The sequence below is a fragment of the Platalea leucorodia genome, assembly GCF_965183815.1.
Source record: "Platalea leucorodia genome assembly, contig: HAP1_HAP1_SCAFFOLD_164, whole genome shotgun sequence".
NCBI lineage: Eukaryota > Metazoa > Chordata > Aves > Pelecaniformes > Threskiornithidae > Platalea > Platalea leucorodia.
Window position 1 is genome coordinate 122506 of NW_028121383.1, and position 70253 is coordinate 192758.

Consider the following 70253-nt stretch of genomic DNA (forward strand, 5'->3'; position numbering starts at 1 on the left):
TGGCCAACTGAAATGACAGCTGATGCCCAAATGAGGGCACCTGAACGTGCCCCCACTCATTATGTTCAGGAGCCTTGAGAGTTAATCTTCTGAACCACTGGAGCCATGTGCCACAGGGAGAGCTCAGGCTCTCCCTCTTCTCCATCAGCTGTATTCACTAGGTCTCCACTCACCCTACTGTCAGTTGCCTCATGTTCATCCCCACATTGCCTTACAGAGATCCGGGTGTCTACTCAATTTAATGTTTAAACCCAGGCCCACAGAGCTCCATGAGATGCCAAGGCTTGCAGAGACAGCACAGGACCAGTGACGAGTGGCGTTTCTCAGGGTCAGTCTTCGGACTGGCGCTGCTTAACATCTTTGTCAGTGACTTGGACAGTGGGATTGAGTGCACCTTCAGCAAGTTTGCCAACAACACCAAACTGTGGGGTGCAGTCGACACGCTGGTGGGAAGGGATGCCATCCAGAGGGACCCTGATAGGCTGGAGATGTGGGCCTGTGTGAACCTCATGAAGTTCAACAAGGCCAAGTGCAAGGTCCTGTACATGGGTCGGGGCAATCCCAAGCACAAATACAGGCTGTGCCGAGAATGGATTGAGAGCAGCCCTGAGGAGAAGGACTTGGGGGTGTTGGTTAATCAGAAACTCAACATGACCCAGCAATGTGCTCTTGCATCCCAGAAAGCCAGCCGTATCCTGGGCTGCATGAAAAGAAGCATGACCAGCAGGTCGAGGGAGGTGATTCTGCCCCCCCTACTTCACTCTCATGAGGCCCGACCTGGAGTTCTGTGTTCGGGTCTGGGGCTCCCAATAGAAGACAGACATGGACCTGTTGGAGTGAGTCCAGAAGAGGGCCATGAAGATGATCAGAGGGCTGGAGCAGCTCTCCTATGAAGACAGGTAGAGAGAGGTTGTTCAGCCTGGAGAAGGGAAGGCCACACAGAGACTTTCCAGTACCTGAAGGGGGCCTACAAGAAAGCTGGAGAGGGACTTTTTATAAGGGCATATAGTGCTAGGACAAGGAGTAATGGCTTTAAACTGAAAGAGGGTAGGTTTAGATTAGATACAAGGAAGAAATTCTTCTCTATGAGGGTGCTGAGGCACTGGAAGAGGTTGCCCAGGGAAGTTGTGGATGCCCCCTCCCTGGAAGTGTTCAAGGCCAGCTTGGATGGGGCTTTGAGCAACCTGGTCTAGTGGAAGGTGTCCCTGCCCATGGCAGGCGGGTTGGAACCAGGTGATCTTTAAGGTCCCTTCCAACCCAAACCATTCTGTGAATCTATCATAATTTTATGACCAACAGGAAAGCAATTCCGATTCAGGGTGGGTGTGTGACAGACACCCCAGAAGGCATTGCAAGCAGTGTGATTTGGTGCCTGTGTGCCGCTGACTGATACCATCAGTCAGAGGCATCAGGCATCAGATGCCATCAGAGAGGCAAGGTCTGTCCTTTCTCTTCCCAAGAGCTGCAGGCATTGCCTGAACACAAAACACATCACACTGGGGTCTTTACTCACACCCACAATGACACAGCCAAGGAACAGTTGAACCATTTTCACCGTGTGCCTGGATACATCTTGTCTTTAAAGAAAGTATCCCCCAAGCACAGCAATGGGTCCTACCAAAACTCAACTGAAACTGAAAAGGGCATGCGAGGGCACCGAGATGAGCTGTTTCTACTTCAGGAACAGAAGCTACAGAAGAATCAGAAATACTGTGGGACCACTGCTAAATGTAGTAAGAGTAGGTGTAGGTAGACTGAGATACTCTACGCACTCTTTGCCTCAGCTGCCACCAGCAAGGTCTCCCAGACCTTTGTGCTTTGAGGCAGAACTCTGGAGGAGAGCCACCAGCAGTAGATGAGGATCAAGGGAGAGGTTACTTGAGCAAACTACACCCTTACCAGTCCATGGGACCAGCATGGCTGCACCCAAGGGTGCTGAGAGAGTGTTTTTCAGCAGGAGGTACTGGTCCATTCTAATTCCAGTAAGAAAGGCACTCGGACGCTGTGAAGGATCTTGAAAATGCTGTTCATTAGCACTAACCCTGTAAGAAGAGAATCATGCAGATAATCTTAGGTGCCTTTAGATGGTGGGACCCGCAAGTGGTGTAGCACTGAACAGGCCTCTGACCCCCACACAGCATGCCATGCAGACCCCGCCCATAGAAGACAGTCTCCTGGTTTGGTCATTCAAGCTGCTCTTAGCTTTGCTTACAAGAAAACAACTCTTTTCCTCATCTCTACAGTCAAAGAGCAAGGATGTTCTCATGAGAACTCCTTGCTGCACTGTTAGGTACAGGCAAGGCCACAGAGGAGGCATAAGGGCTGGTCCTGAGTGGGAGCTGCCTGCAGGCCCCTTGGGACAACGAGCTGCTGAGGTTGTCCTGCGGCCAAGGGATCTGTGCAGCACAGCACAGGCGTGAAGGCCAGGCTGTACGTGTAGCGCAGCACCGCTGGCTGTACCGTGGTCTTCTGGTCAGGATCACTGCTCAGGTTTCCCTGTGAGAAGTCTGCACTCCACCCTGGTGCCACAGCTGAGCTGCTGCGGCCAAACCGTGCACAGCCAGGAGGAGGTGGATCGCAGGCAGGAGGAGCTGGATCTCCGGGGCTTGGCACACAGCTGTGTTGGTTTGGGATGAAATGAGATGTGGTGGGACAGCTTGCTCACATGGGGTTCTGCAATGGAGGAAAACAGGCTCTGCTGGAGAGATGGGCAGAGAGGATGAGTCTGGCGGAGGCCCCCTGTGTTGAGCAGATGCCCCCTGTGTTCTCCTCCTGTGCAGGAGGAGAGCCAGCAGTGGATGGGGATTGACTCAAGGGTTCCTTGAGCAAACTCAAGCACCATTACAGACATGGAGATGGGTCATGTGACCAGATCCCTGAACACAAGTATTGGCATGCCCTGACCCCTGAGATTCTACTTTTTGGTCCAGAGGAGTATGATGGCCCTTGAGAAGTCCTGGAATATCTCCTGACCCATGTGGTGGTTTAGGCTGCGAGGGGAATCCAAACAGCACCTCTGACTGGAGTAATTTCACCTTCAATTCTGATGTACAGGGCAGATGGAGGGACTTCAGACCTTCCACGCACTCTGTGAAAGGGTTAGGTCTTCAGAGATGCAAAATGAAGATAACGGTGTTGTGTCAGTGTCCACCACAGAAAAATTTGCCTTGCTTTTTCCGTTTCAACAGTTCGGGATCTGCCCCTTGACATTTTTTAGTAAAACAATGAACTCCTCACACCCACACACACTTGAAAGAAGGATGAAAGACAGACAGCAGAAGTGAATTTGAGGCAACATTGTCTGAAAGGTATTACCATGAAATGGTAAGGAAGGGTTAGCAATGAGAGAAAAAGCACTGTTCTAAACACTTCATGCCAGAATCTAAATACTCTTAAGTTATAGCTATCTTGTAAATTCAGAGTGAATGACAAAAATAAAATTAACAAAATTAATTTTATCATCATGAAGAAGAAGAGGAAATTTTAGAGCATGGTACTGTTACTGCTCTTAATGAAAACAGAAATAAGTCCATAATGTGGCCACTAAGCCCCCATCCAGACACTCACTCACTCTCCTCTCCTGAGGGATGGGGAGAGAACCAGAATGGCAAAATCAGGAATATGGTTACTGCTTCCCTTGGGCAGGCAGGTGTTTAGTGCTTCCAGGAAAGCAGGGCTCCATCATGAGTAACAATTACTTGGGAAGAGAAATGCCAGAATTCCAAATGTCTTCCTTCTTCTACCCAGCTTTTATTGCTGAGCATGATGTCATACGGTATGGGATATCCCTTTGGTCAGTTGGGGTCAGCTGTCCTGGCTGTTTCCTCTCCCAGCTTCTTGCCCACCCCCAGCCTACTCGATGGTGGCGCAGTGGGAGAAACAGCAAAAGCCTTGGCACGGTGCAGCTACTGTTCAGCAATAGCTAAAACATCAGTGTTTTATCAACACAGGTTTGGTCACAACCCCAAAACATAGCACCGTAGGGGCCACTATGGAGAAAATTAACTCCACTCCAGCCCCACCCAGGACACCAAGTCTCCCCTCCCATGGCATTCCTGACAGCAGTTCTGTCTCGTACCTGGTCCGGTGCAGACCAACCATCCGCAATACAAATGTGGGCACCAGATAATCTCCCCCGAGGCCTTGCACGAGCATGACCCTGGAGAATGCATGAACCTCCTGGAGTGAGGTCCCATTACTGCAGGGGAGGTGGGAAGGCTTTGTGAGACCAATGGGACTGGAGGGAGAGAGTGGTGTGTGCATAGAAGGAAGTGTGTGACAGGCCAGAAGAAGTCCTGAAAGAGCAAGGAGAAGTCATACCCATGTAGAATCATTCAGTGTTTGATTTGAGAGCAGCAGAATAAGGAGGGTGTGCAGTGCAGTGCTGCGATATGGATCCAAATTGAGGAGGCAAGCAAGTCTGGGACAGGGACAGCTTAGGTGATTGAGCGACATTGTGTGGCGGTGCATCCCCCCCTCCTCTGGACCACCTTACGATCACAGGGATTCCTGTCAATGCTTGGCCTTTGAGCAAGGAGCCTGGCAGTTAAGCGCCCCTTGGTTGTACCAGGCATTCTTGCATAGCTGAGCTGAGGAACAGGAATGCCTTGAGCTCACCTGGCAAAATCAGTCACCCCCTGACAGCACGGGAATGTATCGCTGTGGATCATATCTCAGGCGGATCGGTACGGGACGACCGTACCTGCCTTGCTGAGATTATTGAGAACTCAGCAATTACCGACCGGAGCTGTGGACAGAATGGAAATTTACCGATGCCTAAAGTCAATCATCTCACAACCCTAACAGCGGTGCCACGGGAGACCCTTTGTGCTCTCCTGGACCGCAGTGGGCTGTGCCAGAATCTCCCTGCGAGTGGGACAATTCTCAGAGCTGCGAACTCTTAAGTTTCCATACAGAGGCCTGGCAAGAGCAGCTGGGCTGATCTCCGGTGCCCTTCACTCCTTGAGGTTCAACCCTTCGCCCGTTGAGACAACCATTGAAGTGAGTATTTCACTGAACTCGAGGGTAATTTTGATGGGTATCTTTACCTGCGCATATCAAACTCACAAGGGATTTTAAGAGGTATTCTTTTATTAGGCCTGTTGTGTGATTGTGTGTGTGTGTATTATACAAATACTGTAGTAAGCTTCATTTCATCACTTTGTAGATGCTAGAGTAACCAATGATTAGTGACTACTAACTTCTTGTGATTCTCTCCTCATTGTGAATAAACCTAAGTTGCTGCTAAATACTTATAATCCTTAGACATAAACCGCTGACCAAGTCTGAGACTAGGACTGGATCCAGCTGCACCTAGGCTCCTCTCTGAGAGTTTAGAAAGCATGGCGGTCTACTCTGAACCTCGTGGCTCAACGGGAGGGCCTCCTTTACCCACCCCCTCCTTGTATTCCATTCTCTCTCTCTCTCTCTCTCTCCATATATTCCATTCATTTACTAAGTAATAGAGTGAACCTTGCCATCGAACTCTATTAAATCACCCTTTCATAAATTTCTATTAAAATCACTATTTACAAATATCTGTGGCGGTGATTAGTTAAGCGACCTAACCGCTCATTCGTGACAAGCCCTGTGCAGTTTAACACCTGTATCCACGACCCGGAGGAAGCAACTGTCACCACGTTTGTTGATGGCACTAAATTGGGAGGACCATTCCTGTGCCCTAGGGATGCCATTCAGGGGAAACCTGACAGGTGGGAGGACTGTCCTGTCAGGAACTTCAGGAATAGATGAAGGACAAAGGCCAGATGTACTGGTTTTGGCTGGGCTAGAGTTAAACTTCTTCATAGTAGCTTGTGTGGGGCAATGTTTTGGATTTGTGATGAAAAATTCCTCCCCTCAAGTGAATCAACTGTCCCACTCAGCTTGGTGTCATCTACAAACTTGCTGAGGGTGCACTCAATCCCACTGACTATGTCACTGATGAAGATATTAAAGAGTACTGGTCCCAGTACGGACCCTTGGGGACACCACTCGGTACTGGTTTCCACTCAGACATGGAGCCATTGCCTATAATTCTTCAGATGCACCCACCCAGCCAGTTCCTTATCCATCTAAGAATTCATTTGTCACATCTGTATGTCTCCAACTTAGCAGCAGCAAGAATGTTGTGGGGGACCATATCAGAGGACTTACAGAAGGCTAGACAGGTGATGTCTGTAGCTCTTCCCTTGTCCATTAATGCAGTAACTCCATGGCAGAAGGCCACTAGAGTAGTCAGGCACAAGTTGCCCTTTGTGAAGCCATGTTGGCTTTCTCTAATCACCTCCCTCTCTTCATCACACTTTGATATATCTTCCAAGAATATCTCCTCTGTGAACTCACCTCTGTACAACACAAGCATGGACTTCTGACCTAGTCATTTGGTGTGCCACTGTGGGGGGATAACCAACCTGTACGAGGTGGGGTGACAGTCCAGTGCTGGAAACAGTGATTGTTATTGGCTGCTCTGTGACGGTTGCCTTGGGGCAGCTTCCCTGGGGTGTCCAGCGACCATGGGCTCAGCCCAGAGCCTGCTCTGCTGGTCCTTCCTCTCTCCCCCAGGAGGTCTGGCTGTGCAAGGACACTGCCACGTGCTCCCACACTGAATACTCAAACAGTTTAGCTGTGTTTTCCTCTTGAGGGCACTTTCTTGGGTTTGTTCTTGAGAGAAAAAGTAGAAGACCTATGATTTCAGGCACTGCCATCAGGAGATCCCCTTGTATGATGGAAACTCTGTTCTGGAGGTCAGCTCTGTCACAGAAGTGCCCATTGCCTGTCCCTGCCTGCAGTCACAGGACTGCCACACAAAAGGACTCTGACCAAGCTGCCAGAGCAATCCTTCCTTACACCAAGAGAGGTGCTCAGAAAGAGAGTGTGGAATTTAAAAGAGAGCAGCTTGGGAAAGACCAAGCGCTGGTGCTGCCTGGCCGTGCTGCTGTGCTGAGACTCTTTTCCCCTCCACCTCTGCACACAGGCAGTGCCGTGCAGCTCCAGAGAAAGTCTCAGAAAAAGGAAAGTCTCAGACAAAAAAGTCGCTGCAGGGTACTTTATTTTTTAAATGCACAGAGAACATGGTTCTTATTTCAAGGCTCTGGGAAACACTAGAAAGGTAGATATAGTGAATTAGACACTATTAGTATGAAAACTGACATTTCTTTGTGCACAACATTATCACAAGTAAAACTGAATAAAAAAAAAAAATACCACAACCACCAAACTTCCAGAAGAAAGGCTGAGCTATAATGAGATACGTTATAAGTGGTATGCATCAGAAAATGGACAGTTTATTGCTTCAGAAAAACATCCAGTCATCATTTTCCACACTGCATCTTTGAGCTCCTGGTTCCTCATGCTGTAGATGAGGGGGTTCACTGCTGGAGGCACCAATGAATAAAGAACTGCCACCACAAAGTCCAGTGATGGGGAGGAGATGGAGGGGGGCTTCAGGTAGGCAAACATGGCAGTGCTGATAAACAGGGAGATCACAGCCAGGTGAGGGAGGCACGTGGAAAAGGCTTTGTGTCGTCCCTGCTGTGAGGGCATCCTCAGCACAGCCCTGAAGATCTGCACATAGGACAGCACAATGAAAACAAAACACCCAAAGTCCACAAAGACCCTAACCACAAGAAGCCCAACCTCCCTGAGGTAGGAGTGTGAGCAGGAGAGCTTGAGGATGTGGGGGATTTCACAGAAGAACTGGTCCACAGCATTGCCTTGGCAGAGGGGGAGGGAAAATGTACTGGCAGTGTGCAGGAGAGCATAGAGGAACCCAGTGCCCCAGGCAGCTGCTGCCATGTGGACACAAGCTCTGCTGCCCAGGAGGGCCCTGTAGTGCAGGGGTTTGCAGATGGCCACGTAGCGGTCATAGGCCATGATGGTGAGGAGACAATACTCTGCTGACATCAAAAAGACAAACAGAAAGACTTGGGCAGCACATCCCATGTAGGAGATGTCCCTGGTGTCCCAGAGGGAATTGGCCATGGCTTCGGGGAGAGTGGTGGAGATGGAGCCCAGGTCAAGAACAGAAATGTTGAGGAGGAAGAAGTACATGGGGGTGTGGAGGCGGTGATCGCAGGCTATGACTGTGATGATGAGGCCATTGCCCAGGAGGGCAGCCAGGTAGATGGCCAGGAAGAGCCAGAAGTGCAAGAGCTGCAGCTCCCGTGTGTCTGTGAATGCCAGGAGGAGGAACTGGGTGATGGAGCTGGTGTTGGACATTTGTTACCTCTGGGCATGGGGCACTGTCCAAGGAGGAAAAGGCAGCAACAAGTTAGGATGAACTTCTCTGAGCAAAATCAAAGCCATTTCCCCTGGACCCTCTCCCTGGCACATGCACCCACCCTTTTCCTTTTCAAGGAGAGCTTCCTTCAGCTCTGTGGCTGGAGCTCAGGTTGGCGCTGGCTGAGTGTGCCATGAGGAGCAGGGGCTTTTCCCGCTGGCTGCCGAGGAGTCAGCCCAACTCTGCAGCAGAGTTCATGAGAACGGTGGGTGCAGGGTCCAGTGCTGGTTTTTGACTTTGTCAAATGAAACTGCTCCCACCCCAGAAGGGCCTGTCAGCATCTGCACTCCCAGTGCTAAGGAACAGGGATGGCAGAAGGCAGTTGGAGAGGTTAGTTTTACAGCTTCCCTCCATCTCCAATGGGGAGTGTGTTTGGATGTCAGAAAGCCTCAGCATTTCTATTGCTCTCAGGGCAGAGGGAGCCCTGCGAGGCAAGAGGAGTGCCTGTGGCTTAGTGCAGAGGGAGGGGAGCCGGTCTGTTTCTCCATCTATTTCCCAGCTGCCCTGGGCTTGCATCTTTCTGAGCTGCAGGGCGATCACACTCCCACTTTACCCTGAAAAGCCACCAGACCAGTGAGAGCAGAGGGATCCACTGCAGACCACTAAATGTCTCACCATTTCTCAATTTCTCAGCACCCCACTTTTAGCCTAGGACACACATGGCCCTTTTCACAAACCCATCAGCATTTTCTCTGTTGTAGCATCTCTGCACTTCTCCATGGGGCCTTCAGATAGCATAAAGGTGCTATAGGGCAGGTTTGCATCCTGGAAGGCAGCTCACTACTTGGAAGGAGACCCCAAGGAGGTAGCCAGCTGTGCTAATGATGGCATCTGGTTAAGGAAGGGTCAGCTCATTCTCGAGCCTCACAGACTGCATTGCCCAGAGCGTCACAAGTTGGAGGAAAGCTGGGACACCTCATTGCCATAAAGACACCTGAATGGGAGGACCCCCAAGATCAGTGCCTGACTCTGCAGCTGAAACTCCCATTCCCAGAGAGCCTGACAGCAAGACCAAGAGCAGCTGAGGGAGGCAAGGAGAGAGACAGGGGGCACTCAGGAAAGCCTTTCGCTTACCCAGCACTGCACACCACCTCCCGGACAGTGACAGTGCAGGGCAGTCACCCTCAGGGCACAGCACACCCTGCAGCTGCTCTGTGTGTGCAGGTGTTAAAGAACAGGTCACGCAAACCCTGATGAACCTGGAAAGGTGATGATGGTGTTGTCTGTGGGGTGGTGAGGGTGAAGGCACTTGCTGAAGTTCCCAGTAAACCTCAGTGTGATGGCTTAGGAGCCTCAGCCCTTTCTCTAACGCACACAACTGTGTTTCCATTCCCACTAAGCCGAGCCAGAGAAAAGTGGAAGCACAAGTTGAGGAAAGCAGAGACTGAAGCAGGAAAGCCCTGCCCTGAATGGACTCATGAAAAGTCCCCTCGGAAATGACTTGGGCACGAGCTCAATCTGTGAGCTGCAATGTCCCATGTAGCACCCTCCCAGCATCATAAGGATCGTACACTGCCCTGCCAGTGGTCCCTCCTTCCACCCACAGCTTCTTCTCATAGAGCTGTGGGGGTCTCCCTGGGAGGGCTGACTGCTGACCCTGGCAGGTGGCAGAGTCCCTGCCCCAGCACACAGCCCTTTGCGGTGCAGGGACCCTGCTCTGAAGGACAGCCCTGGCCACCCTTGGATGCACACCCTTGTAGCAATCCTTTGGAGAAGGCAGCCATGATGTCCTGTCCTCTGACAGTGGGCAGGAGAGAGCATGTCCTTCTCCACAGTAAAGAAATCCTCAGATGCATCCTGCCAATTCCTATCTGCAGCATGATGTGCCATGTCTAGGAGACCCCTCCAAGACACTCATGTGCATTGCCCCGCTGCCAGAGACTTACTGCTTCAAGGACTGTAAATAATTCTCCTCCAGTGAGCTCTGAGCATCCTCCCACTCCACACTGCCTTTAAGCTCTCTGAGCCTTGCAGATCTCCCCTCGCTGCCTGCAGGCAGTGCCCTCAGCCCTGCTGCGCTTTGCAGAGGAGCTGCTCCTGGGCAGAGCTGTCTCTCTGCAGGGCTGCCCACTTGCCATCAGCTGCCTCCATCCCAGGAGCCCAGCCCAGCTCAGCAGCAGAGGCCCAGCCCAAGGCACCACTTTCTCTGCCCCTCTGGGCTCCCTCCAGGTGTCCCTGGGGCTGCAGGGGAACCTGCTGTGAAAGAGGCTGAAGGCATCTCTGATGTTCCCTCCCTCAGCTGCGGAGAGACACTTACTTCCCGCAGTGTCATTTCTCCTATCAGGAAAAGATTTTGGCATGAGAATCCCCTTTTTTTGTCCCATCATTAGACAGGACACACAAAAAGGTGACAAGGAAAGATCTAATTTCTTCAAGCCAGGGGGATATCTTCAGTTGAGTGAAATAGGCATTTCATTCTGGGTCTTTAGACCTGGTGCTAGAAAGACATGCAGCTCTCTTTTTTCCATGCCTTGTCTCTGCACTGACAAAAAGCCTTTTCAAAGTGTCTTGGACACTTGGCACTGGGATTCCTTATGACAAATCAGAGCTGGCCTGGTTGCACAGCTCTGTTGCTTCAGCCCAAATGTGCAGCAGTGCCCTCAGCCAGGGGCACAGGCAGGCAGAGCTGGAGCTGTTCCTGAGCAGACAGAGCTGTGACATGGTGGCAGAGCTCAGGACAGCTGCTCTTCAAGGACAGCATCCTCCAAGCTCCGCAAGGGTCCAGATCAAAACTCAGTCTAAACTTGAAAGGCAATTGAAGGGCACCATAAGGAGTGTTTACTGCTTCAGGAAGAGTTAAAGAAGAAACAAAGATCCTGTGTGGCCACTGCTGAATTTAGGAAGAGCAGGTGTAGATAGATCTGAGATTCTGTGTGTCCTCTTTGCCTCAGTCTTCCCCAGCAAGGTCTCCCAGGCCTCTGTGACTCAGGGCAGGACTCTGGAGGTGAACAGTCAGCGGTGGATGGGGATCAAGTAAGGGATCACTTGAGCAAACTCCAACCTTCCCAGTGTATGGGACAGGAGCGGCAGCATGGCAGGGAGCTGAGTGAGCAGGCCAATGTCACAGCGAGGCCACTCTCCAGCATCTTTCAGAGGTCAGGGAGTCTGTGGGAACTCCCTGACAATGGGGAAAATGCAAGCATTGCAGGCACCTTTCAAAATGCCCAAAGGATGTGCAGAGGAGTGAAAGGCTGTGCCCCAGAATGTGTCCACTCGGATCCCATTTCTGGGTTTCTGGATGAGAAGGGGATTAGATTTACCCAGGGGAGCTTGTCTCTCACCATCCACTTTGCTTTCTGTGATGAAAGGACAGGATTGCTGGATGCAGGGAGAGCAGTGGTTGTCTTTTGACCTGGAAGTCAGTGAACTTTTCAACATCACCCACTTGCTCCAATATTCTTGTGCCCACGTTAGTATATTATGGTCTGCCTGTTTGGAAAAATTGGTGGGTAAATAACCAGATGGATGGTCGGGCTCAGAGGAACGTGGTCAATGCATGGCACTCTGCCTGGAGGCATCTAGCTAGCAGGGTCCTGCAGGGGTCTGTGCTGCCACCTGTCCTGTTTAATATGTTTTTAATGACCCAGAGGAGATGAGAGAGTGCTTTTGCATAACATTGAGGAGAGCAGACGCTACATTGGAGGGCAGGGTGGCCATCCCAAAGAACAAAGACAAGCTGGAGTAATGGGCCAACAGGAACCCCAGGATAGCCAATAATTTGTGGCCTTGAGGTCGATTAAGCCCATGACACAACATAGGCCAGGGACTGCCCAGGTGGGCAGCAGCTCTGTGGGAAAGGCTTTGGTGGTCCTTGGGTTCCATTAGGCAAAAGAGGAGCAATCAGGAAAGAAGGCCAACAGCATCCTGGGCTGTAGGAGCCGGAGCACAGCCAGTCTGCTCAGCTCTTTTCACACCATAGCCAGAATATTTTCCTAGGTTTTGACATCCCACAATGTCAGAGAGACCTGGACAAACTGGGGCCAGGTCAGTGTAGGGCCACCAAGGTGAGTAGGGTGGGAGAAATTGTACTGTGAGAAGAGGCTTAGAGAGCTGGACTTGTTCAGACAGGAGTAGAGAGGATCTTGTGGGAAACATGCAGCAGCATTGCAGGGTTCCCAGGAAGATGGAGTCAGGCTCATGTTCATGACAGAAGGACAAGAGGCAATGGGCTGAAAGAAGAGAGGGTCAGGCTAGATAGAGGGAGAAATTATTCCAGCATAAGGATAGTCAAGCGGTGGAAGCTGTTTCCCATGGAGCATGCACTGGCTCTATCCTAGAATGTGATCAAGATGTGCTTGGATAAAGGCCTGAGTACTCTGTCTGAGCCTGCTTTGAGCAGGAGGTTGGTCCAGACACCTCCCGAGGTCCCTTCCAGACAGAATGATGCTGTCTTTCCTTCCCCTTCATGTTTTCCAATTCGGGAGAGCTCTCAGGTTCTCCCTGACCCCAGAAGTCATGCACCTCAGGTTCAGGGCTGCTTGACAGGTGTCCCCAAACTGCCCTGACCACATACAGATTTTTTTTTACCTTAGGTACATGGTTCAGCCTGACAGACAGGGAACGCCCACTGCTTGGGGTGTCTGTGCTCAGTCATGCCCCATGACCTGACCTGGCTCTCCTCCCCTCCTCCACTCCTCACACTTGGGTGGGTGTCAGGAAACCCCCCTGAGCCTGGAGGATGCACAGCCCTCCTGGGGTGAGGTCCCACCACTGCAGGGGAAGAGGAAGGGTTGGTGAGACACATGGGCATGCAGGGGGAGAGCAGTGCAGGTGCAGCAGTGAGTGTGTTAAAGGCAGGAAGAAGACTTGACATGTCGGGGGCTGTCATGCTGAAGTGAAATAGGTTGAGTCTTCATTTGGAGGCAGCAGAAGCAGGAGGATGTGCAGCTGAGTGCTGGGATGTGGAGCTAAACAGAGGATTCTAGCATGTCTGGGGCTTGGAACTCTTGGGTGAGAAAGCAGCACTAGCAAGGGTTTGGAAGAAATGGGATGGGTTGTGGGGAGCTCAGAGGCATTGGCAAATGCCCAGAGACACAGAGCTTGGTGCTGGAAGCAAGGAAGCAGGCACAGGCACAGGACAGTGTAGCTGTGGTGGGGATGGCCAAGGGCCTTGGTGGGGCTTTGACGCCCCAACAGAACTGGGGCCCTTGTCCACTCAGGTATGGCTTCTGTCTCTTCCACTGAGACCCACGAGAGGACATGAGGTCCTTACAGCTCCAGCGCCTTGTTGCCTCCTCCTCACCCACCCTCCATAGAGCCTGGCAGGTGTCCTACCACTGACCTGTGCCTGCCATCACACACTCCCACATCACAATGCCCCCAGGAAGAGCTCAGAGCATCACAAGAGGGAAAGAATCCCCCTCTGCAGGGGATGGGGGTCAGGGCTTGGCCAGCCTGCTTGGTGAAACACATCAAGGGCTTTCACAGTGGGAAAACATCTCACATTGAAATGTCCTCCTGTGCCAAGGGCCTCCGACTCCCTGCTCCACCAGCCCCCAGGGACAGGAACCTTGTCTGCTCATTCCCTGCATGGTCTCTTCAGTGATGGCCTTCAGCAGGGCCTGCTAACACCCTCCCAAACCTTCAGCTGTGCTGCTTTTACTGCTCTGGAGGCTTGCTCAGTCTTTCAGGAGCTGCAGTTCAGGAACTCGGCACCAGAGGGCTCATTGCCACACAAAGCACCACAAGGAGCCAAGCCTCGGCGTAACTTTCCTTTAGTCGTCAATTCTTATGCGGCTTCCTAGAGAGATTTCAGGAGTGCCGTCAAAGTGAAAAGATGTCAAAGCAAAGGGGCAAAGTGAATAAAATGCTTGATTTTGAATAGCTGGTTCTGCATTAATCCTAACATGTTTGGATTACAGGAATGTAATCAAGTAGAGCCTGCGCCATTGAGACCCACCTGGATGGACTGGCACAGCCACCCCCGTCAGGGGGAATCCCCATCTGCTAGGCTGAGGCATGCATTCAAGATGCAAACCTCTGCAGTGCCCACTTGTTCCAGGCCTCCAGGTAGAGTGTGACTCATTCTGTATGGCCCTCTAAGCCTCTGTCAGCTCATTTTGCTTTTGCTACCCATCCCTGCAACTCTCAAGCCTATGGGAGCTTTGGCTTTGGCATCCCCCTTACATACAAGGGTAAGGCTTCTAAATAGCAAATCTATGAAGCCAGATGGTTTTTGTGAACTCACATGCATTGGGACATCTCCAGAAAACCACAGCTTTGTCATTCAAGAAACAGAATCTGCCACCAACCTACCTCCTTCCCCTGCCACAGCCCCCACTCTAGTCCAGAGAATCAGCCACCAGGGAAGCCATCTGAACTCCATACATTACCCCCAGAGCATGAGGTGTCTTTCAGCCATACCCAATGTTTATTTTGGCTCTTTCCAGCAAGCTCTTGATTCAGAACATTGGCTTTCCTTATTGCTCTCGAATACTGTTTAATTTTCTTCATTGACAGCACCAGCCAGCCCTCCAGATGCCTCCTTTAGGTGGTCTTACTCATCCTGTGTCATGTGGATCTATGACATCCTTAACAGCATGTCGGTGCCTCAGTCTCCTTATGTTAATTTGAGGGTTTGCACTGCTTGGTTAATAATCTTCATGAATAAAATTCACCTCTTCTCCACACATGTCTGTAGGACAGCTGTTTATGTTGGATGATGCCTTTCTAGACTCCCTATTCCTTAAAAAGAGAAGCACACAGTATCAGAACACTTTCAAAAAATCCTGCTTAGTAGCAACATTAACCTGAACTAAACCTTTGATAGTAGGACAAAATTCAGCTATGTGTGGACTGCAAAAGCAGTGAGGAACCCTCTCCTTTCTTCCTTTCTCCCCATCACTTGCTCAGGTCTTGGGAGGAGAAGAAATTAAAAAAGGTGACATTCCTGGGTGCCAATGACTGAATTCTGCTCCCATGAGTCCCTGATGTCGAGACCCTCAGCTTCTGCTGAATCTCTTCTCTTTGGGAACACTGCAAGGCAGTGGCTCCAATGTCATGGTATGCGTGCAGGTGCCCGACACTCTGACAAGATAGCAACGTGAGCAATTGCAGGACAGTAAAGGTAATGTAAGGGGTGACCTGTTTCATGGATTTGCTGCCCAAGGTAGAAAGTACCTCAGCAACCATCTCAGAGACACCACAGGAGGATGTAAAAGAAGACAAGCATGGCCAATGTGAAAAGGATTAACTAGCATGGTGGATTGACCCCAGCCAGTAACTAATGAGCCACCCAGTCACTTGCTCACTCCCCCAACAGCAGCATGGGGAAGAGAATTGGAAAGGTAAAAGTGAGAAAAACTCATGGGTTGGAATTAAGGAAGTTTCATAAGTGAAGCAAAGCTGCCTTCACAAGCAAAGCAAAAAACGAATTCATGCCATTGTTAGGGAAATGTTCAGCCATTTCCAGGAAACCTTCCAGGCCTTCATCTCATGTAAAAGTGACTTGGGAAGGCAAATGTCATAACCACAAATGTCCCCCCTTCCTATTCCTTTCCCTGATCTTATATAGCTGAGCGTGATATCCTATGAGAAGGAATAACCCTTTGGTCATTTGAGGTCAGCTGTCCTGGCTGCATCCCCTCCCAACTCCTTGCCCAACCCCAGCCCACTCATTGGAAGGGCAGCGTGAGAAACAGCATGAGAAAGCCTTCCTGTTGTTTAAGCACTGTTCAGCAATAGCTAAAAGAGTTTTGGTCACAAATCCGAAACATGGAACCCTCCGGGCTGCTATGAAGACAATGAACTCCCTCCCAGCCAGCCAGGGTAGGCTGGCCTTTTTGGATGGTGTGAGAATGAGAACAGTGAAGAATTTGAGAGGGGGGGAAAAGGGAAGCAGTAAATTAAAGATGAGGCCAGGGATGGCATTGGGACTGTTTGGGGTGCCTGTGCTGCTGCCTTCTACCTGATGTGAATTATTTCTACAGTCAGAGGGACCCTGAGGGCTTTCCCTCATGTTGAGGACACGGAGAGGTGAGGAATGAGAGTGTCATTCAGGCTGGTAGGGACCTTGCTAGATATCTGTAGAAAACATCCTTCTCAAAGCAGGGTCACACCAGGTTGCTCATGGTTTTATCCAGATGGGTCTGAGAAACTTCCAGGGATGGAGGCAGCGCACACTCTCTGGGAAATGGCTTCCCATGTCTGGCTGTCCTCACCTAGCAAACGCTTCTCCCTATATTGAGCCTGACCCTCTCGTGTTTCAGCTCATTGCCTCCTGTGCTCCTGCCTCGCAGCACAGTGTCTTCTTGGGAACCTCACTATAGGCAATGCATGTCTCTTCCATCCTCCCCACAAAGCCCTCCATTCTCCAGGGTGAACAAGCCCAGCTCCCTCAGCCTTGGACAAGTGCTCCAGCCTTGACCATCTCTGTGGCCTTCCACAGAACTTCTGCGGATCCTCCAGCTTGCCAATGTCTCTCTGGCATTGCGGGCAACCAAAACCTGGGCAAGTATTCTGGATGTGGTGTTAGAAGTGCTGAGCAGAGGGAGAGAATCACTTGCCCTGGCTGTGCTCCTGCTCACAAAGCCCAGGATGGTGTTGGCCGTCTTTGCTGATGGCTCATCTTTTGCCTAATGGAACCCAAAGACCAGCAGACCCTTTCCTGCGGAGCTGCTACCCGCCTAGACACTCCTTGTCCTAGGACATTTCAGAGCCAGTCCACTTTAGGAGCAGGACTTTGTTTGAATCTTTACTGGATATTGTGAGGATCCTATTGGCCCATCCCTCTAAACTGTCTGTGTCGTTTGGGATGGCAGCCCTGCCCTCCAGCCCTGCCCTGCTCTCCTCAATGGGATGTCTTCTACGAATGGTATCAAAAATTACTCTCTCCTATCCTCCAGGTCACTCAAAAGATGTGAAACAGGGCAGGTTGCAAGCTAGACCCCTGCAGGACCCTACTAGCTAGATGCTTCCAGACAGAGCACCACGCATATACCACAATCCTCCAAGCCCAGCTACTCTCCAGCGGGTATTTTACTCAGCTACTTATCCACCCATGCAGCCCATACAATCCTAACTTGGACACAAGAACTTTCTGGAGGGATGATGCTGAAAGCCTTGATGACTTCCAGGTAAAAGACCATCTCTGCTCTCCCTGCATCCAGCAATCCTGTCCTTTCATCACAGAAAGCAAAGGGGATGGTGAGAGACAGGGTCCCCTGGGTAAACCCAGTCGCCTTCTCTTTCAGACACCCAGAAATGGGATTCGAGTGCACATGTGCTGAAGCACAACCTTTCATTCCCCTGCTCATCATTTGGGCATTCTGGAAAGGTGTATGCATTGTAGAGGTGCTGCCAGTGATCAGGGAGTTCCCAGAGTCTTCGTGACCTTTCAAAGTTAATGATGGAGAGTGGCCTTCCTGTGACATTGGCCTGCTCACTCAGCTCCCTGCCATGCTGTCCCTCCTGTCCCATAGATGGGGAAGGTTGGAGTTTGCTCAAGTGATTCCTTACTTGATCCCCATCCACCGCTGACTGTTCACCTCCAGAGTCCTGCCCTGAGTCACAGAGGCCTGGGAGACCTTGCTGGGGAAGTCTGAGGCAAAGAGGACACCGAGAATCTCATCTCTATCTACACCTGCTCTTCCTAAATTCAGCAGTGGCCACACAGGATCTTTATTTTTCCTTTAACTCTTCCTGAAGCAGTAAACACTCCTTATGGTGCCCTTCAATTGCCTTTCAAGTTTAGACTGAGTTTTGATCTGGACCCTTGCGGAGCTTGGAGGATGCTGTCCTTGAAGAGCAGCTGTCCTGAGCTCTGCCACCATGTCACAGCTCTGTCTGCTCAGGAACAGCTCCAGCTCTGCCTGCCTGTGCCCCTGGCTGAGGGCACTGCTGCACATTTGGGCTGAAGCAACAAAGCTGTGGAACCACACAAAATCTGACTTGCCATAAGGAATACTGGTACAAGGAGTCCAAGACCCCCTGTGTACAAAGGCTTTTCATCAGAGCAGAGAGATGGCATGGACAAGAAAGAGCTGCATGTCTTTCTAAACCCAGGTCTAAGGACCCAGGGTTTTCTGCTCTTGGTTGGCTGGATGGGCAGTGGGAGATGGGAATTTATTTCTCTGCTCTGGAGTAGGCAATGACACCCCAGTTCTCTCTAGGACTTGTCTGAGCTGCTCCTTAGCCCCTGCACACACAGAGATGCCCCTGGGCAGTGCCCTGCTTCCAGGAGGTGCCTGCAGGGCAGAGCTGAGCACACAGCAGGTGGGATGGGGTCTGTGAGCGTGGAGAGGGAGGAGCTGTGGGGACACAGAAAGGGATCGTGGCCAAGAAGAGCTCCAGGCAGCAGAGACATGGGCAGGCAGGAAGAGAGACCTGCTCCCAGGAATGCTGTGGGAGTGGGGATTCAGGCATCTCCCTGCCATCCCCTGCAGTGCAGATGCTTTCCCTGGAGCAACCCCCTGGTCTCCTCACTCACACAGCAGAGCCCCTGTCCTGAATGTCATGGGGACACAGCTGTAAGTTGCCTTCCCATCAGCCTGACAACCAAATAGGAGAAAAATTCAAGTGTCTGACTGTGTCTGAGGAGGTTGGAGATCTGCAGTTGGAAACTGGATTCCTCTGCTCCCAGCACTGGCCTCTTTGGGGCAAGTGCCATGTGCAATCGTCCTCAAGCTGAAAGAGCTGCCAGCACCGGGCAGCTGAGAGCAGGGCTGATGGACAGAGCGGCTGTCCTCACTCTGCACTAAGGGACAGTCCCTGTGCCCAGTCTCAGCACCCACAAGGTTTCCCTTGCAGTGCAGCAGAAATGCCAGGCATTGCTGCATTCAAACCACTCCTCCGCTGTGCTGGGGCAACTAGAGCAGAAGGCACAACCCAAACTCCCCACAGCTCTGCTCTGCAGTCAGGTGAATTGGGAGTGACAATGCTGAAAAGCTCTTTGATATCACGAGTGGATTTAATCTGAGATCACCCTGAGTTCCTTTTTACCTATTGCTGTAGGGCAGGACTGAGTCCTGCAGAGCCCCCAGCAGAGCCTCCTGCTCCCTGGGGCACCCTCAGCCAGCACCAACCAGAGCTCACCAAAGCTCTTCCTGAAAAGTGAAAGGCAGTTTGGGGGGGTTCTATGATAACTTGGGTAGAATTTTCTCGAAGCAGTCAGCCCTAACTTCTCCCTTCCTTTACCTCCTTGAACAGATCCTGATGCCCAGAGGGACAAAATGTCCAATGACAGCTCCATCACCCAGTTCCTCCTCCTGGCATTCGCAGACACACGGGAGCTGCAGCTCTTGCACTTCTGGCTCTTCCTGGGCATCTACCTGGCTGCCCTCCTGGGCAACGGCCTCATCATCACCGCCGTAGCCTGCGACCACCGCCTCCACACCCCCATGTACTTCTTCCTCCTCAACCTCTCCCTCCTTGACCTAGGCTGCATCTCCACCACTCTCCCCGAAGCCATGGCCAATTCCCTCTGGGACTCCAGGACCATTCCGTACTATGGTTGCACTGCACAAGTCTTTCTGTTTCTCTTTTTTATTGCAGCTGAGTTGTATCTTCTCACTGTCATGGCCTATGACCGCTACATTGCCATCTGCAAACCCCTGCACTACGGGGCCCTCCTGGGCAGCAGAGCTTGTGTCCACATGGCAGCAGCTGCCTGGGGCACTGGGTTTCTCAATTCTCTCCTGCACACGGCCAATACATTTTCACTACCCATCTGCAAGGGCAATGCTGTGGACCAGTTCTTCTATGAAATCCCCCAGATTCTCAAGCTCTCCTGCTCACACTCCTACCTCAAGGAGATTGGGCTTCTTGTGGTTAGGGTCTTTGTGGACTTTGGGTGTTTTGTTTTCATTGTGCTGTCCTATGTGCAGATCTTCAGGGCTGTGCTGAGGATGCCCTCACAGCAGAGAAGGCTCAAAGCCTTTTCCACGTGCCTCCCTCACCTGGCCGTGGTCTCCCTGTTTATGGGCACCGCCATGTTTGCCTACCTGAAGCCCCGCTCCATCTCCTCCCCATCACTGGATCTGGTGGTGGCAGTGCTGTACTCAGTGGTGCCTCCAGCAGTGAATCCCCTCATCTACAGCATGAGGAACAAGGAGCTCAAGGATGCCTTATGGAAACTGATCCAATGGGTGCCGTTTCACTGACAATAACCTGCCTCCCCTCCTCCGCATGTCTCCCCGAGTTTATCTTAGGCCACAAGCTTCCTTTTTTTCTCCTGTGATAATTCTACTTAGGGATAGTTTTCTGGTTTTATACTCCTGTGGAAGTTTGATCCTGTTGTGTCTGACCCTTGCACAACACTGTGTCAGATGTGGCCCATCAAATTGTAGCTCTTCAATAAAAGGGCACCTCCTGGGTGCAGTGCCTGAAGGCTGGGCTCTTCTTCCAAAGTTCCTTCCAAGAAAATGTCCAAGGAATTGGTCTTTTAAAGTTTCTGTTCTCCTTTTGTTCTCAGTGGTTTTGGGGTTAAGCGCATGGTAACACTGGGTTCCACTGGACCAAGCGTTCTGATTTAAAGGAGCTCTTCTTGGTGTCCATTGGCAGGGGAGATGCTCCATCAGCTCCCCATTCTTTCCTCAGTTTGCTTCATGTATGACAGGACTGATGGCATGTACCAGGCTCTCTGGAAATGAATTTGGAGGGGTCAGGAGAGGATGGGGACTCACCACATAACTGATGTGGGATTGCAATGACTGGAAACGCAGAAGATGGAACACCCTCAAAGGTGAAGTCCCCCAAAAGTAAAGCACTAAATGGAGGTATCCACGAAGAAGGACTCTGCAGTGCCATGGAAGTAAGCGGGGACTCAGCAGGCACAGGGAAGGAAGAGTGGAGAGCTGCAGGAGCTGCCTGAGAACCCCCAGGGCCAGGACACTGGTGCTGTCCTGTTGAGTGGGGCTGGTGGGAGCAGAAGAGGGGGCAAATTCAGTCAGGCTTGGGAATCAGATACAAGATGAATTGAGGAGAGCCAGAGAGTGCCTAGCCTCTGTTTCCCCATGCCCTTGTGGCCAGCAGCAGCCCTGGGTTTGATGGGGAGCCTGAACCCCGCTGTCTGCCCCCCAGCAGCTGCTGTGGCCTTCAGAGGGGCTGGGGCTGTGGGGTGAGTGCCCAGAGCTCTGCAGCAGCCTGCGCTGGGCAGTGCCATGGAGCCAGCCCAGGCTGGGCTGCTCTGCTGGGCTGGGCTGGGCTGGGGAGAGGGCAGGGGAGGTGGGGAGAGGTGGGGAGGGTCTGGGCTGGGCTGGAAAGAGCCTGAGAGAGAAAAACACCAGTGTAGAGCTAAGGTGTGTGAGTGTGCAGGGTAGGGGCAGCCAGCACTCCCAGTGCAGAGCCAGGTGTCATGGTGAAGAAAGCAAGGCATCAAAGGTGCAGAAGAGAGGGGCTTGGTCTCTGCCATATTTCCAGCACACCCTGGGGAAGCTGCCCCAGGAAATTGTCCCAGACCAGTCCCACCCACCGGCCATTTCCATCTCTGGCCATACACCCCAGCCCTGAGGAGGATCCTTTGCTGCATGGTCACCCCCATCATCCTGTGGGTCTTAGTGATACCCAACTCCACTGCCATTAGTAATCAAAAGGAAACGAGTTACCTCCTGACTCTCATTACACAACAAGTCCCACAGCTCTTGCCGCAGCTGGACTCTCAGCCAAGCCTCTTCTCAGACAGCTCCAGCCCAATCAGGTGCTTGTCTCAACCAATTTTGAAAATCTCCATTGACTGAGATCTCCCCAGCTGGCCTGGGTCCATGCTCTGGTGTTTGGCTCTGAGGGATTTCTGATAAACCCAGCTCTCTCAGCCTCTCCTTCTCCATTATGTGCTCCAGGCCCCAGCCATCCTCCCGGCCTCTGCAGGACTTGCTTCAGTCTGTCAGGATCTTCCTTGTGCTGCTGAGCCCCAGGCTGGACACAGCAGTCCTGCTGTGCTGGTTCTGTAGTGGGTTAGCCTTGGCCAGCAGCCAGACACCCACCCAGCTGCTCACTCACACCCCCAGCTCAAAAGGACAAAGGCAGAAGATAAGGTGGACTAGCTCATGCGTCAAGATAAAGACAGGGAGATCACTTACTCATTACTGTCATGGGCAAAGAAGAGCTGACTTGGGGAACATCAATTGAATTTATTGCCAATTAAAAGAGATTCAGATAGAGAGAAAGCATAGCAAAAATATTCAAGACCATTTCCCCACCCCACTCCTTCTTCCCAGGCTCAAATTACTCCATTGCTCCCAATTCTTCTACTCACCCCAACCCCAAGAGGAGCTGGGGGGATGGTGAATGGGGCTTACGGTCAGCACAGAACATCTCTGCCACTCCTTCCTCCTCACACTTCTCCCCTGCTCCAGCGTGGGCCCTCTCCACAGGATCCCACTGTGTTTGCCGTCAGGGCTATGCGTTGTTCATTTCTTTCCATCTTACTTTTCTCTTGCACACTCACAGAATGACAGAGATGTTGAGATTGGAAGGGTCCTCTGGAGTTCATCAAGTGCAACTCCCCAGCTGAGACACGGTCAGCTAGAGCAGGTTGCTGAGGACCTTGTCTAGGAGGGTCTGGAATACCTCCATGGATGGAGGCTCTGCAGCCTCTGGGCAACCTGTTCCAGTGTTTGACCACCCTCACCGTGAAACAGTATTTTCTTGGATTCAGATGGAATGTCACGTGTTTTTATCTGTGTCCACCACCTCTTGTCTCGTCAGTGGGAACTACTGAGAAGAGTTTGGCTCCCTTGTCTTCATTCCTTCCCTTCAGGTATTTATGCACATTCGTAATATCCCCCAAGCAATTTTTTTCTCCTGGAAAATTAGTGAAAAAAACATACTTTTTCTAATTTTTCTCCAGAGCGCTCCGTACAGGATAGACATGGACCTGTTGGAGCTGGTCTAGGGTGGGCCACAAAAATGATCAGAGGGATGGAACACCTCTGCTGTGAGGAAAGGCTGAGAGAGTTGGGGTTGTTCAGCCTGGAGAAGAGAAGGCTCTGGGAAGGCCTTCTTGCTGCCTCTCGGTAATTAAAGGGGGCTTAGAAGCAAGATGGGGACAGACTTTTTAGCAGGGCCTGTAGCGATAGGGCAAGGGGTAATGGTTTTAAACTAAAAGAGGGGAGATTCAGACTAGATAGAAGGAAGAAATTCTTTACGATGAGAGTGGTGAAACACTGGCACAGGTTGCCCAGAGAGGTGGTAGATGCCCCATCCCTGGAACCATTCAAGGTCAGGTTGGACGGGGCTCTGAGCAACCTGATCTAATTGAAGATGGCCCTGCTCACTGCAGGGGGGGGTGGACTAGATGACCTTTAGAGGTCCCTTCCAACCCAAACCATTCTGTGATTCCATGATTCTTTCTATGATTTGATGATAAGTAAGTACGGTGCTGGGATATCATAGGTGACTGAGGAGCATTAGCTTTGAAAGCAGCTGGATGTGTTGCTTGGGGATTCACAGCTTTGGCAAATCCCCAGAAAACCACAGCTTTGTGTTAGAAGCAAAAGGCAGGGAGCACAAAAAGACATTTGTAAAGCCTAGGTACACAGTGAGGTGGGGAATCTGGGGGCGTGACCAAAGTCTGCAGGAGAACTGCTGCAGGCATGGGACAGCATGGGAGAGCCCCTGGTGGTGGGGATGACTGAGGGCCTTGGTGGGGCTGGGGCTTGCCCAGCACAACCAAGGTCTCTCTCCTCTCAGCTATCAATATTGTCACTGCCACCAAGAGCCACGAGGGGACACCATTTCCTTACAGCCCCATGGCCTTGGTGCCTCCTCATCCCCCCCCTAGAGTCCAGGCATTCCTAGGGTTGTCCTGCACTCATCATCGCACACCTCCACATCACACTGCTCCATGAAGAGCCCTGAGCAACACAGGAGGAAAAGGATCTCCCTTCCCAGGTGCCAGAGATCAGAGCTTGCCCATCCTTCTTGATGAAACCCATCAAGGGCTGATGTGGCAGCAGAGCCACCTGCACATTGCCTTTGTCACCTGGAACCAGTGCTGACCTCTTGCCAGTTTAAGGCAGCCCCCAGGGAGGGGTACCTCCACCCCTGCTTCCCTTCATGGCTTCAGCTGTGATGGCCCTCAGGGCGCCCACTGACACCCTCAGAGTCCTGGAGATTTGAATCACATTTTAAAGGCTTCTTCAGCGGCTTGTTCAATCTCCTTTCGGTAGCTGCAGTTCGGGAACTTGGCAGCAGAGGGCTCATGGAAATGCAGATACCCTAACATGCCATGGCGCTCTGCAGTTTTCTTTAATGCCTCGCTTCTTGTGTGGTTCATTAGGGAGAGTTCAGGAGTATAGTCTAAATGAGAAGATGTCAAAAAGAAATAACATTTGTAAAAGATTTGTGCATTTTCATTATTTTCCTGCTTACAGAATAAACAATATAGACAATCTCCAAGTCATATTGATCCCGAGGGTCTCATGATGAAGTATGAACATTCAGGAAAAGCAAGACCCTTTCTGTCAGACACTCTAGAGACACTCTTCATCCCACCCACCCCTCTCCAACCTGCCATTTCTCTCACCGGTCACCTGAAACTCACACCACTCACATTAAAATCGAAGCTTTTCCCAGTCAGGCTGGAGCTGAATGTCTCAGCCTCCATTTCCTTCTGCTTTCCTTGGAGAAGTGGCTGCACAGACACACAGCATTTCTCTTAGTTAACAAGAACAAAAACAAAAAAAGGAAGAGTGGTTCAGTGAAGAAGAAAAAAACATTCCTCTGGTGTCCATGAAGTCCAGGTTGCCTCCACTAAATCCCACTTGTACTTTTGAGGGGAAAATCTTCAGTGAGATTAGTAGGAAAGGACAGAGAGAAAGGCAATGAAGGAGTTGGCTACAGAGACAGTCAGGAGACAGGAGCAGCAAGCTTTCAACTGCCTGAAGCTCCAAGCAGCACCTGGGTACTTGGGGGGGGTCTGAGGGAATGGAGAGTAATGGGAGGAGGAAAACCAGAGGGACACTCAAAAAGGCATCTGTGCAGACAGTCTGCTGGAGAAGATGACTTGAGAAATGGTCAGTTGAATCAGGACATGTGGGAATACCTAGAAGATTAGTGAGATTCTGTACACTCCATACTGGACAGAGCAGTGGTCAAGCAAGTGCCGGGAAGATCAAGGTTTCTTCTCCCGAGAGCAGTACACATCCTGGAGAGTTTCATGATGGCAACACAGGAAAACATTCTCTCTCTCTGACAAGTATTCAAACATTTCAGCTGATGAAAATGTTCCTGTACTACATAATTGTTGACAAAATGTTCTCATCTTTGCAGGCCGAGCTCAGTTCCTGACCAGAAGCCTCCAGTGCCACTTCAGGAGGTCCTGGTGTGCCTGATACACTCACCTGGGACTGGGAGTGACCAGAAGGGGCCATGGGAGACCTGGACCCTCCAATGGAAACTGCAGATGGAGGGTGACACCAGGCATCTCTGCTCCTGTTACTAAACCCTGGTTTCCAAAATTGTTCTTTTTTTAAAAAAAAGGCACTCCTATTTCTAAATTCCTCAAACTGAAGTGAGTCTCTGCACCCTCCTCCTCTCTGCTTCCATTACCTATGGAGCTTCCTCATCCAAGAAGTTCCCTCTTCACCCAAGCTGGTCTTGTCAGCTATGTACTCACTGCTGCTCTTTGTGGGTGATTCTCTCGTTAAAGACCAGCTGTACTGAGTCGTGCTGCCCTTCCCTGCTGCCCATGGGATCCCCACTAAAAGCCCCCTGAACAGGCCAAAGTCTTCCCCTCTGAGGTTTGACACCTGCACTCTGCTCCTCTCCCTCCTCAGGCTGCTCAAGAGCTGCACCCCCCTATTTCATGGCCACTACAGTCAAGGATGACCCTGGTTTTCACATCCCTGACCACTCTTCATGGTTTGCAAGGACCTGATCCAGGTGAGCATCATCTCTGTTGGTCCAGCTGGGGGCTTTGCAAAGAAATTGCTCCAACACTCTCCAGAAACCTATTGGTCTGTTTTCACAGTGCTGTGTTCCCCCTCCAATGAATGTCAGGGTCATTGAAGTCCCCATAAAGAGCCCCATGTCACTGACCTGGAGACCTCCTTGAGTTGCTTAAGTAAGAGCCTGTCCACCTCCTCCCCTTGATCACCAGTTCTTTATCTCCCATCACGATGTCGCCCTAACTGGCCTCTCCTCCAATCCTCACCCACAAGGGCTCACCCAACCTGTTGACTTTCCCAGCAAGGAGCTCCATACATCCAAGCAACTCCTTCACACAGAAAGTATTCCCCTTCTGATGCTCCCAGCCTGTGCCTCATGAAGAACCTTTATCCATCCATTGCAGCACGCCAGCTGTGGGAGGTGTCCCACTGTGCCTCAGAAGTCACAGCTTGTGACAGACCTCGGGGCTCCAGCTCCTCCTGGCTGTTCCCAGAGAGTGTTGCACATCTGGGCTGCAGCCCCCGAGTTGTGGCTCCAGGCCAATCTCAGCCTTGTCATGGTGAACAGGGACACCAAGCACCCAAGAGCCCACGTACGCAAAAGCTTTGCTGCATGGCAGAGACATGCTGGAGCGGATGGCAGACGGCATTGTAAGAGACATGAGGTGCCCCAAAAGAGAGCAATGCCTGCTGTCCCCAAGGTCCGAGAGAAACAGGGCTGGGCTGGGCAGCCCTGGCAGGAGAGGGCATGGCTCTCTGTGGTGTCTCTGCAGCCCTGGAGGGCCTTTGGTGGAGAGAGGCACTGATCTCCTGGAAGGACAAGGTGCTGCTGAAAGCGTCCTTGGGTGTGGACATCCTGTGATCTATGCCCACTCGAAATTCACTGGGATCTTTGAAGACTTTATCGTCCAGAGGGTGAGTAAAGGATGGGGCAGAGGAGAACTAGAAGAAGCTGAGAACATAGGCCCACAAGTGGAGAGCCCAGTGCAATGTGCTTCTTATTCATGCGGTGCCTTGCATCTGCTGGATAGAGACGGGACAGCGCTGGCCTCACTGCAGGGGTGGCAATCAGTCACTTGCACGCAAGCACTGAAGGAATCTGAGATGGCGCCTGGGGTGTCTGTCACACACCCGCTCTGAGGGGACATGGCTTTCCTGTGGGTCCTGTGCTGTCCCTGCCAGCCACAGGCAGTTCTGGTGGAGAGCCTTGGTGTCTCACAGAGCCCTACAGGCCGGTGTTTGGCCATTCAATGAGCAGCTGCCCTGAATTAGGTTAGGCTCCGTGGGGCTGTGTGAGACAACTCTTGTTACAGGCAACGGACAGCTAGTCAATACAGGTAAAGGAGGGGAGAAAGAGAAAGACTTCCCTCTCCCTCTGGCACAGACCTCCATTTGGTCAGCTGGACACCTCTCTAGGCGGCCCTGAACAGCGTGAGTAGGGACAGGGGGTGATGCCCTAAATGTGGGCATCTGCCGTCATTTCAGCTGGCATCCTCACCAGGCTGCAGGATGATGCCCCCAGATGTTTCCCAGTCTCTCAGTACTGCTCCATTATCGTGGACAACATCTGGTACCTCAGATGTCACCAGGTGTTTGTGTGTGAACTCCTGGTCTCCATCTCCATCAGTGACCATGGGACCACAGAAAAGGAGTGCAGGTGCCGATTTTTAGCAGACACCATGACTGAAGCAAGAGGAATCTCACCTCCTGGGGGTTTGTGGCAGGCATGGGAGGGAGCTGAGGTCCCTTCCAGCCCCAGGACTACAACTGAAGGAGGAGATGCCTCCATTGACTCAGCTGATTGCCTTCTCTCAGCATGGGTAAAGGAGATGCCTCCCTGCCAGTGCCCAGGTGTCCTGTCTCATGATGGGCCAAGGAAGGGGGATTCTCAGACCTAACTGTGTCTCTGAGAGGAGAATGGCCACCGCTGCAAAGAAACGTCTCTGTGGAGGTGAGACAGGCATCATCGGTGATTCCTTCAGTCTCTTCCCAAGCAGGTTCCTGGAGAGCTCCAGGGACACCTGGAGGGAGCGCCGAGTGGGGTGGGGGGCAGAGCAAGTGACGTCTTGGGCAGGTCCCCTCCTCCGGGGCTGAGACAGGCTCCTGGGATGGAGGGAGCTCATGGGTAGCAGGCAGCAGTGCAGAGAGACAGCTCTGCCAAGGAGCAACTCCTCTGCCAAGCGCAGCAGGGCTCTGGGCAAAGGAGTAAGGCAGAGAGAGATTAAAGGCAGTCTGGAGTGGGAGGAGAGAGGGGAGCTGCAAGGGAAGAAATCTTTCCAGCCCTTGTCACGGTGAGTCTCTTGGTGCAGGACAATGCAGCTGCCGTTCCTGGAAGGGTCTCCTAAAGCTATCACAGCCTACAGCCTATGGGATCTGTCAGGAGACCTCCCAGCCCAGGGGCTCATGGTAGACAAGGGTGAAGGGGTGAAGAAAGGGTGTGCATCCAGAGCTGCCCAGGGCATTTCAGAGGGGACTTTTCCAGAGGAAGAGCAAGGCAGGGGATCCCTTAAAGGTAAAGAGCTTTCCTGAGGCTGTGCTTTCAGTTTCCTGCTGTTTCAGGAAAAAGGGGAAAGGTGCTGCTACCTGTGGAGAGGGAGGCTGAGAGTCCTAAGCTGCTACACTGAGAGATCAGTAGGTCTGGTGGGAGGCAAGTCAACTGCTTCCATCCCCTCCTCTACCTACAGAGAGCACCAGCATCACCTTTGCTGTCCTCAGCAGGGTTTCTCTGACCTGTTCCTCACTGCCTGCAAATGGGGAGTACCTCTAGAGAGTGCCTGGAACGGGGAGGTTTCTTCAGGTGAGAGCTGAGCAGACAGGAGTTGGTGATGGGGTCTGTGATCCCTGACAGGGAAAACTTGGAGGGAGAAAACAGTTCCCACCAGGGATAGCTCCAGGCTGCAAACACATGGGGAGAGTGTTGTAGGAAACTCCAACCCGCAATGTCATGGGAGGGAGACTGGAAAGCTCCCTGTCATCCCCTCCAAGGCAGACACCTTCCTCTGAGCAAGACCCCTGCTCTCATCTCCAACCCAGCACAGCCTGTGCCCTCAAGGCTGTGTGGTCCAGGGCAGGAGGTGCCTCCTCTGCAGCCAGAGCTCTGGCACAGCAGAGGGGCATCTCCCCTGACACGGGGCCGCTTCCCTCTGCAGGGCAAAGGGGCTGAGAGCGACTGCCCTGGGCTTTTGCTAACCGGGAGGTGCTGTGCTCTGCTGGGTGAGGAGACGGCTTTCCTGAGTGCCCGGCTGCCTCTCCTCTCCTTGCTTCCCTTAGGAGAAGAGTCACAGAGCTTTTCTTTGTTTCTCCACCTGCTTGTGCTGCTCTTCTTCCTGCTCTTGGGCTCCCTGGCAGTAACAGTGGTGGTGTGGGGCAAGGGGTGGGGGTGCTGAGTGCCTGCTGTGGCACTGACCTGGAGGGCGCTGCCCTGGAGGTGTTTCCATGGGACCAAGGTGCCCAAGCTCTCTTTTCATTTTCCAGCCTCGAGACACTGCAGTGAGTGGTTGGGCAATGAGACACTGCTTCCCTTAGCAGACATCACCTTCAGACACCTGATCATGCTGGACAGGGAGTCCTGCGGGGCTGTGAGCATCACTCCAGAAGGGCACAGCTCTCCTGTAGGACCTTGGTGATGTCTGGGAGCACTTGATCTGCTCAAACAAAGCAGCATCCTTGTCCTGTCCTCTCCATCCTACTCTGCAGAGCTGTGCTGGAAAGGAGAGGTGTTTTGAAATCTGCACCTGGAACAGGACCCCTCTGCTCCAAGGACAGTCCAGTGGCTTTTTCAGAGCAACCTCTGCGTGCAGTTGTCCTCCAGCTGGGAACGGTGCAAGCACAGAGCAGCTGGGCACCAGGCTGATGGACAGAGCAGCCCTCCTGGATGGGAGCACTGACGCAGGATTACACTGAGAGCAGTGGGGCAACGGGGCAATTTCACCCTTTCCAAGAACATCTCCCAAGTGGGATGGGGGTGTCTGAATACTAAACCACAGTGTAACGAGACACATTCGCTGCACCTCAGCTCCCACCTTCCTCTGTGCGAAAAGTGTCCTTCGGAGCTTTCACCCTCTGCTCCAGTGCAGCACAGGGAACTCCTCCCCAGGAACCCTCCCTCCAAACACACTGCGCTGTTGCTGCCTGCATGGGTCATTGCTGTAAAGCAGGGCTGACCCTCAAGGAGCCCCTGGGGAGAGGGCACGGCTCTGCACAGCACACTCAGCCAGCACAAAGCAGAGCTGAAGCCTCGGAGCTGCATAACGGTCCCCCAGGAAAGAAAAGCTCCCTTAGGTATTTCACAATGAAGGAATCAAATTTTGCTCAGAGAAGCTTCTCTGAATTTTTCTGTTTTGTCTCCTTTGGCAGTTTCCATGCCCAGAAGCAGCAGATGTCCAATGGCAGCTCCATGAACGAGTTCCTTCTCCTGGCATTCACAGACAGGCGGGAGCTGCAGCTCTTGCACTTCTGGCTCTTCCTGGCCATCTACCTGGCTGCCCTCCTGGGCAACGGCCTCATCATCACCACCGTAGCCTGCAACCACTGCCTCGACACCCCCATGTACTTCTTCCTCCTCAACCTCTCCCTCCTCGACCTGGGCTGCATCTCCACCACTCTTCCCAAAGCCATGGCCAATTCCCTGTCGGACACCAGGGCCATCTCCTATGCAGGATGTGCTGCCCGGGTCTTCTTTGTATTCTTCCTGTTGGGTGCAGAGTGTTCTCTTCTCACCATCATGGCCTATGACCGCTATGTTGCCATCTGGAAACCCCTGCACTATGGGACCCTCCTGGGCAGCAGAGCTTGTGTCCACATGGCAGCAGCTGCCTGGGGCACTGGTTTTCTCAGTGCTGTGCTGCACACTGCCAATACATTTTCACTAACCCTCTGTCAAGGCAATGCTGTGGACCAGTTCTGTGAAATCCCCCACATCCTCAAGCTTTCTTGCTCCGATTCCTATCTCAGGGAAGTTGGACTTGTCATATTTAGCACCACCTTCCTTTTCACTTGTTTTGTTTTCATTGTGCTGTCCTATGTGCAGATCTTCAGGGCCGTGCTGAGGATCCCCTCACAGCAGGGACGCCACAAAGCCTTTTCCACGTGCCTCCCTCACCTGGCTGTGGTGTCCCTCTTTATCAGCACTATCATGGTTGCCTGCCTGAAGCCCCCCTTCATCTCCTCCCCATCCCTGGATCTGGTGGTGGCAGTGCTGTACTCAGTGGTGCCTCCAGCAATGAACCCCCTCATCTACAGCGTGAGGAACACAGACATCAAAGAGGCCCAGAGGAAACTGTTTGAACACGGACTACTGCAGCATCAGTAAGGTGGCCATCACCCTCAGGAAAAGCTCGCATGCTCTTTTGATCATATATTTCTTGGTTTTGTTTATTTTGCGTCATATATTACTTCCACTTAAATAATATTATTATTACCCCCCTGCCAGTTTTTTTCTGACGCAAAAGACCCCACATAGATATGGAGCCAGGCTCCCTGTCTAGGGAAACACAATAAAGAATCCAGCAGAAAATTCTTTGACTCTGCTTCCATCCCGTACAACTCCTCTGGAGCTGGGGGTGCAGCCCCTGCATACAGGAGGGGTCAAGGAGCCACGAGCCCAGCTGCCACATGGAGGAGCAGGCACTCGTGGACCTCAGGGATGCCCCTCGCTGCTTCAGTGGGCAGATCCTTTCTGCCACCTTCACGTTGGGGCTGCTGCTTCCCTGGAGCCATGGCTGTGGACAACAGCAGGACCTGGTCTCTTCAGAGCAGCACTGCTTGCTCAGGGGCCTGTGGAGAACACGGGGTGGGAACCAAGACAAGTTGGCCAGGGGAAAGGGATGGCCAGGGAAAAGAGCAAGGGAGCATTTCTGTGCCTGCAGGCGGGAATCCATGAGAAAGAGAAACCTCTTTCTGCAGGCCTCGACTTGGGGCACACTGCTCTCTGCCATGACCAGGACTCTTGTGCTGGCCTGGGGAGGGGGACTGGCAATGATGGGGCATGGTCAGTCTGTGGCATCTCCTGGACCAGAGACCATGCTTCCTGCAGTTTCCCTAACCTCCATTTCCCCATGCCAGGGTGAGCCTCCAGCCCTGGGGCTGATGAGGAGGCTGACCCTTCTCTGCTCCCTTCAGAGGGACTGGGGCTGTGGGCTGCGGTGGGCACTGCCGTGGGGCCAGCCCAGGCTGGGCTGCTCTGTGGGGCTGGCTGGGGAGAAGGCAGGGGAGATGGGAAGAGCCAGGAAAGGTCTGGGCTGGGCTGGCAAGTGCCCAGGAGAGGACACCACCAATGTTAGCTGAGCTGTGCGACCAGTTCGTGGAGTACTGTCTCCCATGGGAGGGACCCCACGCTGGAGCAGGGGAAGCGTGTGAGGAGTGCCCCCCTCTGAGGATGAAGGAGCAGCAGGGACAACATGTGATGAACTGATCACAACCCCCATTCCCTGTCCCCCTGCACCGCTCGCAGGGGAGGAGAAAATCGGGAGGGAAGCTGAGCCTGGGAAGAAGGAAGGGGTGGGGAGGGAAAGCCTTTTAAGATTGTTCTTATGTCTCATTATCTTACTCTGACTTTTGATTGGCAATAAATGAAATTAATTTCCTCGAGTTGAGCCTGTTTTGCCCATGACAGGAATTGATGGTGATACCCCGTCCTTATCTCAACCCACGAGCCTTTTGTCATATTCTCATTTTTCTCCCCCTGTCCAGCTGAGGAGGGGGAGTGATAGAGTGGCTTGCTGGGCACCTGGCATCCAACCAGCATCAACCCACCACAGAAGTAGAACATTGCCTTCCCTTTAAATTGTTCCCTTAATTTCTTCGTTGCTTCTTTTTATTTTTTTGACATTTTCTGAATTGTTCTGTCGTGATCAGGCCTGTAACATTAAAAAGAGTATGTTTGTGTCTCACATGGAGTTCAGTGCCCTCAAACACTCCCTGCCCAGGACTGGCCTTGCCACTGCTCGCCCTTTCACACAGCCGGTCACACTCTGAGGGGCTGAGCTCTCTCAACCGTTCCAGAGAAGAAGGGTGACCGTCTTCAGGGAAACGCTCTCTTTCTGCATGGCCAACATATTTGTGTTACCAGCACTTCTGGAGGGAGTCCCTAAATCAGCAAGACACACTCCCTTCACATTCCCTCCAGGGTGCATGAATTGTCACTCTATTTTAGGTGCAGAAAGGGACAAGGTTGTCCTTACCCAGCACCAAACACCTCAACGCAGATGTCTACCTCTAATCGAGTTGCCTAGGCTTCCCTTGGCAGTAAATGGAGAGACAGAAGATGTCTCAGCCGAGATGCCTGGGGATTTCCTGGTGAGCAACTAATGCTCCAGAAGGGAGCCCTGGGTCACATTTCCAAGCACCTTATGGGTACATCTGTAACCCCAGGGCAGTTCAGACAGCAACAGCCTCTGCATGTGGGCAAATGAACCCAGACCTGAACGTAGGTCTTAGTCTTGAGTTAAAACCTACTTAAAACTTATTCTAGGCAACAGCTCAAAACAATCTTCATTTGCAGAATGTCAGGTATTTTGGCTGAGTGCTAATACTGTTTTCCTCTTTTTATTTTTGTATTTGGGAGGACCACGTGAGCACAGTACCTTACTTCCCCTCTGCCAACATATTTATATGCAGCTGTTCATCAAAATACATTTCCTACCAGTGCTCTCAGTGGAGAAATTTTCTTCTGAAAAACTACTCTATCTCTAGTGACCTATTTCCCATCTCTTCTTCAGCCTCTCTGCCCTTTCTCCTTCCTCTACCAAGTTTGTCTTTACAGAGAGCTCCAGGTGAAGATTGATTGAGTAATTCAATGTGGGAGATATTTCTGGGCATCATCCAGTTCCCCTCCCTGCCCCCTACTCAATGGAGGGCTCCCCCAGTTATGTGCCGTCCACAAACACATCGAGGGTGAACTCTGTCCCATTGTCCAGGCCACCACTAAAGATGTCAGACAGCATTGGCCCCAGCACTTCTCCGGGAGGGACGCCTCTAGAAACTGGCCATCGGTTGGACTTTTTAACAAGGATCCTTATGTTCCCCCCAGCTGCCATGACATTTCAAAGCCAAAGGGCAGCAGCCTTGCAATGACAGCAGCCATTTCCCCCAGCCCCCTTGGGTGCATCCCCTCTGCTCCCAGGCACTTGCCTGTGTCCAGCTGCCACTAGTGCTCCCCAGCTGCAGCCTGCTCTCACATGGCTGAAGCTTTGCTACCCCAGAGGCTGCTGGGGGCCTCAAAGACCAGGGAGACTTGGGGGCAGACCTTACCATGCAAGGGGTGGGGAAGTGAGGCAATGAGATCCTCAGCCTCTTCCATGCCTGTGCAAGGCCTTTTTGGACAGCACTGGTGGTTCAGGTAATTGAATCTTGCTGGGATTAATCTGTCCCTCACTGTCAGGAGGGTATCTCGGGCCAAATTAGCCTCAGATCCACACTTGGGACTTCATCTTGGGAAGAAGAGCCCAGGAGTGAGGAGCTCAGCCTCACACTGAAAAACTTTTCTTATCTCCAGGCTGCATGCTCATTGTTTTTTCCTCCCAACCATCACTAAGAACACAATCATTAAGAGCCTGGCTCTGTATTCCCCATGACCTCCTCATAGGGACTGGCAGGCTGGGATGAGGTTCCCCCTCAGCCTTCCCTTCTCAAGGCTGGACAAGCCCAGCTCCCTCAGCTTCTCCTCGCCAGCAAAGTGCTCCAGTCTCTGACTATCCTGAGGGGTCTTTGCTAAACCCAATTCAGCTTGCCAATATCTTTCCGGAATTAAGGATCTGAAATCTGGATGGAATATTCCAGAGAATCCCTTCCCTCCATCTGCTGGCCATGCTCCTGATCACACAGCCCAGGATACTGGTGGCCTCCCTTGCTGCCACGGCACACGGCTGCCTCCTGTCCAGCTTGCTGACCACCAAGACCAGTCCCATTCCCTAACACATCGCCCCATTCCCTCCTCCCCTCAGCCCATGGAGAACACCAGCACAGCAGCACGGCCTTGTGGGGGGCAACTACTTCAGGCTGTTCCTGACCTCAGCTTTGAAAAAGAGCCCAACCTCCAGACACCAGCATTGAGGAAATCCCCTTTTATTACAGAGATGTGACATGGGAGGCCAGCTGTACCATCGGGCCAGACAAATGTGCAAAGACCTTTGAGTCAGACAGACTGGGTTCATGCCTCTGGAGAAGTGGAGTGCATGCAGACATTCCTGGAGAAACACAGTTATCACAGATTAAATGCCCAAAGCACAGGAGGTTCCCCAGATACATTGGAAATAACTTGTGAAGAGACATGGGCAGCTTATTGCTGCTGAAAGACTACGGATTGAATGAGCTTCTTCAGTGCGTCTTTGAGCTCCTGGTTCCTCATGCTGTAGATGAGGGGGTTCACTGCAGGAGGAACCACCGAGTACAGCACTGCCACCACCAGATCCAGGGATGGAGAGGAAATGGAGGGGGGCTTCAGGTAGGCAAAGATGGCAGTGCTGATAAACAGGGAGACCACAGCCAGGTGAGAGAGGCACGTGGAAAAGGCTTTGTGGCGTCCCTGCTCAGAGGGGATCCTCAGCACGGCCCTGAAGATCTGCACATAGGACAGCACAATGAAAACAAAACAGCTGAATACTACTAAGATACTGACCACAAGAAGCCCAGCTTCCCTGAGGTAGGCGTCTGAGCAGGAGAGCTTGAGGATATGGGGGATTTCACAGAAGAACTGGTCCACAGCATTGCCTTGGCAAAGGGGGAGTGAAAATGTACTGGCAGTGTGCAGGAGAGCATACAGAAACCCAGTGCCCCAGGCAGCTGCTGCCATGTGGACACAAGCTCTGCTGCCCAGCAGGGTCTCGTAGTGCAGGGGTTTGCAGATGGCAATGTAGCGGTCGTAGGCCATGATGGTGAGAAGACAATACTCTGCTCCTACCAAGAAAGCAAAGAGAAAGATCTGGGCAGCACATCCCAAGTACGAGATGTCCCTGCTGTCCCAGAGGGAATTGGCCATGGCTTTGGGGACAGTGGTGGAGATGCAGCCCAGGTCAAGGAGCGAGAGGTTGAGGCGGAAGAAGTACATGGGGGTGTGGAGGTAGTGGTCACAGGCTACAACTGTGATGATGAGGCTGTTGCCCAGGAGGGCAGCCAGGTAGATGCCTAGGAAGAGCCAGAAGTGCAAGAGCTGCAGCTCCCGTGTGTCTCCGAATGCCAGGAGGAGGAATTGGGTTATGGAGCTGCCGTTGGACATTTCCTTCTTCTGGGCATGGGCACTGTCATAGGAAGAAAAGACAGTGACAAGTTACAGTAGACTTTTCTGAGAACAACAATTCACTTTCATAGAAACACTTCTGCCCTGTCCCCACCTGCCTCTCCCATTTCAGAAAGACCTTCAGCAGGTCCCTTGCCATAGCTTGGCCTGGTGCTGGCTCAGGGTTCCACTGGGAGCAGGGGGCTCTGCAGGAGTCAGTCCTGCCATATAGACAGAGGTAAATAGGAACACAGTGTGATCTCAGATTGAAGCCACTTGTGATATGAGAAAGCTTTCCAGCATTGTCCCATCCAATTTTCCCAACTGCAGAGCACCGCTGTGGGGATTTTGTTTCGTTCATTTTGTTATAGTTCCCTCACCACACCCAAGGAGTCTTTTCAAGGCAGAAATCCTTGAAGTTTCTGCAGCACTCCAAGCGAAACCTTGTGGGTCCAGAGTGGCAAAAGGGACTGTCCCTTAATGCAAGGCAAGGAGAACCAGTCTGTCCATAAGTCCTGGTCTCAGCTGCTCTGTGCTGGCACCTCTTTCAACTGGAGGACAATCGAACTCACATATTCCCTGAGAAGAAACGAGACACTGCAGAGAGCAGAGGAATCTAGTTTCCAAGTGCAGATCTCCAGACCCTTCATCCTGTCTCATTGCACATGAGGAGGATCTCAGCACTGCCCTCCCAGCCAGGGACACGGGGCTCGTTACAGCTGCCTGCATACACGGTTCAGCAGCATTTCCATACCCTTAGCATCGAGGTGTCTTCTGCACAGGGCTGCTAGATAACACAGAGAGGCCATCAGAGAGATGTGCCCTTCTGGAGGGCAGCCTGCAGCTGAGCAGAACCCACCCCCAAGATCCAGGGAAGCAGCTGAATGTCATAAAGATGGGGTGTCCTGAAGGAAGGGTAAGCTCCCTCCCAGCCCCATACACTGCACTGCTCAGGGCCCCAATACTAGGAGGAGACGTGGATGCTCTTCCTCCATGGATCCATCTGCACGAGAGAACATGCAGCATTGCTGTCTGAGCTGCACCTTAATCCTTCACCTGCCACACCAGTGATTGCCAGGGGAAGGACAAGGGCAGCAGGGACAAGAGGGGAAAATGCCAAAGTACTCCTGCCAAGGGAGTCAGGACAGGGAGACACAGTCAGACACTTGAGGGTTTCTCCTCTTCTGTGGTTGGGCTGCTGGGAAGGAAGCTCATGAACAAGTCCCTGTGACATTAAGGGTGGGAGTATCTGCTAGGTGGGAGAGGAGACCAGGCATTGCTCTGGGGAAGGTGTCGGCACTGCAGGGAATGGCAGGGAGATGCTGAATCCCCCCTCCCATGGCATTTCTGGTAGAAGCTCCCTCTCACTCCCTGCCCATGCCTCCGCTGCCTGGAGCTCCCCCTGCCAGCAGCTGTTTCTGCATCCCCATGTCTCCTCCCTGTCAGTGCTCACAGAGCCCATCCCACCCACTGTGTGCTCAGCTCTGCCCTGCAGGCACCTCCTGGCAGTAGGGCACTCCCCGGACACAGCTCTGTGTGTGCAGAACCTAAGGAGCAGCTGAGAAAAGTTGTAATGAGAACTGGGGTCTCAGTGCCTTCTCCAGAGTGGAGAAAAAAATTCCCATCTCCTAATGCCCACCCAGCCAAACAGGAGGAGAAAACTCAAAGCACAAACTCATTCCCTTTCATGTGTTTCTGTCCTGTCTTTCTGCGAATGACCAGAGAAGGAACTGGGTGATGGTGCTGCTGTTGGATGGTTGCTTGCTCTGGGCGTGGGGTCCTGTTCTTAGGGGAAGAGTCAATGAAGAGTTAAGGGAAACTTCGCTGAGAAAAATCAAAGCTTTCTTTTAAATTCTCACTCTGATACAGTCTGCCTCATCCCCCACCCACCCAATACTTTTTCCAGGAGAACTTACTTCAGCTCTGTGGCTGCAACTCTGGCTTGTGCTGGCCGAGCAATCTGTGAGGAGCTGGACCTCTTCCCGCTGCCTGCCGAGGAGTCAGCCCTGCTCTGCAGCAGTGAGTTCATGGGAACGGTGGGAGAAGGGGACAGTCCTGCTGTTCGACTTTGACAGATGAAACTGCTCCTAACTTAGAAGGGCTTGCCAGCACCTGCACTCCCAGTGCTAAGAAACAGGGATTGATGAAGGCAGCTTGAGAGGTTTGGGTTTTTTAATACTCCCCCCATTTCACCTGTGGAGTTTTCTTGGATGTCAGAAACCCTCAGCATTTCTGCTGCACTCAGGGAGAACAAAGGGAGTCCTGTGAAGCAAAAGGATTGCCTGTGGCTTAGTGTAGAAGGAGGGGAGCTGGTCTGTCCTGATTAAGGGAAAACCAGCTTATTCTCCAGCCCCACACACTGCATTGCCCACAGCCCCACAGTTGAGATGAAAGCTGGGACACTTGTTCCCATGGTCACAAATGCATGAAAGGACCCACAAGATCAGTGTGTGACTCTGCAGCAGAAACTCCACCTCCCCAGAGAGCCTGGCAAGAACAAGACAACAATAGCAATAACACAGACCGGTGGAGAAACAAGGCAAAAGACAGTGAGGGTGTGGCTGAGAAAGGCCAGGGCAGAGGCACTGGGGCACTCAGACAGCGTTCCCCTTCCCCAGCTGTGCACGCCACCTCCCAGACACCACCATTGCCGGGCAGCTGCTCTCAGCCCCTGGGCTCTGCAGAGGGAACTGGGCCCGTGGCTGCAGAGCTGCACCACGGCTCTGCTGGAGCTCTGGCTGCAGAGGAGGTGGTTCACGCCTTGGAGCCCCCAGCCCTGAGGGCAGAGGCTGTGGTGGGTGGGAGAGGAGGCAAGGGGTCTTGCTCAGAGGCAGGGGTCTGCATTGGAGGGGATCAAATGGAGGTTTCTGCATTCGTCCTCCCACAGCACTTCTGGTTTTAATTTCCTCTCATTCCCAGATCATATCCCTGCTGCCTGGAGATTTTCCTGCTGGGAGGTGTTTCCCTGCCCCATGTCTTTTCCCTGTCAGCAATCACAGACCCCATCCCAACCTCTGCGCACTCACCTTGGCCCTCCAGAAACCTGCCTGTTTGCAGGGCACTGGCTGGGTGTATGTTCCTGTTTGCAGGTGGAAAAAAGGACAGGTCCCTAACCCCAATGTGTCCAGCAGAGGTGATTCTGGTGCTGTCCATAGGCAGAGGAGTGGCTGAAAACACATCAGAAGACTCCTGGAAGACCTACTGATCACTCAAATTTACAGTTCAGCAAGTCCCCTGCCATTCCCCCACAGCAGGAAATTAAAACACAGACTAAGAAAATCTCCTTATCTTTAGAGTAATTCTTGTCTTGCTCTTCTCCTTGAAACCTCCTCTTGGAAATATTCTGGAAGTGAGCTGAAGCTCTGAGCAGCCCTGACCCACACAGCACCCTCTTAACAGCAGAAGGACCCTGCCTTGCTGGGGGTCACTCTGTCCACCCACTGCTTCTCCCTGCAGCTCACTGGGGAGCTCCCCGGGCAGGCTGAGTGCTGACTCTGGCAGGCGGCAGAGTCCCTGCCCCAGCACACAGCCCCTGGGGTGCAGGGACCCTGCTCGGAAGGACAGCCCTGGGCACCCCTGGCTGCACACCCACCTTCACACCCCTGCAGCCATCCCTGGGAAAAGGCAGCCATCACAGCCAGTCCTCTGATGGTGCAGTGGGGAATCCCTGCTCTGGAGCACGTCCTCCTCCTCTGCACTAGAGAAACTCTGAGGGTCCTCCTGACAGATTCCATAAGCTGTGGCATGTGCCAGCTCTAGGAGGTCTTTCCAGAAACCGCAGCTGCGCTGCCTTGCACCCAGAGACTTACTGTATTTAGGGCTGTGATGATTTCTCCCGTAGTGAGCTCTGAGCTCTCCTTCCTCTCCAGATTGCCGTCTCTCTCTTCCTCATTCCTCTCCCCTCAGTGCCTGCAGGCAGTGCCCTCAGCCCTGCTGCCCTTTGCAGAGGAGCTGCTCCTGGGCAGAGCTGTCTCTCTGCAGGGCTGCCCACTTGCCATCAGCTCCTTCCATCCCAGGAGCCCAGCCCAGCTCAGCAGCAGAGGCCCAGCCCAAGGCACCACTTTCTCTGCCCCTCTGGGCTCCCTCCAGGTGTCCCTGGGGCTCCAGGGGAACCTGCTGTGAAACAGGCTGAAGGCATCACTGATGTTCCCTCCCTCAGCTGCATGGAGACGCTTACTTCTAGCAGTGTCATTTCCCCTATCAGGAAAGGACTTGGGCATGAGAATCCCCTTTTTTTGTCCCATCATTAGGCAGGACACCCAGGAAGGTGACAAGGAAAGATCTAATTTCTTCAAGCCTGGGACTTATCGTCAGTTCAATGAAACAGGCATTTCATGCTGGGTCTTTAGAGCTGGGGCTAGAAAGACATGCAGCTCTCTTTTGTTCTTGCCTTCTCTCTGCTCTGAAGAAAAGCCTTTGCACACATGGGGTCTTGGACATTTGGTACCAGGGTTTCTTATGGCAAATATGAGCTTGCCTGGTTGCACAGCTGCAGTGCTTCAGCCCAAATGTGCAGCAGTGCCCTCAGCCAGGGGCACAGGCAGGAGGAGCTGGAGCTGTTCCTGAGCAGACAGAGCTGTGACATGATGGCAGAGCTCAGGACAGCTGCTCTTCAAGGACAGCATCCTCCAAGCTCTGCAAGGGTCCAGATCGAAACTCAGTCTAAACTTGAAAGGCAATTGAAGGGCACCATGAGGAGTTTTTTTCTGCTTCAGGAACAGTTAAAGGAATAACAAAGATCCTGTGTGGCCACTGCTGAATTTAGCAAGAGCAGGTGTAGATAGATGTGAGATTCTGTGTGTCCTCTTTGCCTCAGCCTTCCCCAGCAAGGTCTCCCAGGCCTCTGTGACTCAGGGCAGGACTCTGGAGGAGATCAACCAGCAGTGGATGGGGATCAAGTCAGGGATCACTTGAGCATATGCTTCCCAGTCTATGGGACAGGAGGGGCAGCATCGCAGGGAGATGAGTGAGCAGGCCAATGGCACAGCCAGGCCACTCTCCAGCATCTTCAAAGTCCATGGAGTCTGTGGGAACTCCCTGACAATGGGGAAAATGCAAACGTTGCAGGCACCTTTCAAAAATGCCCAAATGATGCACTGAGGAGTGGAAGGCTGTGCCCCAGATTGTGTTTACTTGGATCCCATTTCTGGGTGTCTGAAAGAGAAGGGACTGGATTTACCCAGGGCTGCTTGTCTCTCACCATCCCCTTTGCTGTCTGTGATGAAAGGACATTACTGCTGGGCCCAGGGAGAGCAGTGGTTGTCTTTTGACCTGGAAGTCAGTGAAGTTCTCAACATCACCCCCCTCCAATATTCTTGTGCCCAAGTTAAGATATTCTGCTCTGCCTGGGTGGATGTGGAGATGGGTAAATAAGCAGACAGATTGTTGGGCTCAGAAGGCCTTTATCTATGTGTGGTACTCTGCCTGGAGGCACCTAGCTAGTAGGGTCCTGCAGGGGTCTGTCCTGCCACCTGCCCTGTTTAATGTGTGTTTAATGACCTGGAGGGGATGAGAGGGTGTTTTTTCATGAAATTTGTACAAGACACCATATTGAGGAGAGAAGACCTGCCACTGCAAAGGACAACGATAGGCCAGAGGGATGGGCAAAATGTAACATTGTGATTTCCTATAAAGACAAATTTGAAGTCCTGCCTTGAGGTGCACTAATCCCGGGCAATGACAGAGGCTGGCGGCTGTGTGGCTGGGTAGCAGCTCTGTGGGAAAGGCTCTGGTGGTCCTTGGATTTCATTAGGCAAAATGGGAGCCATCAGCAAAGAAGCGTCTTCCTGGGGGCTTCAGACGGGGGCTTCAGACTGGGCCTCAGGTAAAACTGACTAGGAGGGTGATGCTGCACTGCAGCAGGACACGCAGAGCTTCTCTGTGATCTCCATCTTTGGAGGTTTTCAGCTTTCAGCTCTACAAAGTCACAGCCGACCTGACCCGCATTTGGTCGTTCCCCACCCTTTGGTGGGAGCCTGGACAGGAGACCCCTGTAGTCCCTTTTCCCACCATCTGTTCCACGCACTTGTGGCTTGCAGTGTGCCCCAGGAGAAAGGATTCAGCTGGAAGTGAGGGTCTCTCCAGCACTGGCTCCTGGGACAATTCAGGCTGGAATTGTTCTGTACACAGGAGGTCTCTAGTCCTGCCTTTGGTTCCAAGCAGGGCCAGCTCTGAGGTCCAAGCAGGTTGCTGAGTGAACGTCAGCATCCCTGTACGCAGTCTGCACATGAGCCAGGCATCGATGTCACCATTGCAGCAATGGAGACGAGGCACTGGACCAGCTCCCTGAACCCAGGAATCGGTGTGCCATGCCTCCTGAGATCCCTGGGAACACCTCAGCATTTTGTCCAGAGGAGCATACCTTTTCTTTAGATGTCCTGTGAGAGATGTCCCATGAGCTCACCTTGCTCTCGGTCCCTCCTTCACTCCTCACACTTGCCTGGACTTCAGGAAACATCCATGAGCCTGAAGGATGGATAAGCCTCTTGGGCTGAGGTGAAACAGGTTGAGTTTTGATTCTGAGGCAGCAGGAGAAGGAGGATGTGCAGTTCAGTGCTGGGATATGGCGATAAAGAGAGGATTCAAGTGAGTCCGTGGGCTGGGACATCTTGGGTGATTGAAGAGCATTAGCAGGGCTTTGGAAGAAGCTGCTCAGGTTATGGGGAACTCAGAGCCATTGGCAAAACCTCAGAAAACCACAGCATGGAGACCATGGTGTGATGTTCCTCCTAGTCATGGGCTGCCCTACATCCACTGGATAGAGAAGGGACAGGCCTTGCCCCACTGCAGAGCTGGCAATCAGTTCCTTGCACCAAGGCACCGAATCTGCCTGTGATGCTGCCAGGTGTCTGACACACACTCACTCTGAATGGGGATGGCTTTCCTGTACAGGACCATCGCTGTCCCTGCCAAATGCCTGTAGCTGCGTGTGAGAGCCTTGGCACCTCACATGACATTACGGGCCTGGAATTGGCATTACGCGGAATAACTGCCCTGAATTTGATCAGGCAACGTGAGAATGTTCTTGATGCCACCATCATTAGAGTCAATGGAGATCTAGTAAACCTGGCTGATGAAGAGACAGAGGGAAACTTGGCTCTGCCTATGGTACATGACTCCATTTCAGCAGATGAATCCCTGCATAGGCTGCCCTGAACATAACAAATAGAGACAGGTTCTATCGTCCTGAAAGGGGGCATCTGATGTCATTTCATTTGGCCAAAGATTCCCCACCAGCCTCCAAGAAGATGACCCCAGATGCTGCCCTGTCTCTCAGCATTGCTCCACGAGGGCTTGCAGCTGGCTCCATGTACCTTGGAGCACCTCTGGAACTTCAGGTGTCACCAGGTCTTTGCATCTGAACACCTCAGTCCTGGCCTCCATCTCCATTAATGAGCATGGGAGCAGAGCCAAGGAGCTCACATGCAGGTGCCTCTTGTGTGCGCATCTGAACTGAGGCAAGAGGAATCCACCTCCTGTGGGTTTGTGCTGTGCATGGGGGAAGCTGAGGACTGCAGACATGGAATGGGGGCTGAATCCCTTCCCTCAGCAATGGTAAATGAGATCATTCCCTGTCCTTGCCTGGGTGTCCTGTCTAAAGATGGGACAATGATAAGGTGATTCTTGGACCTAACTCTTCTTTAGATGGGAGAAATGACCCTGGTGGAAAGCAGTGTCTCCCTGCAGCTGAGGGAGGGAACATGAGTGATGCCTTCAGGCTGTTTCACAGCAGGTTCCCTTGGAGCCCCAGGGACACCTGGAGGGAGCCCAGAGGGGCAGAGAAAGTGGTGCCTTGGGCTGGGCCTCTGCTGCTGAGCTGGGCTGGGCTCCTGGGATGGAGGGAGCTGCTGGCAAGTGGGCAGCGCTGCAGAGAGACAGCTCTGCCCAGGAGCAGCTCCTCTGCAAAGCGCAGCAGGGCTGAGGGCACTGCCTGCAGGCACCGAGGGGAGAGGAGCGAGGCAGAGAGAGGTTAAAGGCATCCTGGAGTGGGAGGATGCTGAGAGGTCACTGGGGGAGAAATCTTAACAGCCTTTGACACACTAAGTCTCTGGCTGCAGGGCAATGCAGCTGCATTTCCTTGAGGGGTGTCCTAAAGCTGGCACATCCTACATATTACAGGATCTGTAAGGAAAACGCTCAGGGTTTCTCTAGTGTAGAGGAGGAGGATATACTCCAGAGCAGGGACTCCCTGCTGCACCATCAGCGGGACAGAACAGGACAGCTGCCTTCTCCCAGGGATGGCTGCAGGGGTGTGAAGGTGGGTGTGCAGCCAGGGGTGCCCAGGGCCGTCCTTCCGAGCAGGGTCCCTGCAGCCCAGGGGCTGTGTGCTGGGGCAGGGACTCTGCCGCCTGCCAGAGTCAGCACTCAGCCTGCCCGGGGAGCTCCCCAGTGAGCTGCAGGGAGAAGCAGTGGGTGGACAGAGTGACCCCCAGCAAGGCAGGGTCCTTCTGCTGTTAAGAGGGTGCTGTGTGGGTCAGGGCTGCTCAGAGCTTCAGCTCACTTCCAGAATATTTCCAAGAGGAGGTTTCAAGGAGAAGAGCAAGACAAGAATTACTCTAAAGATAAGGAGATTTTCTTAGTCTGTGTTTTAATTTCCTGCTGTGGGGGAATGGCAGGGGACTTGCTGAACTGTAAATTTGAGTGATCAGTAGGTCTTCCAGGAGTCTTCTGATGTGTTTTCAGCCACTCCTCTGCCTATGGACAGCACCAGAATCACCTCTGCTGGACACATTGGGGTTAGGGACCTGTCCTTTTTTCCACCTGCAAACAGGAACATACACCCAGCCAGTGCCCTGCAAACAGGCAGGTTTCTGGAGGGCCAAGGTGAGTGCACAGAGGTTGGGATGGGGTCTGTGAGTGCTGACAGGGAAAAGACATAGGACAGGGAAACACCTCCCAGCAGGAAAATCTCAAGGCAGCAGGGGTATGATCTGGGAATGAGAGGAAACTAAAACCAGAAGTACTGTGGGAGGACGAATGCAGAAACCTCCATTTGATCCCCTCCAATGCAGACCCCTGCCTCTGAGCAAGACCCCTTGCCTCCTCTCCCACCCACCACAGCCTCTGCCCTCAGGGCTGGGGGCTCCAAGGCGTGAACCACCTCCTCTGCAGACAGAGCTCCAGCAGAGCCGTGGTGCAGCTCTGCAGCCACGGGCCCAGTTCCCTCTGCAGAGCCCAGGGGCTGAGAGCAGCTGCCTGGCAATGGTGGTGTCTGGGAGGTGGCGTGCACAGCTGGGGAAGGGGAACGCTGTCTGAGTGCCCCAGTGCCTCTGCCCTGGCCTCTCTCAGCCACACCCTCACTGTCTTTTGCCTTGTTTCTCCACTGCTCTGTGTTATTGCTATTGTTGTCTTGTTCTTGCTGCCAGGCTCTCCGGGGATGGGAATTTTTAGCTGCAAAGTCACAGGTGGATCTTGTGGGTCCTTTCATGCAGGTGTGTCCATGGGAACAAGTGTCCCAGCTTTCATCTCACCTGTGGCGCTGTGGGCAATGAAGCCTGTGAGGCTGGGGTATGAGCTGAATCTCCCTTACTCAAATGCCATCATTAGGACACTTGGCTATTGCCTTGAGGATTCCTTCGAAGCTGTGAGCTTCCCTCCAGGATGCAAACCTGTCCTATAGCACCTTTGTGTTATCTGAAGGCACCATGGAGAAGATCAGAGATGCTATGACAGAGAACGTTCTTTTGGGTTTGTGAAATGAGCCATGTGTGTCCTTGGCTAGAAGTGGGGTGCTGAGACCTTAGGAGAGGGTGAGAAATTTAGTGGTCTGATGTGGATCCCTCTGCTCACAGCAGTGCTTGGTGGCTTTTCAGGGTAGTATGGGAGTGTGATCACCCTCCAGCTCAGAAAGGTGCAAGCCCAGAGAAGCTGGGAACAAGACGGATAAAAAGAATGGCTCTCCTCACTCTGCACTAAGCCACAGGTGCTCCTCCTGCCTCGCAGGACTCCCTCTGTTCTCCCTGAGTGCAGCACAAATGCTGAGGCTTTCTGACATCCAAGAACACTCCCCAGGGTACGAGGGGAGGAGGAGCTGTAAAAAACCCCAACCTCTCAGACTGCCTTCTGCCACCTCAGTTCCTTATCACTGGGAGTGCAGAAGCTGACAGCCCTTTCTGCACTAGGAGTGGTTTCATGAGACAAGGTCGAACACCAGGACTGGCCCCTGCCCCCACTCTTCCCATGAACCCACTGCTGCAGAGCAGGGCTGACCTCTCGGCAGCCAGCGGGCAGAGGCCCTGCTCCTCATGGCACATTCAGCCAACATCAACCAGGGCTCCAGCCGCAGAGCTGAAGGAAGGTCTGCTAGAAAAGTAAAAGGGCATCTGCATGTAGCAGGGCGAGGGTGTATGAGAAATGGCTTTGATTTTGCTCAGAGAAGTCTCCCTTAACTTGTCACTGTTTTTTCCTTCTTGGACAGTGCCCATGCCCATAGACACCAAATGTTCAACAGCAGCTCCATCACTGAGCTCCTCTTCCTCACGTTCACAGAGACGTGGAAGCTGCAGCTCTTGCACTTCTGGCTCTTCCTGGCCATCTACCTGGTTGCCATCCTGGGCAATGGCCTCATCATCACCACCGTAGCGTGCAACCACCACCTCCACACCCCCATGTACTTCTTCCTCCTCAACCTCTCCCTCCTCGACCTGGGCTGCATCTCCACCACTCTTCCCAAAGCCATGGCCAATTCCCTCTGGAACACTAGGGCCATTTCCTATGCAGGATGTGCTGCCCAGCTCTTTCTGTTTGTCTTCTTGGTAGGAGCAGAGTATTACATTCTCACCATCATGGCCTACGACCGCTACGTGGCCGTCTGCAAACCCCTGCACTATGGGACCCTCCTGGGCAGCAGAGCTTGTGTCCACATGGCAGCAGCTGCCTGGGGCACTGGGTTTCTGTATGCTCTCCTGCACACTGCCAGTACATTTTCACTCCCCCTTTGCCAAGGCAATGCTGTGGACCAGTTCTTCTGTGAAATCCCCCACATCCTCAAGCTCTCCTGCTCACACTCCTACCTCAGGGAAGTTGGACTTCTTGTGGGTAGTGGTTTTCTTTTTTTGGGATGTTTTGTTTTCATTGTGCTGTCCTATGTGCAGATATTCAGGGCTGTGCTGAGGATGCCCTGTGAGCAGGGACGCCACAAAGCTTTTTCCACGTGCCTCCCTCACCTGGCTGTGGTCACCCTGTTTATCAGCACTGCCATGTTTGCCTACCTGAAGCCCCCCTCCATCTCCTCCCCACCCCTGGACTTTGTGGTGGCAGTGCTTTACTCAGTGGTGCCTCCAGCAGTGAACCCCCTCATCTACAGCATGAGGAACCAGCAGCTCAAGGATACAGTGTGGAAAGTAATAACTGGATGTTTTTCTGGAGCAATAAACTTCCCATCATCTTCTGCCTAGCAGCTGGTCACGGTTTAATCATGATAATGTTGTCATCCCCTTTCTAATTCACTGGTTGCTTTGCTTTTCTGATTGAGTGGCTGTGTAAATGAGGAGCTGTTCTCTCTGTGTGTTTAAACAAAATAAAGGGCCATTGAGTGACTTTTTTTTTCCTGATATCTTTCCTCCAAGGCCTTTTTGGAGCTGCAGGGACAGTTCCTGTATGCATGGGTGGAGCAGAAAAGAGTTCCGTCATGGCAGCACTGCCAGGGAGCACCAGTGCTTGGTCTTCCAGGGCTGTTCTCTTGCCACTTCCACACTCTCCTTCTGATCCCTTGTCAGCCCTGAGTGCTCTGGCAGCTTGGTCACAGTCGTGCTGTGTGGTCGTCCTGTGACCGCAGGCAGGGACAGGCAATGGGCACTTCTGTGACGGAGCTGGCCTCCGTAACAGCGCTTCCATAAAGAAGGGCGATCTCCTCAGGGCAGTGCATGAAGGCTTAGGTATTCTTCCAAAGTCGCTGTCAAGAACAAGGTCTAGATAGTCCCCATTAACGAAAACACCAGTGAACATCCAAAGTGTGTGAGTGTGCAGGGCTGGGGCACACAGCAGTGTCCCTTGCACAGCCAGGCCTCCTGCGAGAGACTTGGAGCAGCAGAGCAGGATCTGGTCTGTGACCTTGTTTGCCTGGCACCCTGGGCAAGGTGCCCCAGGGCAATGGCCACAGACCAGCCCCTCACAACCACCATTCCCAGCACTGGCCTCTCACTCCAGGTCGGAGAGGTTCTTTGTCCCTCCATGGAAGGACACCGAATGACTAGGTCAGAAGTCCATGTTTGCATTGTACAGAGGAGATGTAAGCATGCACATCACGTATGTGAGGTGAGATGGTCCTGAGTGAGCACAAATGCCATCCGCTATTCCTTGGGGTTCCATGGAGGCCTGTGGGACAGACAGCGCCTCACGATCACTTCTCGATGGGAGCAACGTCCCATGGGAAACTGCCTGAAGGCAGCAGTGGGATGTGCTTCCTTGAACTGTGCTCCCTGTGTCCATTCCTCATGACAAGGGGCATCTCAGATGAATGCAGAGCAGGGCGATACACCGCAGGGCTGAGGTGCCTCCCAGGCTCTGGCAGTGGCAACAGGAGGCCACAGAGTCCCTATGCCTGCTGCAGTGCCGTGCCTCTGTGCGTAAGAGGGAAAGACTGTGTCTCTGAACACCCCTGGGTGCATAAGGAGTCCACAAGGCCAGCTCAGATGTGGACGCCCGACAGAACCCTGTGTGTGACTCCATGAACAAACCCCACTGGCCCAGGGAGGTTCATCTCCCACGCCTCGGACAGGCTCATTGCAAATGCTCCTGTCTGCTCACGTCACCCTTTCTGGATTGTGCCCTCAAAGGTGTCAGAGCCATCAGAGAGGTTCTGAGGTCCCTGGAAAAAGCAGATATCAAACCTTTCTTCAAGAAACGCAAGAAGGAGGACTGGGAGAATTACAGGCTGGTCAACGTCACCTCAGTCCCTGCGAAGGGGATGGGCCAAATACCGCTGCAGCCATTTCCAGGTACTTGTAGGACAAGAAAGGAATTGCTGAACCTGTGTGGGTAGTGGAAAGAAGGGGATGTTTTGGTCCTGGATCTTAGCAAGGGTTTTGACACTGTTTCCCATAATCTCTTTATAGCCAGATAGGTGATACCTGGATTGAAGAAGTGGGTGATGTAGTGGGTGGGGAGCTGGCTGGTGGATCCAGCCCAAATGTCAGCAGTGGTAGAGTCCTGCTGGTGGCCACTTCCTAGTGGCATCCCCCAGTGCAAGCACTGGGGCCAACACTCTTGAGTGTCTTCATTAACTGCCTGGATAATGTGCCGGAGTGCCTTTTCAGCTCCTTTGTGGATGATGCCAAACTGGGCAGAGCCCTTGAGCAACCTCATCTTGTTCACCCTGCCTTGAGCAGGATAGCTGGACAAGGTGCTGTTCAGGGGTCTCTTCCAAGCTAGAGTTATTCTAGGATTCAATGAATGTTTTCCTTGGAGAGCTTTTTGAAGACAGAAGAGACAGAAGAAGAAGGAAAAACAGAGAGGCAGAAGTAGAGGCATAAAATGCACCAATATAAATAGAGCAGTTCCTCTGAAGAACGTTTCTCCACTCAAACCATTGGTCAGAAATCTATTAGATAAATTTGGTGAAACAAGCTTACTTCTGTCTGCTCACATACTGGGCCACAAAGAGAGTGATGGCTGGGTACAGTATCCTGTGGTCACTTGTGTCTCAGGAACTCATAATCCACTAGAAGCCAATGACTGTGAAGGGGGCTGTGAGGTCACTTCTGCCTCTGGAGGTGAGAGGCCAACAGCAGGAATGTGTCTGGGAAAGGCACTGTGAGGTCACTTCTTCCTGAAACAGCCGATAGGTCAGCCCTTGACTCGTGGCTGGGATATGTGCTTCTAAACTCACCTCTGCCGGTGTCTGTGACAGGCCAGCAGAAGGCACCTGGTTGGCACACTGTCTGTGAGACCCCCTCTGCTGAAGGACCTAGGCTCACTCCAGGAAAGGGGCTTCTATTTTGGCTGTCCTGTCTCTTCTGCCTGAGTACAGGATGGGACAGCAGCAGGCACGCAGCTTGGTGATGTCTATCCAAGAAGCAGAAAGGCTCACAGCCTTGGAAGATCACGGTGAGGTTACTTCTGCCTGGTCAGGAAAAAGCCCACAAGAAGGCTGATGGGTTGGGGTGCCTGCTTGAAGGGTTGCTTCCTGGATGGTTGTGAAAAACAGCAGGAGAGAGAAACAGTGCCACACAGTGCAGCTTGGATGGTGGAGACTGGACATGAAAGAAGAAATGTCACTGAAAGAATAGCACTGTGGTACATGAAGTCCTCCAGAAGGAGTATGTGGTCAGTCCATCTCCTTGTGTTTGAAGGAACAGAGTGTGAAGGTGGACAGCCGTCGGTGAATGTATGGAAATGGCAGGGTGAGAGCAAGGTGAGGAAGCGAGATGGGTGTCTGCCGCCTGCAGGGCAAAAGAAGCAGCTGTGGGACAGCGTAGGACAAGCTGTGGTGGAGATGGCAAAGAGCGCTGGCAAGGCTGGAGGTCGCCAAGAGAACCCAAGGCTTTGTCCCCCTGGCTATAGCAATCGTCTCTGTCACCAAGGCCTATGAGAAGACATGTTGTCCTAAGGCACTGGGGGTCCTCATTGCCTCCTTGCACACCCCCAGTAAGGCTGGGAGCTGTCATAGCCTTGTCCTGCACTCAGCATCACCCCCCCACATCCCACTGCCCCAGGAAGAGCCCTGAGCAATGTGTGAGGGACAGGACCTGCCTTCCCTGGGGCTGGGGGTCAGAGCTTGGCCTTGCTGCTTCATAAAACAAAGGCAGGGTTTTCTCAGCAGCTGAGCTGCCTGCACATTCCCTTTGCCTGCCTGCAATCATGGCCTCCAATTCTCTGCTCTAACGAGTCCCTGGGGAGGCTTTGCCAGTAATGGCCCTCAGTGGGGCTTATGAATACTTCAAGGTACTTTGGGTTTTGCTTTTGATGCTGACTCTTGGAGAGGTCTGTGCAATCTCCTCTCAGTGCCTGAGGTTCAAGGACTTGACACCAAATACACCACAGGGCTTTTTAAAATAAAGCAAGCCCTAACAAGCTATATCTCTTCCTGTAATTTTCTTCTACTCTTGTACAGTTTATTAGAGAGGTTTTCCTAGTGTAGTTGTGGAGAAAGACTTCAAAGAACTTCCAATAAAAATGAATTTTTATTTTAAAGGGTGTAGTTTATTACTTTTCAGTGTAGAGAAGAGGCGATAACGGCATTCTCTGATTGATATTGATGCAGGGTCTCTCCTCAGGAGGTCTGGACTGGCAGGAGAAGCTGTCCCTTGAGGTCTGACACAGCATGGACAACTTTCTCCTCACCTCCCCAGCCCCCTCATGTCTCTCATCAGCCACCTGGGACTTGTATCCTTACATCAGACTTCCCCTGTGCAGTCTGCAGCTGGATGTTACAGCTCCTTTGCAGCAGCCCCCGCCTGCTTTCCTTAGAGACCTGGCTGCACAAAGGCAAAGAGGGACTTTTCTGATTTTTGAACAAACAAAATAAAACTGATAAGATTCACCATTACAGTATAACACACTCCTCAACTGTATGCCAAGTACAAGCTGCCACCAATGAGGTTCACCTTCCACAAGGGATAACCGTGCAAGAAATCTTTTACACAGAAAGAAAATGATAAAATAAACACAATTAAAGTGTTGGCCAAAGGCAGAATTAGACAGACTGCTGAAAGATAGGCAAGCTTTTAACTCCCTGGTGCTCAAAGCAGCTACTGGATTGTTGAGAGGTATCTGACTGATCCAAGAATAAAGGGAAGGGAAATCTAGAGAGCAACTGCAAGTGTTCATGTGCGGATAGGCTGCTGGAAAGGTGACTTCAGACATGGTCAGTTTAGTTAGGACAAGTGGAAATAATAGGTGAGAGATGAGGGAGATGAAATGCACGGCCTAAGAGAGAAAGTACTAACAATGCAAATATAGTGGAAGGTCAACAGTTCTCCTCTTGCGATTAATGTACATCCTAAAAACCCCTCAGTTTGATCTCATGGGAAAACACTGACTTTTTATTAAAAGTATTCAAGTGTTTCAGCTGATGAGGTTGTGCTCATAGTTTAAACACATATAAAAATTTCTCAGGTTGTCAGGCAGCGCTCCGCTGCCTGACCATAAGTATCCAGTGCTGCCTCTGGAGGACCCAGTGTCTCTGAAGTGCCCAGAGCCTGGGACTGGCAGTGTCACAGAGGAGACACTTGGAATATGCAGCTGGAGCCTGTGTCCCTGTAAGTGCATCCCACCCCAATTCTAGGACCACTTTCCTTTGCAAACAAAGGCAGTACACAAAATCCCCCAGAGATCAGTACATTAAAACAAGACAAAACAAAGCAAGGAGGAGAACAACATCAACAGTGTTCAAAGCTTAAAGTTGCAGTTGGACATCTATTTCACTCTACATCTTTCATTCTGTTTCTTTGTTGCTTCATTTTTTGGAAATGTTCTCAATATTTCCATCATACTGAGGCCTACAGCATTAAGAAAGATATTTTTTTTGTGGCTTGCACAGAGCCCAGGGCCCCAAAACACTCCCTGCCCTGGACTGTCCATGCCACCTCTAACTCTTGGCACAGAGTGAGTCACGCTCGGAGGTGTTGACCACTCTTGCCTGATGGAGGAAAGCAGGGTACAAAGCTTCAGTGAAACTTATGGATGGCCAAATTTGCACAATTCTCATTGAATCTGTGTTATCTGTCTTTCGACGTGAGTCTATGGAAAAATCTATATTTCTGTATATGTGTGTCCAGTTACTCAGCAAAATACATTTCCTACCAGCACTCTCAAGGGAGAAGCTTTGTTCTGAGGAATTACACTATTGGTACTGGCTTTGTCTCTCCGTCCCCTGCCCCACTGGGCGCTGGGACCAGCGTTCCCTCAGCTGCCTTCCTTGTGCTGACAACACATTTAGAGAAGCCCTTCTGGCTGCCCTCCCCACGCATGGCCATTTCCAGCCACCGCTGAGCTTTGGCTTTGCTGGCTCCATCCCTGCACCCACAGGCCAGGGGTCTCTGCCTCCTGGGCAGCCCGTTCCCCCTCCAGCCTCCCTGCACTTCCTTCGCGAGTGTGACCTCCTAAGTCAGGAGGGTCCCTGTTCATCCACGCTGACCTCTTGCCGGGCCCTGCTCGACTTCCTGCATCAGACTGGCTTCTTCCTGGGCTTTGAGGATGTTGTCCTTGAAGATCCAGGAGGGACTCTCAGCCCCTTTGTCCTCCAGGACAGTCCAAGCAGATCCTCAGCTAACTGAAATCAGCTCTCCTGCAGTCCTGCACTGTCATTCTGCTCCTTGTCCTACTTCTTCACCATCCCATGGTCATTGCAGCCATGGCTGCCCTCATCCTTCCCAGCCCTGGCCAGATCCACCTTGTCTGTCAGTAAGAGACCAGCCCTAGGGAGCTCATCGAGTGTCTGTGTCAAAATGTTGTCTTCCACACCCTCCCGGAATCTCCTGGGTTGCTTGTGCCCAGCCCTGTTGCCCTCCCAGCAGATCATGGAGTGGCTGAACCTGCCATGTAAATGAGGACCTGTGACCACGAGGCTTCCTCCAAGGCCAGGCTCTGCGCACGCCAGCCTCCCCTTTGCACAGAGCTCACCTTCACCTCCTCACCCACCTACCTGCCTTCCTGAGGAGCCCTTGCCATCCGTGGCTGCCCTCCCACCACTCCAGCTGTCCCAGCAGGGCTCTGCAGTCCCCGGGGGGGAGCACGCTGCTGCCTGCCCAGCAGAAATGCCAGCGCTGGGGAGGGGAGAGGAGAAGCAGGTAAAGGGGAAGGGTTCTGGGAGGCTGGCTGGGAGGTCACTCCTGTTGCCAGAAGAGGATGAGGCAAGGAGAGGCATCGTAGCTGGGAGGTGGCTTCTGAAGTCACTTCTTTGGGAACAACCCCATTGGCCAGGTGCTGAGGCAGGCCCCGGGATGTCGCCTTCGTTGTCGGAAAACCCCTGCGGCAGTGCTGAGAGCCTGGGAGAGGGGAGATGCAGAGGAAGGTGAAGATGACATGGCTGGGGGGTGGATTGTGATGCCATTTCTCTTGCAGTAACCGGACTGACTTGCGGCAGGCAGGCAGATACTGTGACATCATCAAGCGCATCACAAACCCCAACATGACACAGATGGCTGCTCAGGCAGTGGAAAGGGGTAGAGGCAGGCAAAGCCAACATGCTTGGGCTGTTGCTTGTGAGGTAACCTCATGACAGCAATGTGATTGGCCAGGAGCAGGCAGGTGTCATGAGGTCATCAAGGACACCAGATGGGGAAGGCTGCAGGCAGATGACTGGGCCCCTAGTCAGGCCCTGCCCTGGGGTGAAGGCACCTGTACATGACAAGGGAACCTATGGGACGCGGCATGAGAAATTGCAGGATGTGACAGAGAACAGCGTGAGAAGGGACCAGAAGTATGGGCAGCACCGTGTGTCCCGGCTGGGTCACGCAGGTGGCTGCAGACTTGAGAAGTGGCCAAACTGCACGGAGGGGAGCACTGGGGACCTTCCTGGCAGTCAAGTCTTGCAAGGCCATCAGTGGCTGGGGAAACCATCAGTGCCGCCATTGAAGTCCCAGAGGACCTAGGCAATGGTATCCAAACTATCAAATTTGGGTACAAAGGGAGAAAACCTGAGACCATTGGGGAAAAAGAAATTGCTGAGGGTTATGAATTGGAGAGGAGACGTGGGCAGAGAGAAGCAGGAATCAAGGTGGATCATGGAAGAAGCAGCCTGTGGAAGAGTAGGGAGGAGGAGGATTGTTGGGGCCAGGTGCCCATGGGGAGGTGGCTGGTCAGTGGTGGTCTGGCCAAACTCTGTGCCTGATCACCATGGTCTGTCCTGCTTATTATACTGGTTTCCGTTGGGGTAGAGTTATCTTGATAGTAGTTTGTATGGTGCTGCGGTTTAGATTTGTGATGAAGAGAGTGTTAATAACACACCGATGCTTTAGTCATTGCTGAGAAGTCCTTGCACAGCGCCAAGGCCTTTTCTGCTCCTCACATTGCCCTGCTAGAGAGTAGGCTGGGGGTGCACAAGAAGCTGGAAGGGGACACAGCTGGGACAGCTGACCCCAACTAACCAAAAGGATATTCCAGACCATAGGGCATCACGCTGAGCAATAAAAGCTGTGGGAAGAAGGAGGAAGTGGGGATGTTTGCAGTGATGGCATTTGTCTTCCCAAGTAACTGTTAAGAGTGATAAAGACCTGCTTTCCTTTAAATGGCTAAATATCTGCCTGCTGGTGGGAAGCAGTGAGTGAATTCCTCATTTTGCTTTGCTTGCGTGTGCGGCTTTTGCTTTACCTATTAAACTATCTTTATGTCAGCGCATGAGTTGTCTCACTTTTACCTTTCCTGGGTTCACTGGTGTGTGTGTACATGTGTTTGGGCGTGAATGTATGTACATGCTTTGCTGGTCAAGTGGGGCTAGCAAGGAGGAGGAGGACCCCAGGATCTGGAGAGACCCAGGGCTGGAACTACAACCTGGGTAATATCTGTGAGTCTGGGCAGATCTAAGCCCAAGCCCACACTGGAGGGACTGCAGGGGGGTGTGACCCTGCGGGTAAGTTCTGCTGGGAATGCACAGACCACTCGTGCAACTTCACACCAGATCAGCCTGAGAGGGGGGATGGGATGGGGCCAGTTGTGTTGCTCATGGTTGTGTAAGTGCTGCTGGTGGTGTGGTGGCTGCCAAGGAGCTGTGGCCTGTTGGAGTTGGTCTGTGTAGGGTTGGCTGTGTCCATCTGTGTTTCCTTGCAGATACCTGGATTTAGCGCTTTCCCTCTGGTTGACTCCACCTCGGGCGATCTCTCACTTTGTGGGGCTCCAGTCAGTGACCACCCCAGGCACACGTGGTCCATGCACATGTCGCGGGCTCTCTAGGCAGCTCCAGATTCCTCTCCTGGAGGATGTCCTCTGCCCTGTCATGCATTGGGACAGCATGGTATGACAGTATCTCAGTGACCATTCACCATCTCCACTATCAATACAGAGCAAGGGATGTGTCCTAAATCCAACCCTTGTTCTCTAACAGCTACCAAGGTGACAGTGAGCTTTTAACTCAGGCCCTTTTGAGGCAAAATTCCCAGACCTCTTGTCGACATCAGCTTTGGAAGAACAGCCAAATCTTCAGGAACTGCATCAGGGAGAAATGTCATTTTATTACAGAGATGCTATGAGAGAGGCAGCTCTGACACATTTACACAGGTTTCAGTGATAGAAAGAGATGAGTTTATTACTCAGGAGAGTAAGATGAATGCAAATGATTATGTAGGAACATAACAAGCATAAATAGCAGAACAGGCATTGCTAACAATAAAAAAGGATAAATCAATAAACAAAGAAGAGGCCTGCTTTGGAATACACTCAATTTCATTTCTGGAGAGTGAAGGAAAGTTTATCAATATTGACAAACCTCCATGAAAACATTTTCTTAATGGATTCCTTGAGCTCCTGGTTCCTCATGCTGTAGATGAGGGGGTTCACTGCTGGAGGAACCACCGAGTACAAACTGCCACCACCAGATCCAGGGATGGGGAGGAGATGGAAGGGGGCTTCAGGCAGGCAACCATGATAGTGCTGATAAAGAGGGAGACCACGGCCAGGTGAGGGAGGCACGTGGAAAAGGCTTTGTGGCGTCCCTGCTCAGAGGGGATCTTCAGCACAGCCCTGAAGATCTGCACATAGGATAGCATGATGAAAACAAAACATCCCAACACTAAACAGACACTAACCACAAGTATCACAAAATCCCTGAGGTGGGATTGCGAGCAGGAGAGCTTGAGGATCTGGGGGATTTCACAGAAGAACTGGTCCACAGCATTGCCTTGGCAGAGGGGGATTGTCAATGTATTGGCCGTGTTCAGCACAGCTGTGAGAAACCCACTGCCCCAGGCAGCTGCTGCCATTCTGAGACAAGCTCTGCTGCCCAGGAGGGTCCCGTAGTGCAGGGGTTTGCAGATGGCCACACAGCGGTCGTAGGCCATGACAGTGAGCAGGTAAAACTCTGCTGACATCAAAAAGGCAAACAGAAAGAGCTGGGCAGCACATCCTGCGTAGGAGATGTCCTTGGTGTCCCAGAGGGAATTGGCCACGGCTTTGGGGACAGTGGTAGAGATGGAGCCCAGGTCGAGGAGGGAGAGGTTGAGGAGGAAGAAGTACATGGGGGTGTGGAGGCGGTGGTCACAGGCTATGACTGTGATGATGAGTCCGTTGCCCAGGAAGGCAACCAGGTAGATGGCCAGGAAGAGCCAGCAGTGCAAGAGCTGCAGCTCCCGCGTGTCTGTGAATGCCAGGAGGAGGAAGTGGGTGATGGAGCTGCCGTTGGACATTTCGTTCATCTGGGAATGGAGCACTGTCATGGGAAGAAAAGACAGTGACAAGTTACAGTAGACTTTTCTGAGAACAACCAATTCACTTTCATAGAAACACTTCTGCCCTGTCCCCACCTGCCTCTCCCATTTCAGAAAGACCTTCAGCAGGTCCCTTGCCATAGCTTGGCCTGGTGCTGGCTCAGGGTGCCACTGGGAGCAGGGGGCTCTGCAGGAGTCAGTCCTGCCATATAGACAGAGGTAAATAGGAACACAGGGTGATCTCAGATTGAAGCCACTTGTGATATGAAAAAGCTTTCCAGCATTGTCCCATCCAATTTACCCCACTGCAGAGCACCACTGTGGGGATTTTGTTTTGTTCATTTTGTTATTGTTTTCTCACCACACTCGAGGAGTCTTTTCAAGGCAGAAATCCTTGAAGTTTCTGCAGCACTCCAAGCGAAACCTTGTGGGTCCAGAGTGGCAAAAGGGACTGTCCCTTAGTGCAGGATGAGGAGAACCAGTCTGTCCATCAGTCCTGGTCTCAGCTGCTCTGTGCTGGCACCTCTTTCAACTGGAGGGTGATCGCACTCATACATTCCCTGAGAAGAAACGAGACACTGCTGAGAGCAGAGGAATCTCCTTTCCAGGTGCAGATCTCCAGACCCTTCATCCTGTCTCATTGCACATGAGGAGGATCTCAGCACTGCCCTCCCAGCCAGGGACACAGGGGGCTTATTACAGCTGCCTGCATACACGGTTCAGCAGCATTTCCATACCCTTAGCATCGAGGTGTCTTCTGCACAGGGCTGCTAGATAACACAGAGAGGCCATCAGAGAGATGTGCCCTTCTGGAGGGCAGCCTGCAGCTGAGCAGGACCCACCCCCAAGATCCAGGGAAGCAGCTGAATGTCATAAAGATGGGGTGTCCTGAAGGAAGGGTAAGCTCCCTCCCAGCCCCATACACTGCACTGCCCAGGGCCCCAATATTAGGAGGAGATGTGGATGCTCTTCCTCCATGGATCCATCTGCACGAGACAACATGCAGCATTGCTGTCTGAGCTGCACCTTAATCCTCACCTGCCACACCAGTGATTGCAAGGGGAAGGACAAGGGCAGCAGGGACAAGAGGGGAAAATGCCAAAGTACTCCTGCCAAGGGAGTCAGGACAGGGAGACACAGTCAGACACTTGAGGGTTTCTCCTCTTCTGTGGTTGGGCTGCTGGGAAGGAAGCTCATGATCAAGTCCCTGTGACATTAAGGGTGGGAGTATCTGCTGGGTGGGAGAGGAGACCAGGCATTGCTCTGGGGAAGGTGTCTGCGCTGCAGGGAATGGCAGGGAGATGCTGAATCCCCCCTCCCATGGCATTTCTGGTAGAAGCTCCCTCTCACTCCCTGCCCATGCCTCCGCTGCCTGGAGCTCTCCCTGCCAGCAGCTGTTTCCTCATCCCCATGTCTCCTCCCTGTCAGTGCTCACAGAGCCCATCCCACCCACTGTGTGCTCAGCTCTGCCCTGCAGGCACCTCCTGGCAATGGGGCACTCCCCGGACACAGCTCTGTGTGTGCAGAACCTAAGGAGCAGCTGAGAAAAGTTGTAATGAGAACTGGGGTCTCAGTGCCTTCTCCAGAGTGGAGAAAAAAATTCCCATCTCCTAATGCCCACCCAGCCAAACATGAGGAGAAAACTCAAAGCACAAACTCGTTCCCTTTCATGTAACCAGACCTTGCCCTTCCTCTTGAGAAGTCCCCTCGGAAATGTCCTGGCATGATCTGGAGCTGCGAGCGACCCCGACCCATGCAGCACCCTGCCCTGCCCTGCTGGGGCTTGCTCCTTCCACTCACAGCTTCCCGCAGTCCCAGGGGGAGCACCCCAGGCAGGCTGGACACTGACCCTGGCAGGCAGCAGAGTCCCTGCCCCAGCACACAGCCCCCTGGGGCACAAAGGACATGGATCAGAACAGCCCTGGACACCCCTGCCTGCAGGACTGGCTTCACACCCCTGCAGCCATCTCCAGGAGAGTCGAGATGCCCTGTCCCTCTGATGGTGCAGCAGGAAAGCCCTGCTCCGGAGCATGTCCTTCTCCTCCACACCAGAAAAACCAGGAGAGCCATCCTGACAGGTCCTGTCCTCTGTGGCATGTGCCAGGTCTCGGAGACACTTCCAGGAACCCGTCTGTATTGCCCTGCAGCCAGAGACTTACCGTGTCAAGGGCTGTGAAGATCTCTTCCACAGTGAGCTCTCACCTGTCCTCCCGTGCCAGACTGCCTTAACATCTCTGTTACTTATCTCCTCACCCCTCGGTGCCTGCAGGCAGTGCCCTCAGCCCTGCTGCGCTTTGCAGAAGAGCTGCTCCCAGGCAGAGCCGTCTCTCTGCAGGGCTGCCCACTTGCCATCAGCTCCCTCCATCCCAGGAGCCCAGCCCAGCTCAGCAGCAGAGGCCCAGTCCAAGGCACCGCTTTCTCTGCCCCTCTGGGCTCCCTCCAGGTGTCCCTGGGGCTCCAGGGAACCTGCTGTGAAAGAGACTGAAGTAATAACTTGTGGTCCCTCTCTCACCTCTGGAGAGATACTTCTTTCCAGCAGAGTCATTTCTCCTATCAGAGAGAGAATTGGGCATGAGAATCACCATTCCTTACTTCTGGTATGGGACAGGAAACCTGGACAGTGACAGAGCTCCTTTACCCCTGCTGCGGGAAGGGATTCAGCTGAGTCAATTGAGGCTTCTTATCCTTTGTTTGTAGTCCTGGGGCTGGAAGGGACCTCAGCTCTCACCTACGGCTGCACAAACCCACAGGAGGTGGGATTCCTCTTGCATCCGTTCAGGTGGACACAAAATAGGAACCTGGTGCCGGGGAGCCTCTTGTCTCAGCTCCCGTGGTAATTGCTGGGGATGGAGGCAAGGAGTGAGCTGTTCAGACTCAAACACCTGGTGACATCTGAGGTGTCAGAGGTGGTCCAAGATATGTGCAGGTAACTGCAAGCTGTAATGCAGCGGTTCACAGAGAGGGAAGCATCTGGAGGCATCATGCTTGAGCTTAGAGGGGACTTCCTTTGGCCAACAGCAGATGCCCATGTTTAGGACATCTGAACTTTTCCCTACTCCTTATGTTCAGGGCAGCCTATTGAGGTAGTCAGGGGGGCAGATGTAGCCATTGCCATAGCCATCAGCCATCTTCTCCATCAGCTGCATATACTAGATCACCATGGACTGTAATGGCAGAAGTCTCATGGACATCCCTACATTGCCATTAGGGCAGCTACTCAACGGCCAAATACAGGCCTGTAGTGCTATGCGAGATGCGAGAGCTCTCCAGCACAACTGCATGTTTGACACCGTTTGACATTGTGTCCCACAGCATTCTCCTGGAGTAGCTGGCCGCTCATGGCTTGGATGGCTGTACTCTCTGCTGGGTAAAAAACTGGGTGGATGGCTGGACCCAAAGCGTGGTGGTGAATGGAGTTCAATCCAGTTGGTGGCTGGACACAAGTGGTGTTCCCCAGGGCTCAGTACTGAGGCCATTTCTGTTTAATATCTTTATCAATGACCTCGATAAGTGGATCGAGTGCACCCTCAGTCAGTTTGCAGATGACACCAGGTTGGGTGGGAGTGTTGATGTGCTGGAGGGTAGGAAGGCCCTACAGAGGGATCTGGACAGGTTGGGTCGATGGGCTGAGGTCAACAGTATGCGATTCAACAAGACTAAGTGCTGGGTCCTGCACTTAGGTCACAACAACCCCATGCAACGCTACAGGCTGGGGGAGGAGTGGCTGGAAATCTGCCCAGAGGATAAGGACCTCTGGATGTTGGTCGACAGCTGGCTGAACATGAGCCAGCAGTGTGCTCAGGTGGCCAAGATGGCCAGTAGCATCCTGGCTTGTATCAGGAACAGTGTGGCCAGCAGGACTAGGGTAGTGATCATGCCCCTGTACTTGGCACTGGTGAGGCCGCACCTCGAATCCTGTGTTCAGTTTTGGGCGCCTCGCTACAAGAAGGACGTTGAGGTGCTGGAGTGTGTCCAAAGAAGGGCAATGAAGCTGGTGAAGGGTCTAGAGAACAGGTCTTAACGGTTAGGGGAACTGAGGTTTTTTAGCCTGGAGAAGAGGAGGCTGAGAGGAGACCTTATCACTCTCTACAGCTACCTGAAAGGAGGTTGTAGGAAGGTGGGGGTCAGTGTCTTCTCCCAAGTAACAAGCAATAGGAGAACAGGAAATGGCCTCAAGGTTCACCAGGGGAGGTTTAGATTGGAGCATAGGAAAAATTACTTCTCTGAAAGGGCAGTCAGGCACTGGAATAAACTGTCCAGGGAAGTGGTTGAGTCCCCATCCCTGGAGGTACTTAAAAGACAGGTAGACGTGGTGCTTAGGGACATGGTTTAGTGGTGGACTTGGCAGCGCTAGGTTAATGGTTGGACTCAATGGTCTAAAGGGTCTTTTCCAGCTTCAACGATTCTATGACTCTTTGATAATTTGGGAAACATCTCTTCTACCGATCTGCAGAGCCACTGCAATGGCCTCCTTCCAATTTCCCTTTAAACCTTCTCTTGACTATCATGCCTACAGCAACATAAACTGTATATATGAAATGGAGGGAGAGTGGGTTCTATCAGCCCCTGCTCTACACCCCCTGCCTGCACTGGGGAATGAAGAAATGGGTTGAAAGGAGAAGTGATCTGGGGCCCAGCTTAGACAAGTGCAGGGTCATCCAGTCTACTGCAAAGTCAGGAGATCAGGAACAAGTCCATGGGCAGAGCTCAGGAAGGACCCTGAGGAGAAGGGCCTGGGCGTTTCGAGGGACACCATATGACACAGTGGCACATGCTCAAAGTTAATAAAGCCAAGTGCATCTAGGGCTGCTTTAGGGGGAGCATGGCCACCCAGACAAGGGAGTTACTATCCCCCTAGACCTAGCACTGGTGTAACGAAATGTGGACTAGCCTGTCTGCGTGCGAGGCTCCCTGTTCTGGAGGAAAGAGCAGGAACTGGAGAGGCTCCAGAGGAGATCTGCCAGGAGGGGTTTTGAGGCCTGTGTGGAGAGGCTGAGGGATACTCTTCAACCTGGTGAAGTGACACTATAGGAGTAGCCTACAGCTACTTGAAGGGTGGTTTCCGAGATGATGGATCTTTTCTTGGTAGTGGTAAGAGAAGGAAAGCTCTGCATAAAGTGCAGCTTGGAAGGTTCAGACTGGAGGTGAGGACAAAGAAATGTCACTCAAAAGGTAGACCTGTGGTGCAAGAGGTCCCCCAGAGGGAGTCTGGATCAGCCCATGGCTTTGTGTTTCAAGCAACAGCCAGCGATGGGTGGAGAGCCATCAGGGAAGGTATAGAAATGCCAGGGTGAGAGCTAGGTGGGAAAGCAAGATGGATGTCAGCAGCCTGAAGGGGAAGAGGTGCAGGCATGGGACAGTGTAGGGCAGCCTGCAGACTGAGGGCTCTGGCAAGGCTGAAAGGCCCAATAGAACCAGGGTCTTTGTCCCCTTGGCTGTGGCAGTTGCTTCTGCCACTGAGGCCTATGAGGAGAACCTTTATTTTGAGGGTTTCAGGCTCTGCTTTCCCAAGGGCTGTGGTCAGGGCTTGGCCTTTCTGCTTCATAAAACAAACCAAGATTTTTCTCACCATCAGGGACACCTGCATTTTGCCTTTGTCCACCTGTAATCACAGCCTCCAATTACTCACTCTAACGAGTCCCTGGGGAAGCCTTGTCAGTAAGAGCCCTCAGTGGGGCCTATTAATGCTTCAGGGTACTTTGGGTTTTGCTTCTGACTGGGACTTCTTGAGAGCTTTGTTCAATTGCCTGACAGCACCTGAGGTTCATGGACTCAGCCCCAAATACACCATGGGGCTCGTTAAAATACTGACAAGCCATGTCTCAGCCAGTCATTTTTTTCACGTCTTCAAGACTTGTACAGCTAAGGGGGGAGGTTTCATAGTGGAGAAAGATTACAAAGAGCACCTAACAAAAATTATTTTAAAGGGTCTGTTGTATTACTTTTCAGTTTAGAAATTTATATTCAATTGATACTGATCGAGAGTGTCTCTTCAAGGGGCCTGGACAGTTAGGAAAAGCAGGCCCTTGAGGTCCAACACTGATGGACAACCTTACTCCTCACCTCCCCAGCCCCGATATTTCTCTCATCAGCCACCTGGGACCTGCGTCGCTTTTCCTTACATCAGACTTCTCCGCTCAAGTTTGCAGCTGGATGTTACAGCTCCTTTGCACCAGCTGCGCACAGGCACAGCAGGGTTTTTCCTATTTGCAAGCAAAGTCAAGCATGATCAAGTTTCCTAAACAAGAAAATACACTCTGCAACCATATGCAAAGTACAAGCTGCCTCTAATGAGGTTACGTTCCTACAAGGGGTAATCTTATGAGAAGTGCTTTAGATAGATACAAAAAGGTAGATATAAACATCATTAAAGAGTTGTCTAAGGAGACAATTAGGCTGTTGAAAGACATGTAAGCTTTTACTCCCTGAAGCTCCAAGCAGCAGCATAAGTGAGAGGAATCTGAATGAACAAAGAGTAAGGGCAGCAGAAAACTGGAGAATAACGGAAAGGGCCTCTGCGTAGACGGCCTGCTAAAAAGATGCCTTTAGAGATGGTCATTGTATCCTGGGCAGGGGAAAATATACAAAAGATTGGAGAAATTCAGTACGTGGCGCATCAGGCAGAATAGTGGTAGTGAAGTTACAGGGGAAAATCAACCTTTCTTTGGGACATCCCTTTTGAAAGGCCATTGGATTGGCAGAGGTCTCTTGTGAGAGAGGACAAGCAAATGTTGCACCCATCTTTGAAAAAGTGGAGCCCAGGGAGCCCCAGGCTGTACGCGCTCCCATTGGTGAGGAGTGGGCCATCAGTTAGAGTCCTCTTGGGTGACATTTCTGGGCACCTAAAAGAGAATAGCTGTCAGCAGGGACTTACAAAGAGTAAATCATGCCTCGCCAACCTGACAGCCTGCAGTTGTGCATGAGGAGATAAAAAGTGGATGTTGTTTACCTCAGCTTCAGAAAAACTTTTGACATGGTCTCCCTCGATATCCTGGTACCCACATTAGGCCATTACAGTCTGGATGGGTTGACAAAGAGATGGGTGGAACACCAGTTGGATGATGAGGCTGAGAGAGCAGTGGAGAAGGGGTCATGCCCTACCTGGAGGCCAGTGGGCCATACTGGGGCATTGTGGGGCAGCACAGGGGACTCGCCTGAGCCCTGTGCAGTTTAACACCTGTATCCATGATGCAGAGGAGGCAACTGTCACCACGTTTGTTGATGACACTAAATTGGGAAGACAATTCCTATTCCTTAGGGATGACATCCAGGGCAAACCTGATAGGCAGTAGGACTGTCCCATCAGGAACTTCATGAGAGAGAGGGACAAAGGCCAGGTCTTACACCTGGGACAGCCTAACAGCCTGCAGTTGCAGGGGCTGGGAACTGCCTGGCTGGGGAGCAGCTGTGTGGAAAAGGCCCTGGTGGTGGTGGGGGACAGAAGGCAAAACATGACCCAGCAGTGTAACCTGGTAGCAAAGGTGGCCAGCAGAGTCTTGGAGTGTATAAAGAGGACCCTCACCAAAAGAGTGAGGGCAGCGATTGTCTCCCCCTGCTCATCACTTGTTAGACAGTGATGATTAGACCAGTACACAACCGTGTCAGTTTTTGGGCCCCCAGTTCAAGTGTGCTGGGTCTGGCTTGGGTGGGGTTAACTTTCTTCATAGCAGCCAGAATGCTGATATATTTTGCATTTGTGCCTAAACCACTGTTGATAACACACCAGTGGTTTGGCTGTTGCTTAAGAGGGTTTACACAGCATCAAGTTCTTCTCTGTTTCTCACTCTGCTCCCTCCCAGCAAGTAGGCTGGGGGTGGGCAAGAGTTTGGTGTGGGGACACAGCCAGGACAGCTGATCCCAACTGACCAAAGGGATATCCCATACCGTATGATGTTGTGCTCAGCAACAAAAACTGGGGCAGAATAAGAAGGAGGTGGGCTTTTTATGTCGTTCCAGGTTTCTCTTGCTGGGAGGCTGGCTAGGCATCAGTCTGCTTGTAACAGGCGGTGAGTAATTGCTTTTGCATTGTGTGGTTGGTTGGGTTTTTATCTCTTTCCTTCAGCTATTAAACTGTCTTTGTCTTGACCCACAACTTTCAGGCTTTATTTCTTCCTATTCTCACCTCCATCCCAGTAAGGAAGGGGAGAACAGAGTGAGAGGCTGTGTGGCTGCTGGGCTATTGGCCAGAGTCAACCCACCACAACAGGAAAGATGCTGATAACTCAGAGCAGGTTCAGCAGAGAGCTGCCCAGGGGCTGGAGCACTTGCCTGGGAAGAGAAACGGAGGGAAAGGGCCTTGCTCAGCCTGCAGAAAGGAAGGCGTTGGGAACCTTGTAGCAGCCTGCCACTCCCTAGGGGCAGGTTTTCAGGAAGGTGCAGCAGTCTTGTCACCGTGGTGCTGGGCAGAAAGATAATGGACAACAGGCAGATGTTGAAATAAGGATGGTTCAAGATGGAGATAAGGAATATCTCTTTCTCCATGAGGGTGTCCAAACATTGGAGCAGGTTGCCTAGAGACACTGTGCCTTCTCTGTCCTTTGGTGTTTTCCAGCTCCCACTGGATAAAGCCTTGAGCAACATGCTCTGACTCCACAGCTGATCCCACTGTGAGCAGGAGGCCGGACCAGAGACCTCCTGAAGTCCCATTCAGGAGACTGGGAACATAAAGGATGCTGTGGTTCCTTCCCCTCTGGGTCTGCTCTTGATGACAGTAGGGAAAGCTCTCAGGTTCCCTGTGACCATGGAAGTAAGTCAGATGTTAGTCCAGTCAGACTGGCTGCAGCTTTCTTGTCCTCCTCTAGGCAACGTTGCTCAGATGCAGGGGTGCTTCCCAGGTATCCCCAAACAGCACTGATCATTTCCTTTGCTGCACCTTTCACTCCCTTTTTCACTCAAGCCTTGCTCTTTAACCATCCTTATCCCCTCCCATGCAAAACCCCAACCCCTTTTCACCATTTCCTCACTGACCCTGGATTTGCTCGCTTTGCACCTTCCTTTGGTGTCTGAGACGGTTACCACAGTGCTTTCTACCTTGATTAGGAACCCCATTACACTACTACTCTCTTCTTAGCTGTAGCGTCCTGCAGCTACTGAAGTTCTGATCTTGTTAGAGGCACCACGACTCAGGATGAGCATCAGCACACGGACTTCAAAAGCTGGACTGTTGGAGGTTCAGTCCAGAGGCACCTTGACACACCGAGGGACTTGGCCAACAGAAACCTGAAGGTTTAGAAGGAAAAGCTGCAGAACAACTCCATGCAGCAGCTAAGGAGTGCCCTGAGGAGAAGAGCCTGGGCACCATGACAGATGCCATAGGGACCAGTGGGCCTCACATTTCAGAAGAAAGGTGGATAAACTGGAGAGAGTTGAGAGGAGGTGTGCCGAGTTGAAGCTAGGGGCCTAAAGCACGAGCTGTGAGGAGAGTCTGTCCCTCTCTAGCCTGCTGAAGTGCAGGCACGGGGAACCCTCTTAACAACCTGGAGAGATGATGGAGCCAAGCTCTCTTCTTCAGTGGCCAGTGATAGGACAGAAGCAACAGCCACAAATTGTTTCTTGGGAGCTTTAGGCTGAGCCTTAGGAAAAATAAAATGGACTCGGAGGAGCATTGCTGTGATCTTGACTTTTGGAGTTCTTCAGGTTTCAGCTCCACAAGGTCACAGCCAGCCTGGAGGCTGGACTAGAGAACCCCAGCAGTCTTTTCCCCGCCAACCCTTCCAAGAACCTGTGCCTTGCCACGTGCTGGACAAGAAGAGAGGAAGCTGGAGGTGAGGGTCTCTACCTCATATGACATTTCAGAGTGTTGGGGAGTTCAGGAGTTCTCGAGTCCAAAGCCTAGCTCAAAGCAGGGCCAGCTCTGAGGCCAGACCAGGTTGCTCAGTAAATGGCAGCATCCACAGAGAGAGTTTATGCACGATCCAGGCATCAAAGCCACTGTTACGGAAATGGAGATGATGCATTTGACCACCTCGCAGAACAGACCTATCAGTACGCCATGCCTCCTGAGATTCCTGGGAATACCTACCTTCTTATCCAGAGGAGTGTGATTGTTATGCAAGTTTCCTGGCATATCTGCAGCCCACGGCGTGCTTTAGGCTGTAAACAGAATTGAAAGAAAGCCTCTGGCTTGGGTACTATCAACTTAATTGCTAAAAGAGAGGGAGGTGAAAGAATTTCAGAGCTTCCAGGTTCCTGCTGAAGATTTAAGGCCACAGAGATAGGAGCAGAAGATAACACTTTTGACCTAACACAGCCTTGAGATCATTTCAGAAGCGATGGCTCTGCTCCACCATTTCAGTCATTGGCACACAGAAGCCTCACCTGCTTTTCCTTCCTCTCCTCCCAAAACCGGACCAAGTGATGGGAAGAAAGGAAGCAGAAAGGCCCTAGGCCTCTGTGAATCAGCTGGGGCCTGGCACTTGGAGGGCCACTCAGTGAATCTCATTTCATTGTACACCCAATAAAGAATCAAGCTGGGAAGTGAGTCTGCAAGTCCAAATCAACAAGGTCCATGGACAGGCAAGGCTGTGTCTACGGCTGTGTCTGGAGACCCGTGCACTTCCAGCATAGATCGAGCTGGGGCTGAAACTCAGGCCTGGGCTTCAATGGTCTCCCTGCCCCACAGGCAGAGGTGTGGGTGGAGGCCCCAGGTGAGGCTGGTCAGGGCCATGAAGGCCTATGGATGCTCTCAGGGCCCTGACACTGCACCCATGGGCTCCCACCTGCCAGCGCCCTCATTAGGCCTGGTTCATTCCCCTGGTATCCAGGGTCTGTGCTCTGCTGGTCTCCCTCCCCATCTCCCTGGGCATCTGAGAGACCACAATTTCATGGTTGCTACAGCCAAGGCTGGCACTGGTCTTCACATCCCTGACCAGCTCTTCCTCTTTTGGGAGTACCAGGGGCAGGTGAGCACCAGACTGGGTGGCCCGTTTGGCAGCTGTGCTAAGAACTTTTCCACAAACACCACCAGAAACCTCCTGGACTGTTGGCATCTTGCTGTCTCACTTGACCAGTGAATACCGGGGAGACTGAGTCCCCCATAAAAGCCAGGGTCTGTGATCCACAGATTTCCTCAGGTCATTTAAATGAGACATTGATCACTCCTCACCCTGACTGTATGACCTGTAACTCTGTCCTGGATCTGGCTGGGTTGGAGTTAATTCTCTTCATAGCAGACCACATGGGATCTGCTTTGGATTTGTAGCTAAGCCAGCACTGATAACACACCAGTGTTTTGGCTCCTGCTGAGCAGTTCTTGCAGAAAATGTAGGTTTTCTCCTTTCCACACACTGCCTGCACAGCAAGTAGGCTGGGGGGACGCGGGAAGCTGGGACAGCTGACCCAAAATGGCCAAAGGCATATGGCATACCACAAAATGTCGTGCTCAGCAATAAAAACTCAGGGAAAAGAGGATGAAAAGAAGACATTCACGGTCATGATGTTTGTCATCTCATGTCACTGAGACACGTGATGAAGCCCCAATTTCCTGTAAACGGCTCAACCCCTGCCTGCCCATGGAAAGCAGTGAATTAATCCCTCATTTTGCTTTGCTTGCACACACAGCTTTTGCTTTCCATATTGAGCTGTCTTTGTCTTGATCCATAAGTTTTCTCGCTTTTGTCACTTCTGATTCTGGCCCCGTCCTGCTGGGAGTGTAAGCGGTGAGTGAGCAATTGATTCTGGGCGTTCATTGTCTGGCCAGGGCCAAACCAAAGCTAATTCTTACAACAATGTCCTTCTTTCTGGTCTCTCCCTTGACCCAAACACAAGCTCTCACCTAACGTGTTGCCTGTCCAGTTGAGGCCCCTCTCTTCTGCACCTTGGATGCCTTGCTTCCTTCACCATGACACCTGACTCTGCACTGGGAGTGCTGGCTGCCCCTACCCTGCACACTCACACACCTTAGCTCTACACTGGCCTTTTTCTCTCCCGGGCTCTTTCCAGCCCAGCCCAGACCCTCCCCACCTCTCCCCACCTCCCCTGCCCTCTCCCCAGCCCAGCCCAGCAGAGCAGCCCAGCCTGGGCTGGCTCCATGGCACTGCCCAGCGCAGGCTGCTGCAGAGCTCTGGGCACTCACCCCACAGCCCCAGCCCCTCTGAAGGCCACAGCAGCTGCTGGGGGGCAGACAGCGGGGTTCAGGCTCCCCATCAGCCTCATGGCTGGTGCTGGCCACAAGGGCATGAGGAAACAGAGGCTAGGCACTCTCTGGCTCTCCTCAATTCATCTTGTAGGTGAGCCCCGAGCCCAGTTGAATTTGTCCCCTCCTCTGCTGCCACCAGCCCCACTCCCCAGGACAGCACCAGAGTCCTGGCCCTGGGGGTCCTCAGGCAGCTCCTGCAGCTCTCCGCTCTCCCTTCCCAGTGTCTGCTGGGTTCCCACTGACTCCCATGGCACTGCAGAATCCTTGTTTGTAGATATGTCGATTCAGTGCTTTACTTTTGTGGGGCTTCACCTTTGAGGATGTTTCACCTTCTGAGTCTCCATTCATTCCAACCCCAGGGCACGTGGTGAACCCCCATCCTCTCCTCTTCTGACCTCTCCGAAGTATTTTCTAGACAGTCTGGTACGTGCCATCTGTCCTGTCATACAAGAAGCAACCTGAGAAAAAACGGGGAGCTGATGGACCATCTCCACTGCCATTG

At 52.4% G+C, this 70253-nt stretch overlaps 2 protein-coding genes and 1 pseudogene across 3 annotated transcripts; 1 reads left to right on the forward strand and 2 right to left on the reverse strand.

Moving 5' to 3' along the window:
- Positions 1–7251: 7251 nt before the first annotated feature.
- Positions 7252–8217, reverse strand: LOC309603683 (olfactory receptor 14A16-like; the record flags this gene model as incomplete). The annotated part of the gene is made up of 1 exon (XM_082338620.1): positions 7252–8217. The coding sequence occupies one exon, from the start codon at positions 8215–8217 to the stop codon at positions 7252–7254; it is 966 nt and encodes a 321-aa protein (XP_082194746.1).
- Positions 8218–19446: 11229 nt separating this feature from the next.
- On the forward strand, positions 19447–20376 carry LOC309603684 (olfactory receptor 14A16-like; the record flags this gene model as incomplete). Its single annotated transcript, XM_082338621.1, has 1 exon — positions 19447–20376. The coding sequence occupies one exon, from the start codon at positions 19447–19449 to the stop codon at positions 20374–20376; it is 930 nt and encodes a 309-aa protein (XP_082194747.1).
- Positions 20377–35380: 15004 nt separating this feature from the next.
- Positions 35381–57594, reverse strand: LOC309603685 (olfactory receptor 14C36-like; annotated as a pseudogene). Its single transcript has 2 exons — positions 57234–57594; positions 35381–35991 (listed from the first exon to the last, which is right to left on the reverse strand). The product of its transcript is annotated as an olfactory receptor 14C36-like (transcript).
- Positions 57595–70253: the final 12659 nt, after the last annotated feature.